The 72,089-nt window shown below is 35.2% G+C and overlaps 5 protein-coding genes, 2 long non-coding RNA genes and 1 pseudogene across 9 annotated transcripts in view; 5 read left to right on the forward strand and 3 right to left on the reverse strand.

Annotated features, from left to right (window-relative positions):
* LOC144562583 (disease resistance protein RGA2-like) overlaps positions 1-4,078 on the forward strand; it is a 5,402-nt gene extending 1,324 nt beyond the window's left edge. Inside the window, exons 1-3 of one of the 2 annotated variants that reach the window (XR_013514165.1) lie at positions 1-2,566; positions 2,927-2,975; positions 3,544-4,077. The exon at positions 1-2,566 is cut by the window's left edge and continues 1,324 nt beyond it. Coding sequence is in view for 1 of the 2 variants with exons in the window: in XM_078311771.1 (XP_078167897.1) it covers positions 1-2,547 (2,547 nt within the window). In the remaining variant the exon portion in view is untranslated. Of the gene's footprint in view, positions 2,567-2,926 lie in introns of both variants that reach the window. The other variant, XM_078311771.1, reaches the window with a different exon arrangement.
* A 3,966-nt stretch (positions 4,079-8,044) lies between these two features.
* LOC144563377 (F-box protein SKIP23-like) lies at positions 8,045-12,527 on the reverse strand. The gene is made up of 4 exons (XM_078312845.1): positions 12,362-12,527; positions 12,109-12,233; positions 8,527-9,658; positions 8,045-8,432 (listed from the first exon to the last, which is right to left on the reverse strand). Exon 3 carries the CDS (start codon positions 9,652-9,654, stop codon positions 8,563-8,565), a length of 1,092 nt encoding a protein of 363 aa, XP_078168971.1. The 5' UTR covers positions 9,655-9,658; positions 12,109-12,233; positions 12,362-12,527; the 3' UTR covers positions 8,045-8,432; positions 8,527-8,562.
* Positions 12,528-15,861: 3,334 nt separating this feature from the next.
* Positions 15,862-19,954, forward strand: LOC144562584 (disease resistance protein RGA2-like). Its single transcript, XM_078311772.1, has one exon. It carries the CDS (start codon positions 15,918-15,920, stop codon positions 19,656-19,658), a length of 3,741 nt encoding a protein of 1,246 aa, XP_078167898.1. The 5' UTR covers positions 15,862-15,917; the 3' UTR covers positions 19,659-19,954.
* Positions 19,955-22,417: 2,463 nt separating this feature from the next.
* LOC144562733 (uncharacterized) lies at positions 22,418-28,342 on the reverse strand. Its single transcript, XM_078311982.1, has 3 exons — positions 27,990-28,342; positions 25,241-25,516; positions 22,418-23,724 (listed from the first exon to the last, which is right to left on the reverse strand). The coding sequence occupies exons 1-3, from the start codon at positions 28,101-28,103 to the stop codon at positions 22,618-22,620; spliced, it is 1,497 nt and encodes a 498-aa protein (XP_078168108.1). The 5' UTR covers positions 28,104-28,342; the 3' UTR covers positions 22,418-22,617.
* Positions 25,574-26,442, reverse strand: LOC144562735 (uncharacterized). The gene is made up of 2 exons (XR_013514193.1): positions 26,256-26,442; positions 25,574-26,223 (listed from the first exon to the last, which is right to left on the reverse strand). It is a non-coding gene; the product is annotated as an uncharacterized LOC144562735 (long non-coding RNA).
* Positions 26,117-26,606, forward strand: LOC144562736 (uncharacterized). Its single transcript, XR_013514195.1, has 2 exons — positions 26,117-26,239; positions 26,436-26,606. It is a non-coding gene; the product is annotated as an uncharacterized LOC144562736 (long non-coding RNA).
* A 3,409-nt stretch (positions 28,343-31,751) lies between the features above and the next one.
* LOC144562965 (3-deoxy-manno-octulosonate cytidylyltransferase-like) lies at positions 31,752-36,178 on the forward strand. The gene is made up of 8 exons (XM_078312334.1): positions 31,752-32,116; positions 32,548-32,593; positions 33,028-33,114; positions 33,490-33,614; positions 33,728-33,867; positions 34,171-34,222; positions 34,720-34,830; positions 35,813-36,178. Exons 1-8 carry the CDS (start codon positions 31,886-31,888, stop codon positions 35,903-35,905), a joined length of 885 nt encoding a protein of 294 aa, XP_078168460.1. The 5' UTR covers positions 31,752-31,885; the 3' UTR covers positions 35,906-36,178.
* Positions 36,179-51,718: 15,540 nt separating this feature from the next.
* Positions 51,719-54,066, forward strand: LOC144562966 (3-deoxy-manno-octulosonate cytidylyltransferase-like; annotated as a pseudogene). The gene is made up of 4 exons (XR_013514232.1): positions 51,719-51,887; positions 52,203-52,254; positions 52,765-52,875; positions 53,796-54,066. The product of XR_013514232.1 is annotated as a 3-deoxy-manno-octulosonate cytidylyltransferase-like (transcript).
* The last annotated feature ends 18,023 nt before the right edge of the window (positions 54,067-72,089 follow it).

The raw sequence follows: 72,089 nt of genomic DNA on the forward strand, positions 1-72,089 counted from the left end.
GATGGTGGTGTTTTGTCAGTATTGAGGCTAAGCTATGACCACTTGCCTTCGTACATGAAGCAATGTTTTGCTTTCTGTGCAATATTTCCAAAGGATTATGTGATGGAAAAAGAAAAATTGGTGCAGTATTGGTTGGCCCATGGATTTATTCCATCTGACGGGTCGGGAGGTCTTGAAATGTCGGGTAGTGATATCTTTAATGAGTTGGCTTTGAGGTCCTTCTTCCAAAATGTTGAGAAAGTTTGTTGTGACCCATGCAGTGGATTTTACTTACAAACCACATACATTAGTATGGGACATAGATTTTCCTCCTCTCAAACCACGTGCAAAATGCATGATCTTATGCACGATCTTGCACAATCTGTGATGAGAGATGAATGCCTCTCTATTGTGGGACCATTACAAATGAAGAATACACCCAAATGCAATGTGCGACATATCTTATTGGGAAATCCCATGGAAATTAATGTAGCCATTAAATGCTTTCCTACTACTCGTAGTCTCATTTTATCTACAAGGAGAGAATTTTATGATGTGGAAGATGTTGGATATGTGAAATTTAACTTCTTACGAATACTAGACATGTGTAGAAACCCTATTGAAAATATGACAACCCTGAGAACTATGATGCACCTCAGATATCTCGAGCTTTCGGTGTGGAATTTGACAACAATATCTGAAACAATTAGCACACTCTATCTTTTGCAAACCCTTAGTCTCTATGATTGTACAAGCCTTTCAAAACTACCAGAAGGAATGAGATATATGAAGAGCCTTCGGCATTTCTACATGAATTATTGTTTTGAATTGAAGTGCATGCCACCAAGCCTCGGAGAACTACAATATTTACAGACATTAACATATTACGTAGTTGGAACTGGAGTACAAAATAGAATTGGGGAACTCAAGAACTTAAATCTAGGGGGTGGACTACGTATCTATAATCTAAGGGAAATACAAGATGCTAGAGATGCAAGAGAAGCAAATATGGTTTCTAAACAAAATTTGGAGCACTTGGAGCTATGTTGGGGATTGCCGAGCAATGCAAGACCTGTATTTCGGGGCTCAGAGGCAGTGATTCTTGATCTTGAGGTGTTGGATGCACTTAAACCTTGTAATAAGTTAAAAACTCTACAAATCGATGCATACAGAGGATGCAATTTTCCTGTCTGGATGACAGAGTATCAAATGCTGGAAAACCTAGTAAAATTATGTATCATTGATTGTAAGTCGTGCACCAGTGTACCACCATTGTATATGCTACCTCTTCTTCAAACCTTGTACATAGCTTATATGGATAATTTGAGGCATCTTTGTTGTGGTGTATTTATGAGTGCTAAAGGTGGTGAAGATGCACCCATAACTTTTCCATCACTGAAATCCTTGATTTTAGAAGACATGTCAAATTTGGATTGTTGGTGTGAAGGTGATGTTTCGGAAAAGACATCACTGATTTTTCCTGTGCTAACTGAGCTGCTGATCACTCATTGTCCCAAGCTAACTGCCATACCTATCGCGCCTTTACTGGAAAAAATGACAATTGAAGAAAACCAAACACTATCGTGCTCTGTAAGTAGATTAACAACTATCCGCATGCTCACCCTTGAAAGTAGAGGTGGAAGGGAAAATAATGCAGATAAAACTCTCTCTTTTAAACCTTGGGTGTCTCTCGAGAATTTAACTATCAAAGGATTCAACCACATCATACCACCAACAGATGGAAGAGAAGGTGCAGAGCTGAGTGTTGATGTTAATGCAACAGCTCTTCGAGAAGTATCTATCAGTGATGGCAACTTTTTTTGCTCATCTATTCCATCCAACTCACCTTTATGGTTGTGGAAATGCTTCAGATTTATTGAAAATCTTTATATCTCAAATTGTGATAGCCTTACCTTTTGGCCGGAGGAAGAGCTCAGTAATCTCATATACTTACAAAGAATAAGTATTTTCCGTTGCAGGAACTTTATCGGATCATTATCGGAGCCACTTGTAGAGATGTCGACAAGGCAAGTCCTACTGCCAAAACTTCAACATTTTTCTATAAATTCTTGCCCGAAAGTGGTTGAAGTTCCCAAACTGCCAAGCTCTCTTGAGAGTTTGAACATGTCTCGTTGCGTAAAGCTAGAAAGCTTACCAGAATGGTTATGTAGTTTGGTGGGTCTCAAAGAGCTAATAATTAGTTCATTTCAAAGTTTGAACTCCTTACCGTCAAGCATAGGATGCCTAATTGCTCTTGAATCTCTCTATATTGAGGATTGCTTCAACCTAGAATCTTTGCCAGAAGGGATGCAAGGTCTTGAATCACTCAAGACCCTTATATTAACTGAGTGCCCCAAAATAAGGATCCTTCCAGAAGGACTATTACAGCGATTAAGGAGCGTAAGAATCAGGGGGTGTCCCCTCTTGCAAAAGCACGGCAAGTATTGGCACCTAATCTCTGAGATCCCAGATCTATATATTGAAGAAGGGGGTCGATCCAGCAAAATAGGAGACCTAACTCGGTTGATTCCATCATGCAGTATCCCTTGTTCGTCAGTGCGATCTTAAAGATATCACCATTTGTGAGGTACATTTTCTCCTTGCTATTATAATTTTGAATCATCTCATTCTATCATATTTCTTAGAGTAAGACAGAGGAATCTTCTCACGTAGCAAATTATAAATGTAGGAAAAATTAGTAACTTTGGTGGTGAAATCCAGTACTTGATACGGCATTTGTCATATTGTGATTCATATTTAACTTGTTACATGGAATCAATATAATTTGTGCACCCGAATGCTCTGCTTACGGTTGCTCTGATTATTTGGCCAACTTCAGTCCGGGTCTAACCTGGAATTTGTTATACAATAAAATGTTAAAGTATCTGAATTAGCTAAATTGGACTAAATTGGACTAACTTCTTTTCATTTGTACATTCTTTTGTAGAGACGTGGAGTTGGGGCCGCTGATTTATCAGTTGAAAGTGACCAAAACAGTATGTATTTGATTTAACACTTCTTTAGATATCTACTTTGACATTTTTGAAGTTCAAATCTGAAAATTATATTACCACTGTGTAAATTGCAAAATATGTTCCGCTGTTAGAAATTGAGGTTTAACCAGGCATGAAATTTACTGATATGGCCGTAGATTTTGGTCATATGGACTGTATAAAATCATTTTGTTATATTTTATATTTTTACTTAGAACACAACTTCCGAGTGTAGTTGACTTAATTCTCATTTTTACAGTGGTTCAATTTGTGCTTAGAAAGCAGGGTCAATTTCAGTTGAGTCTAAATTATTAATTAATTTTTTGGATAAACTATCATTAGTCTTATTTAATGGCTGGGTATCATTTACAAATTAGAAAAATATATTTGCATTAGTCTCAATGCTGAAAAGTGCATGCATGTGTTGTTGCCTGGGTGAATAATAATTTTCCTAAATTGATTTTGCTGGTAGTTGACTTGAAAATTAACACATTTTTTTCATGATTGTGATATAATCTCAGGGTTGTCAAAGCTGATATTTTCTGAAAATTGTGTTCTTCAAATTATTCAGGTGGCTATTCATTCTGTTGTCTACACTATGGTGCAGCATTTTTTCTCCTGTTGATAGCAAGCACTGAATAACTTTCTCATGTGGGTCTGTTTGTCACTGGGAAATCTTGCTGATTAGTGTATGAAATGGTAAGAGAGTGTTGGAGTGAGTATTAATGGCTTGTAATTGTAAAGACTCCTTGATATAGTGAATTTGCGCCGTGTGCTTCCGTGGTTTTTTCACGAAAGGGTTTCCACGTAAATCTTGTGTCTCTTTATTTTCTGTGCTTGATTGCTTGCTTGAGTTGGTTTTTGTTTAACTTTCATATTTTTCCATTTGGTTGGGTATTGGTGTATGTCCGCAAGATGTTCGACGAAATTACTCCTTGAAGTGCTTCCGCGTGTGAACCCGAACACTCTTATTATTATTTTATTATTTTTACAATTAAGAAATTAATGGAACATGTTACCACTCTTTTCTTTTTATATATATTTATGCCATCTCTGTCTTTTTATTTGGTTAAGTACTTGAGGGAGAATTTCTCTCTGGTTTTTTTTTTTTTGTATACTTGTGTTTTTCACAGATGCTTCCGTCGAGATTTGTAGCGTGATAAGATAAAGAAAGAATATCATTTTCTTGTTTATTTTAACTTTCTAAACCAAAAAAGTAATTACAAGGGTATATATAAATTTGGAAGCATAAGAGCAGTATATATAGTGGAAGATGATCCAAAGAAAAGTTGAGAGGTTCATCAAAAAACTCGTACATTTGAGAGATTCTAAGATAATTATAGACTATAGATCCACATATACCTCTATTTCAATTCACTTTAGGTCAGGACACATAGTTGTTGCCGCATAAATTCTTAAAAATAATATGTAAAATGAAACAAAAATCATAGTTGTTGCCCCATATTTTTTGCCACATTAAAAATATGATAAGAAAAATGATCGAAAATAAAATGTCTTAGCTCTAATTATGCTTCTCTAACTATCAAAAAATAAATCGCTCCAACAATCCTTGGAAGTACAAAAAGAATAGTTTAGACCATATATATAAATTTTCGTCCTGCATCAAAAATTCAGATCCCCATATATCATGCATGCTCTCATTTAACCTCCTCAATTTATACATAGAAGTAAAATTGACGCGTAACAGTTGATCTATGTGAAATGCACGTGGTGCAATAGCACGAGCCCTTTAATTGAATTCTGAATAAAATCTAAAAGATGGATGGTACCGGGGCCTAAAAGTTGATCTATGTCAAAATAGAGCCCATATTTAAAACATTTGGTGGCTGCAACCTTTACCAGGTAAGCTTTTCCTTTCTCTCATTGAATATAGATTCGCTTTCCAAGCTGGGGACTGGTAATATCTAATGTTGCGACACCAAATTACGCCCTTCCTTGCGTGTAGGTTAGTAATAACTTCTAATTTCTTTTTGTTTTTTTATGCTTCTATACAATTAGTAACCCGATTTGGTGATTTTTTTGGTTTAGATCTCCAAATTTGTGCGACCTTTATCAAATTCAGCTAAACACACACCTAATGTCTATTAAGAACCCACATTATGCGTGAAATTCGAATGGTTCGGGGCAATTTTTTATTAGTGTTAATATTTGCTGATTTCAAAGAGTAGGAAAGGTTCATTGGAATAATTATGAGAAAAGTATATGATTGGATTGACAACTTAGTACTTTTTCCTTCATATCTTTCATGATTAATTGCATGACATTTTTGGTCCCTTAGTTCTGACCTGGCATCACTGGAGGTAACAATTGATGAAGAGATAGTTTTGAGTCATCTGGTGAGATGCTTTTCAGATGAAAATTGTTTTGTCCAGCTTAATGTTTTCTTTTGTGAAGGACAGTCTGAAATGCCTCTTGTCAAATTTTACTAAATAAAAGAAATTCAAGTTACAAGAAGGCATGTGCAGTGACATCCAAATCAAATTAAAATAACTAAAATATAATGCCTTTCATCCATCCTGATGTTGGATGGTTTTGCCTGTTAGAAATGCCAGTTAAGACGACTTCAAGGAAAACCTTGCATACATGGATAATTGTCTTAAGGAGTAATTCGGTGGTACACCTTTCAATTATAAAATTGATTTGTTCGTTTAAAGGAGTTGGTTTTATGTTTTCTAATTCAAATAGAACTGTTTTTCAATTTAAGAAATTGGACTTACCTGCAATACCTTGATAAAAAAAAACTTATCTTTTCTTGTTCGAATTTCCATCTTGTTTCATACCATATCTTTTTTTTTGTGTTATTCGTTTTAACTTGGTTAGTAGATTCTGATTCTGATTCTATAAGCTTAATTTCTTCCAAATTTCTCCAAATATTCATAATTTCTTACTTAGTTATAGGTAAAGAAATGAGAGAGAGGAAGAGTTGTCATTTTGTTGAAAAGAAATTGGGGAAGGAATATAACCCTTGTTAAAATACAATGTGAAGCTCCTATATTTTTTTATTGACACATGCTGTTGTGTTTATGTTATTTCAGTAGAAGGAATTAAGTGAGGCCAAAGATTGAAAATCTAGTGTGTCAGAGATAATATCCACTGCTCTTTTCCTTAAAAAATTATAAAGAGGTAAATGGTTATGTCATTGTGTTGTACTGTGCAGTACCAAGGCATACTGGCAAAGATCATTGCTTGGTATTATATTTCTTTTATAAGGTGTCTATAAAATACTCATTTTTATTTCAGATTCTGTTTTATAAGGCTACATGTGAAACTTAATTTTAAAAATGACAATGGACAGGTAGCAACAAATTCCTATTTCATTTTGACTGTTTCTAAAATCTAATTGAGCTTACCATTTTATAATAAGCCAGTCTATTACTTATAAGTGAAACATTTCAGTTCTTGCTGCTCCTGGATAAATGTTCTACCTATGGCAATTAAAATTTTGTTGGCCAGAAGTTAAAATTTGGGTCTGGACATCTTGTCTTTTTTTGATGAATCTTGGCAATTTAGTTTCATGAGGCATGATCAGGCCCCTCAATTGTGGAGAAAGATGCAGATCTTTCTTGACTTAATTGTATATGTACAATTGGAGGAAGCTGAAGCAATTATAAACCAATAAAAGTTGTACCAGTGTAGTTGGAGAATAGTCATGAATCCTATTTGCCATTTCATATACCAAATTTTGTTTACTTTTTCATGAGGACCCATATATACAAATTAAAAAGACCAAATATACCAAAGACATTAACAAGCTGACCTAGGGCCTAGCTCGGACCAAACCAGTTCGTTGACACCCCCACCGCAGTCAGTAATATTGGATCAATACACGAGTCAAATTATCATAATTATACTATATATAGTACCTGTCCCGCAAACTAACAAATTTGCTTTTGAGAAAATAACTAATGCACGATAAGGACCTACCTTTCAACGAGGGGAAATGATTATGGCAGGAAATTAATTAAGTCGGTCAATGGAAAACTTGAACAATAATTAATTATTGGCCAAAACACTTTAATGAAATTTTCAAACTACTTGGCCAAGGATAATTCCCTAAAAGTTCAAACTAACCTACGTACAAAGCACGATGCTGCTTTTGTTTCATTAATTGTTCCTGTCACAACGTATTTAGATTGAAATGAAATTAATATTAATTACAGGAAAACTGAAATGAAATCAAAGTTCCTTTTTTATTAGAATGGAGTTCACCGATACCTGAGTTTACTGGTACTGGTTGGAAGCCATTTTGAAATGCAAAAGAATCAAAGTCATTTTTAAGTAAAGAGTGTGTAGTTAATTTTATTTTAATTTCATTAATTAATGTAGATATTCCATTTGAAATATCTAATCCTTTTTAAAAATCAGTAAAATTTAAATTTCAGATTGGATCGGTTTAGTATTATGTTCGCAGACATTTTATTACCTTTTTTTTTTACTAGATTTGAAGTAATTCTTATAATAATATTTCGATATTTAGATATGATACATACTATCCCCATAGAACAAAGTCCTTTATAAATACCACCACCTACTTTCCAATTAAACCCTAGCAGCGGTAGTAGCCTTGTTGCTCTTATTTCCTAATTCCTTTGTACCTCATGAGCATAGAATACTGAAGCAGACAGCCTCGTTTCATTGTCTAATGTGAATATAAGAACCATTCGACATTTATCGACAAAAATATCAACCGATAAACTAATATAAAGAAATACAAAATCACAAACATACTGATAAATTCTCCTGCCTTAGTTGGAGTCGTCCCGCCAAACTGGTTCCAAATGAACTCCCACCGAATCCCACCAATTTTCACAAGATTTCATTGGAGCCAAATGAAGCGAAACTTCTGTCACTATGTGCATTCAGATCACGGGATTTGCAAATATGTCAATTCCATTTCTAATTTTAAAGAGAATGGACAAGTTTCGATCACCACGATAGCCACCAAATTATATAGAACTTAAATTTTACAACCACAAGTTATTTTATGTTCAAATCCCAAGCAGAGGTAAAACTAACTACAATATTTATATTCACATAACTTTTGTGCTCGGCGAAAAATAATTATATACACAAACAATAACATAACAGTAATTACAGCCACATACTACATATTCATAAATCATAGCCGGTCATACAACATGTAAGGTCATAATTTAGATATATAAAATGGAAATAAATACCTAACATGGTGAATGATTACAAGATAACAGATTTCACCATATTAGAATATTAGCTGGAATAAAAATAAATCCAAACATAATAACTCTTAAGTTAGATAAAATTAACCTATGCGGTATCAGTAACGACCTAAATTTAAGCGATCTCATAGCTTAATTGATATCAGGAACGCATCTCAATCTGGCCTTAACTCTGAGTACTTGAAACCAACAAAAGTAGGTAAATTTGTGATACTGAAATTACTTGAAAATGCACTGATCACTGAAAGAGTTAAGAAGGCAGCCAGATTAGAACAACTGAACTGAACATCTAACTAATTAAACAAAAAGCTAAATTAATACTCAGTTAAACTTACCTGGCTCTTACTGCAAGCATAATTGATATCGGAGAGCTACATCAAACAAGGCACAAACCAAGTCATCACTGAATCATAATCAAAAGGGCAAGGCAGCACCTCAGTTGTACCATCTCCTATGTCATATCTACAAAGATATCGACCGCTTTTCATGAAGTAAATGCAATTCCCTTTGAATCTGGCAAAGTTACTCACAGAGAAAGCTAACCCAGAATTATATTGCAGAAATAACATTTGGTCACCAATATCAGTGATTTTCACCCAACAAGGTTTCCCTTCTCCATCACCGAAATAAAGACAGTATATATCAAAATGACACGGCTCATCATCATCATATTGGAACAACAATAGGATCTTTCCTCCTGACTTGACCGTAACTGTGTCGCCTCCTAGAGGGTTAAAGCCCTCTGGTGGTGCGATTTGATAAGCCAACTTTTTTGTTGCAATATCAATAACATTTGTAATGCCAGTATCCATGTCGTTACTGAAGTATTGGCCCATATAACATGCATTACCACTGTAGCATTTGCCAACCCCTTCTACATAGACCCAATCCCAATCGTCAGCCCTAGGTCGCCAAAAAGCCATTTTATTGGTATATCCTGATAAAACGACAATATCGCCACCTTCATTTGGATCTGGACCAATATAGAGGGGGAAGAACCCACCGCAATTCACAACATCTGGGACATGGATCTCATCATGAATAAGAGGTTTAAGGAGGACATGGATCTTATAATGAATAAGAGGATTAAGGAGACACATCTCAAACTTTTCCTTGTGATAGGCACGTAAATAGCGGCATGTAGGGCCCTGGAGCCAGGCACGCCAGGAACCCGGACATGAGAGAGTGTGAACTTTACCAGACGAGAGGCAGTAGAAGCGTACAATGGCCTTTTCATGGTGTTCTTTTTTATGAATCTCTAGAAGCCAGGGGAGTTGTGGGGGAGGATCAGTGACTGGGGCTGATAACTGCCAGCTCTTGCACACAGCACGAAAGCGTATGAAATCAGAAATATCAGGTAGCTTTTTGGAGAAGAGATGAATAATGTCTCCTGGAAGTTCAGACCAGTTTCTCTCATAGCTTAGGACGCCATCAATACCGCTTCGCTCTCCAGGTATCACCATTAGTCTGTTACAATACATGTTATACTGTAATTTTCCATAATTCAATAAGAGGGCTAAAATTCTCCATTGCTTTCATGCACCAATCGTATCTCATATCGTTATCTCTGATTTCAAAATCCAAACACACGATCCGAACAGCTCAACATGATATCCATTGCTTTCATGCACCAATCGTATCTCATATTTTTCTCTCTGATTTCAAAGTCCAAACACACGATGCGAACCGCTCAACATGATATCCACATTAAAATGTGCTTCGAGACTAAATTTTATATTTTTTGGAAAAAAATTTACTATTTTTTAAGATAGGGACAAAATCATTGTTTTCAGAAAATTTTGGACCATCTAAACACTGATTTCTTACCCATCTTAAAAAATAGTAAAAAACTTCCAAGAAATATATAAAATTTGGTCTCCAAGCACATTTTAGTGTGGATATCATGTTGAGCAATTACGGATTGTCTGTTTGAACTTTGAAATCGAAGATAAAGATGTGGGGTATGATTGGGGCATGAAAGCAAAGGGGGATTTTAGCCCTCCTCATTCAATAATACATGAACAAATTTTCAACCTAAACCTGGCAGAAGACCCTAAACCAAATATTATAACAGTAAACAAAAATGTAGTGAATCCCCAATTTATAACTCTAAACATTCCATGTCATACTGAAAACCCTGAACAGTACATACTAAGGCATGATTGACCTTAACCTAAATTCAACCAAAAAACACTTATTGAAGTTCAACACAAAGAAAATAGTTCATATATGCGAAAATTCAACTAAAAAAGGCATCCAACAGAGCACAATAAAAAAAGATAAAGGCTCTCAGCAACTAAAGAAGGAAGTTCAGGAAAGGAAAAAACTGACCGCATTTAAGAAAGGGACTAATAGTCTAATACTACAATTATAGCGTAATTCTATCCTTCTTCAACCAAATTAAAAACTCAAACAGAAAAGAAGGTTCTCAGCAACTAAAGACCAACACTTAACACAAAAAACACTAAAGAACATCATTTAACACATTTAAAACACCAGGTTTTTCTCCTGTTCTCCCAATTAAAAAGCCCAAACAGTGTAGAGGGGGTCTAAGCATTTGATGCTAACACAAATAATTCAGTATTCAAATAAGGACCCATAAATCCATAATAAATTTATCATTTCTGGGCAGAGATCAAAGCCAGCACATAATAAATTTGATGCCACTCAGCATATTTGCAGTGGTATTGACACGCTATTGCAAAGGTTCATCAAATGAAAAACATGAAAAACAGAGAAAGGTAGAAGAAAAAAAAAACAGAGGAGAGATGGTGATTGTTATTTGCATGAATGAAGACAAGAGGTTTGACAGGCGCAGCCACATGGCTGACTTGTATTGTTTGGTTATTTTCACAACAACAGTAATAGTTACATTGTATAATTGGTTTTGTGTCATAAGAATAATTGCATAAATGGTCTTGTCTAGCATTTTTCTATTTTGCTCCCCACACAATTAGTCCCTCAAAAATTGGAATTTGTATAATGATGCAATCAACCATATATATATATATATATAGAGAGAGAGAGAGAGAGAGAGAGAGTAAGGCTACCATACATTGCAATGCATAGGCATTTTTGTACTTTGGACTATAAATCACCGGATTCAAAGTCCAAATAACCGATCCAAACCGTTCATCTTGTTCTCCATATTAACATGTGATTGGAGACCAAATTTTACATTTTTTACAAAAAATTTACTATTTTTTTAGATTTATTGAAAATCGCTTTTTTTTATGGTCCAGATTTGTTTGAAAAACAACGATTTTCAATAAATCTAAAAAAATAGTAAAAAATTTCCAAAAAATGTAAAATTTGGTCTCCAAACACATATTAATATGGAGAACAAGATGAACGATTTGGATCGGTTATTTGGACTTTGATTATGGTGATTTATAGTCCAATGTACAAAAATGCCTATGCATTGCAATGTACGGTAGCCTTACTCTCTCTCTCTCTATATATATATATATATATATGTATATCAATATGATGAAAAGATAATTTTTTGGTTTCACACCAATTTTTATTGAAAGTATTTAAAAACTTATTAATCAATTGAGTAATTATGAGCATAGTTTAGTAACTTATTCACCAAAAATCATGCTAATTTAACAATAAATGACACAGTACATGACATGCAAAATGTTACAGCCTAGCTACATAAAAATATACTAAAAGAAGATGGACAAAGAAATGCTGAACAGCATTTTTCTGTGATGAACACAAGTTCACTGATAATCATATACAAATCTACAGTGCTATTAACCGGGTAAGAGTCTTCACTAATTAAATCACAAACTAAAATGTTCTGTCACTTTTCCCTATACGTAAATAAACATTTAAATAAAAAGCAAAACCCTAAACCCTAAGAACACTCTTCGTAATTTGAATAAATATTAACAAAAATAAATTCTGACCTCGGTGCTGAAGGAGGATAGTGGAGGTAGTGGAGCAGTGGCGGCGGAGGAGTCGAGAGCAGCAGCAGCCTGGACGAGGCGGCGCTCCAGTCGCCGCGTGGGTGTTGTAGGGTTTTGAGGGAGAGCTGGTGTGAGTAATGGAGATGAAATTAGTGTTTGATTTGTGAAACTTGAGTGATGAAATCAGAAAGAGCAAAGCAATGTTTAGAAAATTGCTAAACGATCCATCTATTTTGGCAAAAAGATAGCTTACCTGAGCAGAGAGCAAGGATTTGTCGGCGGTGTGTGCGCGCGAGAGAGAGGGTCAGAGGTAGAGAGCAAGAGTGATCGAACGAGCGTTGGGGACAGAGAATTCATATCGACCGTCCGATATGATTTTTGAGGTATTGAATACGGACATCTCAAATTAAACAATTGACAGCAAAGCATGAAGAAATACGAATTGGGCCTAGTGGGCTGAACAAAAGTGCAAAATAAAAATATGAAGCCCGTTATAACGTCTTTCTTCTAATCTAAATCCCTCAAATTAAACAAAAATCTTCTTAATTCGTACTCTTTCTTTCTTTCTTTTTTCTTTTCTTTCTTTCAAAATCCGTATTCTTCTTCTCCTCTTAATTAATAGGATTTGTTAAGGAAATTTGATTAACAAAAACACTTATCATACAAAATTTCATACAAGAAATACCTTGATCCTCTGCGGCAAGCGTGGACTACCATATCTTATAGCGAATCTCCAATTTACAGCATCAAACGACATTTGACTTTTGCAAAATGCTCCTATTTATTTTTGGGTCTCAGTGACCTTCCTCATGATATCAAGGTTCAAAGAAAACTAGATGCCAGCCTCGCATTGCTTCGGCACTAGCTATTGCAGTAGAGAGGAGAGTACATAGATTGTATACTCGGATATAACAAAAATTGTAAAGTCATAAATAAGAGAGAAGTCATAAGACTTGAAATAACGTGCTCGGTTTTTGGTAATTCTCTCTACGCCCAATGTGATAGTGTTAGTATCCTAGAGCAACTTGTTTTTTACTCTATGATTTGGGTTCGATTTATCGAAAATTGTTGTTTTTCGGACAAATCTGGACCATAAAAAACAGCAATTTTCAATAAATCTAAAAAAAAGGAAAAAAATTCGAAAAAACGTTGATTTTGAAAAATCCTAAAAAAATAGGAAAAAATTTCCAAAAAATGTCAAATTTGGTCTGCAATCACATTTCAATATGAAGAACATGTTGAGAAGTTCATATTGACTATTTGAACTTTGAAACTAGAGATATGAGCACAAAGTAAAACGTCTACTTTAATTTACAAAGCATGGTAGCCTTACTCTCTCTCTCTCTCTATATATATATAGAGAGAGAGAGATGAGGGATCCAATTACACCTTTTTTTGGTGACACCAAATTACACTCTCCATTTACAAAGTTTTCAAAGTTCAAATAGTTGATCCAAACCGTTCAACATAATGGATATATTAAAATGTGCTTGCATATCAAATTTTACATTTTTTTTGAATTTTGTTTACTATTTATTAAGTATTTAACAAAATCGTTATATTCAGGTTATTGAATTTTTGTACCCATCTTAATAAATAATAAAAAAATGTAAAATTTAATCTGCAAGTACATTTTAATATATCTATCACGTTGAACGGTTTGAATCAACTGTTTGGACCAACCCATTTTAATATAATCTGCAACCCATTTCCTACTATGAAAACCATATGCAATTAATCGAGCTTCAATCTAATTAAGGTATTAGATTTATGTTATATGACATCATTGAAAAATTCATTGAAAATTGTTTTACAGCCACGTCTGTCAAACCTTTTCAAAAACAAAATTCATTGCAAAATAGAAATCAAAATGATGGCCATGTTTTTATATTATTCATGTGGGATCGATGTATGCTAAGTTTGATACAATATAAATGTCATTAAACATTTTTTTAATCATTAATTGGATAATTAAGATGTTCTTCAATTTGACACAAATTAGTCTATCGTGTTTATAATTATAATTATTTGATATTGATAAACGTTCGAAATATTTATGTCATATTTTACTTGGAAGAGAAAATAAATATTTTTTTTAGATGAAAAATCGGATTATATTTTGGAATTATATATGTAACAAAATGTATTTATATGAAGAAGCTTTAAGAATGGACATATGCATGGTAGAAATTAAGATTTCCCTCATTTGTAATAGAGCCCAATTCAATATACATTATAGAAACAAGGTAAATCATTGAAAAAATGGACGCAAGTATTCTAGAGTTGCTGCTATTTATCATTCATTCAATCGTCTGATCTAAATCCAACATTTTAAATAAGACATTTTTATTAGGGAAAATTTTCAGTGTACTCACACAAATTTTTGAAATTACCAATTTACCCATAAAAACAACATAATAACTAATATCCCCACCAAAATTTAACATCATTTATTCTATCTCCATTTAATTAATTAACATTTTAATTAATTATTTGAAAATTTAAATTGACCAACATACCCTTCTTATTGTCTTCTTCATCTCTCCTAACCCTCCCGGCCAATAGAGATCATTGTCGACACAATTATTCAATTGAAATGTACTAATAATCAACATAATTTATATAGCACTGAAGTTATTATCAATAGCTCTAGCTAGTGTAAGCATGCAACTATGTACATATCCTATTTCTTCGAAGTTCAAAAAATAACAAATTATTTTGAAATTCTGAGTGACACTTATCCATACAACCATTAAATATCTTGATTAATAGCTCAATCATAGAATTTTGTATAGGCATCAGGATAGGAGCAGATTACAGATGTCTTGAGATAGAAGTGATTGTTCTGTAAGCCTACGGGCGTGAAAGATGCAAAAAAAAATAAAAATAAAGCAGTGGGTAAGGAGAGATGAACCATCTTTGAATTTTGAGGGAAGTTCTCTCTCTCCCGACAAGAATCTTTATTTTGGCCGGGAGGTTAGAGAAGATGAAGAAGACAATTAGAAGGGTATGTTGGTTAATTTAAATTTTAAAATAATTAATTACAATGTAAATTAATTAAATGGAGATAAAAGAAATGATGTTAATTTTTGATGAAAATATTGGATATTATGGTGTTACTGTAGGTAAATTGGCTATTTCAAAAACTTGTATGGTTACACTAGAAATTTTCCCTTTTTATTATGTCCATCGCCTGTAATTCCCTAATTGGAGATTATCCATCTAAAGAATAAATATTCAATTAATTCTTTCACCACACTCCACTTAGTGGTCCCACGCTCCCAGCTCCCAGTCGGTCGTGAAAATAATTTAATTTCGGCTGGGTTTCTTCTAAGAAAATGCCACAGAAATTACGCAGAAACAAAGAGGTTTCTCTTCTCCATTTAATGAAACTGGAGACTTCAAGAATTGAAGTTAGAATCTAGCAAGGACCGACCTCTCCGGTAGAAAATAACTTGAGAGGATGTAAACCTAAAGGATGGAAGACCCATCCGAAGGTAAAATCCTGTATAGAAATGGTCTACAGGCTTTCTGTAATTAAAAGTTCAATCAAGATTCAAGACTATTACAGCAGTGACTTGGCAAACAATTTGAAACCTAGACCGGGTCCAACCTTATCTTCGTTGGGAGTTGGGAAAATATCAGGTGCCTTGGCGTTGAGTGTTGACTGACTGACTCCCAAATTCGAACTGTTGATCAAGCCTCCCACTTGACTCCTTTCTCTATCCCATTTCTCTTTTCCAAAATCTTTTCTTCTTGCTTAAGCTTTTAGTTTTTACTCTGAGATACTTCCAATTTCCAAATCAGCAATGGCAGACCTGTTGCTATCATCTCTGATACGAATCGTGCTGCAGAAATCAACAGATTCACTGGTGCAGCGGATGGGTGAGATGTGGGGCATTGATGACCAGCGCGAGAAACTCCACGACAAGCTGCTCGCGGTACAGGACGTACTTACCGATGCTGAGGAGCAAGGGGATGCTAAATCCTCTGTGAAATCCTGGCTGGCTAAGCTCAAATCAGCTGCCTATGATGCTGACAACGTTCTCGATGAGTTCTGTTATGAGGAGCTGCGCCGGGAAGATGTGGCACGCGGCCATAAGGCCGGGAATGTAAGTGGTTTTTTCTCTGTTGAAAATCCAGTTCTGTTTCGGTACAAGATGAGTAGAAAGTTGAAGGAGGTTGTGGGGAGGATTGATGAGCTGGTCACTGAGATGGAGAGGTTCAAATTTGTTCAAGGCCGGCAAGGCCGTGTTCTTCAGCATGTCGAAACCCATTCTTACGTAATTGAATCTGAGATTGTAGGGAGGGAAGATGATAAGGAAAAATTAGTGACCTTGTTGACTCAGGTGTGTCTGAGTGAGAATCTCATGGTCTTGCCAGTAGTCGGGATGGGAGGGCTCGGAAAAACCACCCTTGCCCAGCTAGTCTACAACGACCCAAGGGTAGAAGACCACTTCAAATTACTCGTATGGGTTTGTGTGTCAGAGGAGTTTGATGTTGGAGCTCTAACAAAATTGATCATTGATACAATAGTTCAAAAGGACTGCAAAGTTCCCCGTAAGATGGAGTTGCTTCAGAAGCGTTTACGTGAAGAGATACACGGAAAGCGATATCTTCTTGTATTGGATGATGTTTGGAATGAAAATGGAGATAAGTGGGAACAACTGAGAAATCTATTGAACTGCGGCGATTCAGGGAGCGTTGTGCTTGTTACCACGAGGAGCGGCATAGTGGCAGATGTAATGGGTACAATACCGAAATATAATTTGGAATACTTCAATGAGGAGGATTCATGGAAATTATTTCATAGAAGGGCCTTTGGTATGAGAGTAGGGGAATGCGAAGAGCTTGTTGAAATAGGAAAAAAATTGGTCAAGAATTGTCAGGGACTACCGCTAGCCATTAAAACACTTGGTAGCTTAATGAGCTATAAAAATGAGGTAGGTCAGTGGTTAGCAGTGCTCGAACAGAGCATGATATGGGAAAATAAGCAAGCTAATGATGATGGTGGTGTTTTGTCAGTACTGAGGCTAAGCTATGACCATTTGCCTTCATACATGAAGCAATGTTTTGCTTTCTGTGCAGTATTTCCAAAGGATTATGTGATGGATAAAGAAAAATTGGTGCAGTATTGGATGGCCCATGGATTTATTCCATCTGACGGGTCGGGAGGTCTTGAGATGTCGGGTAGTGATATCTTTAATGAGTTGGCTTTGAGGTCCTTCTTCCAAAATGTTGAGACAGTTTGTTACTCTCAAACCACGTGCAAAATGCATGATCTTATGCACGATCTTGCACAATCTGTGATGAGAGATGAATGCCTCTCTATTGTGGGACCATTACAAATGAAGAATACACCCAAATACAATGTGCGACATATCTTATTGGGAAATCCCATGGCAATTAATGTAGCCATTAAATGCTTTCCTACTACCCGAAGTCTCATTTTATCTACAAGGAGTGAATTTTATGATGTGGAAGATGTTGGATATGTGAAATCTAACTTCTTACGAATACTAGACTTGGGTTACAACCCTATTGAAAATATGACAACCCTTCGAATTATGAAGCACCTCAGATATCTTGAGCTTTCGGTGGGGAATTTGACAACAATATCTGAAACAATTACCACACTCTATCTTTTGCAAACTCTTAGGCTCTATGGTTGTAGAAACCTTTCAAAACTACCCGAAGGAATGAGATACATGAAGAGCCTTCGGCATTTCTACATGGATGATTGTTTCGAATTGAAGTGCATGCCACCAAGCCTCGGGGAACTACAATATTTACAGACATTAACATATTACATAGTTGGAACTGGTGTAGAAAATAGAATTGGGGAACTCAAGACCTTAAATCTAGGGGGTCAACTATATATCTGTAATCTAAGGGAAATACAAGATGCTAGAGATGCAAGAGAAGCAAATATGGTTTCTAAACAAAATTTGGAGCACTTGGCACTATGTTGGGGAATGCCGCTAACTTATTTACAATCTTATTCTAATTACGAAGCCAGACCTAATGGCTTAGAGGCAGTGATTCTTGATCTTGAGGTGTTGGATGCACTTAAACCTTGTAATAAGTTAAAAACTCTACGAATTGAACAATATAGAGGTTACAATTTTCCCATCTGGATGACAGAGTATCAAATGCTGGAAAACCTAGTAGCGCTATTTATAATTGAATGTAAGTGGTGCACCAGTGTTCCACCATTGTATATGCTACCTCTTCTCCAAACCTTGTACATAACTTCTATGGATAATTTGAGGCATCTTTGTTGTGGTGTATTTATGAGTGCTAAAGGTGGTGAAGATGCACTCATAACTTTTCCATCACTGAAATCCTTGATTTTAAATGACATGTCAAATTTGGATTGTTGGTGTGAAGGTGATGTTTCGAAAAAGACATCATTGATTTTTCCTGTGCTAACTGAGCTGCGGATCATTCGTTGTCCCAAGCTAACTGCCATACCTATCGCACCTTTACTAGAAAAAATGACAATTACAGAAAACCAAACACTATCGTGCTCTGTAACTAGATTAACAACTATCCGTATGCTCACCCTTGAAAGTAGAGGTGGAAGGGAATATAATGCAGATAAAAATAAAACTCTCTCTTTTAAACCTTGTGTGTCTCTCGAGAAATTAACTATCAAAGGATTCAACCACATCATAACACCAACAGATGGAAGAGAAGGTGCAGAGCTGAGTGTTGATGTTAATGCAACAGCTCTGCGAGATGTATCTATCATTGAAAGCAACCTTTTTTGCTCATCTATTCCATCCAACTCACCTTTATGGTTGTGGAAATGCTTCAGATTTATTGAAAATCTTTTTATCACAAATTGTGATAGCCTTACCTTTTGGCCGGAGGAAGAGCTCAGTGATCTCATATACTTACAAAAAATAAGTATTAACAGTTGCAGGAACTTTCTCGGATCATTATCGGAGCCACTTGTAGAGATATCGACAAGGCAAGTCCTATTGCCAAAACTTAAAGATTTTTCTATCAGTCGTTGCCCGAATGTGGTTGAAGTTCCCAAAATGCCAAGATCTCTTGAGAGTTTGGACATGTCTGGTTGCGTAAAGCTAGAAAGCTTACCAGAATGGTTATGTAGTTTGGTGGGTCTCAAAGAGCTAATAATTAGTTCATTTCAAAGTTTGAACTCCTTACCGTCAAGCATAGGATGCCTAATTGCTCTTGAATCTCTCTGGATTTCTGATTGCTTCAACCTAGAATCTTTGCCAGAAGGGATGCAAGGTCTTGAATCACTCAAGACCCTTAGATTATACAACTGCCCCAAAATAAGAATCCTTCCAGAAGTACAACGATTAAGGAGCCTTGATTCTTTAGAGATCTATGGGTGTCCCCTCTTGCAAACGGATTTGCAAAAGAACGGCAAGTATTGGCACCTAATCTCTGAGATCCCAAATCTATATATTGAAGAAGGGGTATATATTGAAGAAGGGGGTCGATCCAGCAAAATAGGAGGCCTAACTCGGTTGATTTCATCATGCAATATGCCTTGTTCGTCAGTGCGATCTTAAAGATATCATCATTTGTGAGGTACATTTTCTCATTGCCATATAAGTTTGAATCATCTCATTCTATCATATTTCTTAGAGTAAGACAGAGGAATCTTCTCACGTAGCAAATTATAAATGTAGGAAAAATTAGTAACTTTGGTGGTGAAATCCAGTACTTGATATGGCATTTGTCATATTATGATTCATATTTAACTTGTAACATGGAATCAATATAATTTGTCCGCCTGGATGCTCTGCTTACGGTTGCTCTGATTATTTGGCCAACTAAGATTAGTAGTCAATTATGATCCACTTCAGTTCGGGTCTAATCTGGAATTTTTTATACAATAAAATGTTAAAGTATCTGAATTAGCAGTAGTTTTTCTATATCATCCATTCACTAAATTGGACTAACTTCTTATCAGTTGAAAGTGACCAAAACAGTATGTATTTGATTTAACACTTCTTTAGATATCTACTTTGACATTTTTGAAGTTCAAATTTGAAAATTATATTACCACTGTGTAAATTGCAAAATATGCTCTGCTGTTAGAAATTGAGGTTTAATCAGGCATCAAATTTACTGATATGGCCATAGATTTTGGTCATATGTACTGTATATTATTACTTAGAACACAACTTCCGAGTGTAGTTGACTTAATTCTCGTTTTTACAGTAGTTCAATTTGTGCTTAGAAAGTAGGGCCAATTTCAGTTGAGTCAAAATTGTTCATTAATTTTTTGGATAAACTATCATTAATGGTTGGGTATCATTTACAAATTAGCAAAATATATTTGCGTTAGTCTCAATGCTGGAAAGTGCATGCATGTGTTGTTGCCTTGGTAAATAATAATTTTCCTAAACTGAATTTGCTGGGAGTTCACTTGAACCCGCTGAATCAAAAGCCTAGTGATTGTAATAGAAGCTCAGGGTTGTCAAAGCTGATATTTTCTGAAAATTGTGTTCTTCAAATTATACAGGTGCTATTCTGGTGTCTACACTATGGTGCAGCATTTTTTTCTCTTGTTGATGGCAAGCACTGAATAATTTTCTTATGTGGATCTGTTTGTCACTTGGAAATCTTGTTGATTAGTATATGAAATGGTAAGAGAGTATTAGAGTGAGTGTTAATGACTTGATTATCCCCTTGTAATTGTAAAGACTCCTTGATATAGTGAATTTGCACCGTGTGCTACCGTGGTTTTTTCCCGAAAGGGTTTCCACGTAAATTTTGTATCTCTTTTATTTTTTGTGCTTGATTGCTTGCTTGAGTTGGCTTCTTGTTTAACTTTCATATTTCTCTATTTGGTTGGAAATTGGTGTATGTCTGCAAAGTGTTCGACGAAATTACTCCTTGAAATGCTTCCGCGTGTGAACCCAACACTGTTATTATTATTTTATTATTTTTACAATTAAGGAATTAATGGAACATGTTACCACACTTTTCTTTTTATATATATTTATGTCATCTCTGTCTTTTTATTTGGTCAAGTACTTGAGGGAGAATTTCTCTCTTTTTTTTTTTTTTTTTTTTTTGTATACTTGTATTTTTCACAGATGCTTCAGTCGAGATTTGTAGTGTGATATAAGATAAAGAAAGAATATCGTTTTTTTGTTTATTGTAATTTTCTAAACCAAAAAAGTAATTACAAGGGTATATATAAATTCAGAAGCATAAGAGCGGTATATATATAGTGGAAGATGATCCAAATGAAAATTAGGCCACTAAAGAAAAGTTGAGAGGTTCATCAAGAAACTTGTACATTTTGGGTTCTAAGATAATTATAGACTATTGATCCACAGGTACCTCTATTTCAATTCACTTAGGTCAGGCCGCATAGTTGTTGCCGCAATAATTCTTAAAAATAATAGATAAAATCAAAGGAAATCAGAGTTGTTGCCCCATATTTTTCGTCACATTAAAGATCTTATAAGAAAAATGATCGAAAATAAAATGTCTGAGCTCTAATTATGCTTATCTAACTATCAAAACATAAATCGCTCCAACAATCCTTGAAAGTACAAAATAAATAGTTTGGACCAAATATATAAATTTTCATAGGAAAAACCTCCAGTCCTGCATCAAAAATTCAGATCCCCATATATCATGCATGCTCTCATTTAACCTCCTCAATTTATACAAGTAAAATTGATGTAATAGTTGATCTATGTGAAACGCACTTGGTGCAATAACACGAGCCCGTTAATTGAATTCTCAATAAAATCTAAAAGATGAATGTACCGGCGCCTAAAAGTTGATCTATGTCAAAATAGAGCCCATATTTAAAACATACGAGTTAAAAAAGAAAAAAAAAATTATAGGTTCAACAAGAAGCACTTAGTTCAGGCTGTACCAAATTTTGAAGAACTTAAAACCAAACCCTATTGGATAGTTGTCAGTAAAAACCGCCAAGCTCATGTACTATACAGTGATGAATGAAGATAGTTGTGTTTCCTTTCCATGGGTAAATATTTGCCGGAATTTTTATTTATACTCTTTAAAGAAAAAAAAAATGAACACACATCCAAAATAGAGGAATTCTACATTTATCCAAGCCGCTAACCCCAAAATATACTGTAACATTTTGAAGGACCTCTAAACTAATCTGCGACCCCCCGTAAATGGACCACAGATTAGCCTCGAATAAATGTTCAATTCCCCAAATGGGTGGTTTTTTTTATGCTATTAATAAAAATTTCAGATAATATTCGTATTGAAATATTCTCATTCGACCAGTATAAGTGAAGTTACAAGCTCAAAAGAAAGAATATCGAGAATAGAAGGAACAAATATTATCCTGTATTAATAAATGACAAATGTTTGGATACGATTTCATACTTCACATGCACAAGCTCTCACAAAAAATTCAGAGCATACATGCAAGACGAATATATACAACAACCATCCAATAAATCCGCTTATTAAGTAAACATGCACTCACCAAACAAGTCAACAAACTTACTTGAACTTTTCCCAGCATCAACCAGACCATGTGCGTGCCGACGGACTGGAGACTCCATTCAGCCTATCAAGCAAAGCATTAAAATCCATAGGCTGCCCGCTCTCCGCAATTTTCATGGCAACACTCATGACTTGTTCCCTTGGATACCCCATACTAACTGCCTTTTCAATAAACTCCCCATGGGGGTGGTTAAGTGGCATTTGTTGTGTCCTCATGTGAACCCCGGAAACATTGGTTGGGGTATAGTTATAAGGTCCAGAGTTATAGCCCGCTAGATTACTTTGCATATAAGGTGGGGGAACATTTGTGTACCCACCCTTGGCCATTTGGGGTGTGGCCATATATGATCCCTGGTTTGGATGAGGTGGTCTAGTGTTACCTTGGTTCCCATAGCCAGTGGGAACCATATCAGAGCGGTTCATCCCAGGTTGAGGTGCAGTGGAATAAGCAGTTGGAACTTGCATGCTAACAGAATATGTTTCAGGAATAGGGTTAGAAGGTTGGTGAGGCGGGTAAGGAGAATAGCCTGGAGGCGTATGAGGCCTTTGAGGTGCAGCTGGTGGTGGTAGAGATTGTGAGGGGGGTGCAGCTTGTGTCTGCATACCTTGAGAAGTAAACTGTTGTGGGTTAGGATTAGAGTTAGGTTGTTGTTGTTGGGCCCACTGGTGAGGGAACTGAGGAATAGGAGCCGGTTGCTGGGTCATTGGGTTCACGGCCTGAGAAACCTGAGAAGGTGGTGCTTGTTGCTGTGGTGATTGCTGAACAGGAACCTGAGGTTGTTGCGCTGGTGTCAATTGAACGTAATGGTAACCAGGAGGCAATTGTTGGCCTGGAGCCTGATTCACCGGGTAGTACGTGGTTGGTTGGTTCACAGTGTACTGAGGCAAAGCAAGGTGCTGTTGCTGCTGCGGCTGCACAGCTTGTGGATGGGATGGGACGAGGGCTAGTTGATTGTTTGAGAGTTGTGGGGCATCATCGTGCTTTGCTGGCTCAGGAAGTGGACTCGGTGCTCGTTCTTCAGGCTTTGGTGTGGATTCCTTTTGGATAGTTTGAAGTTTCGCAAGTTCCTTCTGGGCCTCGGCAAGTTCTTGCTTGTCACGTAAAATTTGTACTGCCCTATGGACCTAAAAATTCAAATGGTTGTATAAGTGTTTTGTAAAAATCAAAATCAAAAGCATAGTATTAGCTTTCTGTGAAAATACAGAAAAAACTAAATAAAACTGAAAGAAGATAATGTCCCCTCTTCTCATAGAACTTCTCACAAAGATAGAAAAACTAGAAGCAATAAGAGTTTAAAAATAAATAAAATAAAGGGCTTGGTAAAAGATATCCATGGGTTTTGTCAATTGACCGATGCTTGTTAAAAGTCTACTACTGGGTTTACAACAGTGCATGAAAAATTCTTCCCTAGGTCAACTGGTCTTATTATTTATTGATTATTTTTTTTACTGAGGCTACACATAAACTCACAAGCTGTATGCTAAGCAGAGATAGAGGGATGAAGCCAGAGGAAACCAGGATTCCATATGAAATTTTAAGCTAAAATTGAATATGGCACAAAATATATAGCAGCAGCATACATATGTATGAACTATGAGCCCAATATCTAATAGCACTTTATAAATATGTGCCACCAGGGGCGAAGCCACTTATAATAAATGGGGATCAATTGACCCCCATTTATTTTCAAAACTTTTGTGTTTATTGGTATATAATTTAGTAAAAAATGCTATGGAACTGTCAAATTGACCCCCATTCGTAACATAAAAATTTCATATGTTTGACCCCCCATAGTTTCAAGGTCTGGCTCAGCCCCTGTGTGCCACCTATTAACTTAACCCTCACACAAACAAACCTCTTCCTGTCTAGACTGTGGCATTACACGCTCAAATTTACACACTACAACATGTAGGTTTCCTTGACTGCATCTAATACTTTCAAACAGAACACCCAACTGAAGTATTGCATTTGAGCAGACTATAGCACATCTAATAAATTCAATAAGACCCTGAAATTTTGATTTTTCCACTATTCAAGGCAATAATCTTCCATCTTCTCTCTGGAAAATCAATTTTTTCCTAGTCTGAACATCAATGCCCTAATTTTGAACTGAATAAACTTAAATTCCGTATAGTTAGCTACTAAAAATTTTGCCATTTCCAAAAACTTGATCCTTATTTTCTTTTGGTCCAGACAACTCTTCGTTACACAGATGAGAATTAACATGTTAAGAAAATGAGAGAATCATAAAAGCATTACTATCAGATGAGATGAGGATTGACATGTTAAGAAAATGCTCTTAAAAGTATTACTATCCCCACTGGAAACCATTCTTCTGATTTTGCCCCCAAAAAATCCAATACTTCTCAAAGCTCAAGCTTCAAGGGAGAAACATTTCAGATAACTTCAAAGAAGCCAGAACATACTGCATGTAAGGTCGAAAAAGTACAACCAGACCAAATGCACACTCCTTTGGAGACAGATATCACAGATATGTCATGCATTACAGAAGCATACTGGACTGACAGTTATTAGTATTTATCCTAAAAGGAGTATATGCAGCTAATATAAATATAGACGATGCTCATCGTACATTTAAGGTAAACACTTAAGAGTTGATCACAATACAACAGTAGTTACCTCTTGCATGTGCTTCTCAAGGGACTTGAACTTGAGATCTGCTTCATTCTGGCCCAGCACCATGTCACCTCGAAGGTCACCAATTGACCTCTCGAGCTTGTAGCAGTGGATCTCAAGCTGGGACAACCGACCAGTTATTCCATCAAGGGACCGCAATAGGGTATCTGCGTATTTCTTCATGCACCTCTCCACAGTGGACACAAAGTCATCCTTCGGGTGGTCCTCTTGCTCATATATGTTTACCAGTGGCCTTGCCATTCTACTGTCAGGGAAGTCCTGGAAAAAGACCAATGAAGAAAAGGGGAATCAAGATATGAGTTCCTTTTCTTTAAAAAAAAAGGGTAAAAAAAGAGGATCGTTTCTTGGCACTTATTAGTTTTGATTAATTTTGTGTATTTAGTTTTTTTTTTTTTTCCTTAACATATGTAATGGATAGAGTGAAGTTTTAATAACCAACATGGAAAGTGAGACACAGTGAGGTGAAAAAGCATATTATTTTGGTATGTTTACACCTTACACATCACCAAATACTATAACAAACACGAGGGATATTTATTTGTGCTCTTTCTGAATTCCAATAACTTATCAAAGACCGACAAATAAACGGTCCCATAACTCCAGCTTCACTTGAAAGCCCACCCAAACACAAAGGCCGTAAGAATAATGATACTATTTGAAACGATGAGAAGTTCACTAATCAGAAAGTTCTTCAATACATGCAGATAGGGCACATCAACTATAAGAAAAGATGAATACCGGAAAAACCCCATATATACAACTATTATTACTTGATATCTCTACAATCAGAAATAATCCCATTAAAAGCTTCAACTTGGTATCATCAGCATCATATAACAACTTGTGTTTCCTGACTGTCCCACTAGCAAATCCGTTTTGCAATATATAAATACATTAGAAGTTAAAACTTCCTTTTAACACTATACTTTGTGTGCTTCAGCTTTAGTAATGATGGTCCTGTGCTACTTACTAACAAAGCCAGTCCTTAAATTAAAACTAGCATTAACTTGCCAATCATACATCTAAAGCAGCACAATAAGCAACAATTCAATCATATTTTGGGACATCAATATACAAACAACAAAAAGACTCCTCACTGCAGCAATAGAACTAGGAGTATGCTATGACCTTCCGCTGAAGTAATTATTTAAAATTTTATATCCCAAACAAGTACAAGTTTCAAAATAAGGAATTTCTCTACTTTTATTAAACATGTCATATTTCTACTCACAAAACTTTCTTTTATAAATTTATAAAATGATCTTCTGCATTCAACAGAAAAATTGAGTCTTCATACTCCTAAATAGTCCAAAAGGAAAGTAGGTACCATAGACCTGCATCATAACAAAAGGACTACTTCACCTAACATGATTGATGCCATTAACAAATTTCAGACTTTTTGCCTATGCCCTATGGGCCAACAACAAAAAATAAAAAGATGATCGATCCATCCATAATATCGAAAGTGACAAAAATTGGTTGAAATGCAATTATTAATTAAATGCCATTACATGATTGAACCACAGGCCTAGCACGGATGGTGATAGGCCTCACCTCTTTACAAAGAGACGCAGGTTCAAATCCTGCAAGAGGCATCTAAGAAAAAATGGAAGTCAGGGCTAACAGGAGCCCTTATTTAAAAATAATAATAATAATAATAATGGAATAACAAAAGACATTGAAAGAGTTACGAAACACACCATGATTACAATCAATTTGCAATTGTGCCACTAATCTCTTTAAAAATGTAATTCTTTGATGGAATGGAAAGGATTCAAATCACGAGAGATAAGATGTCAATTTCAAAGTTGACAAGGTGCTTCTGTGGCCTTAAAGGTAAGAAAATGATGCCAAAACTCGTAACTGAGACTTTCAATATAAGATCAAGTCATCTTGGAAAATAAATGGTAGGTGCAACTATAAATAATAATATCACATCGGTATCAACATAGCGAGAACCACACAAAGTATCAAATATTTTTGGACCAAAAGTCAATACCTAGTCAATATCTCAGCAGAACAAGTAATTGCTTGGAAGAGTACTAATCAAGAGAGCAACAACATTACTTCAAATCTAATCAGACATAATAACGCTCCCTTTCAGATTCTAATTTTAATTCTAATTATACTAGTCTATGCTGATAAACAGCATACACTATGATGAGGGCCAATAAAGTATCAAAAAGCACATCTGCAAATGAACATACATAAATACACAAAATTATGACGCCTAACAAAATTGGAACTTTTATTCGATACAAATTTAAAAAGAAGATTACTATTGAGACCACTCATTCGGTAGAAGTTCAGTCAAGCTAACGACTGACTAGACAATCTCTACCCTCTTTTTGTAAACACTTGTATAAAAAAGGGGACCCCAACAAACAATTTCATTAATAAATAAAACTCAAACAACTTTGTCATCTTAGCACAGCCTCCCAATAAAAATAAACATAAACAGGCATTTTCAAAAATATGTCTACAAATTAGTTCTATTTGGACCTTGTGACAAAGAAAGTGCATTTTAGATAAATCTAGCAATATTCAATTTGATAATTCATATCTAGAACTACATCAAATCGTCATAGTCCAGAAGTTTTCACATAGATCCCACACCGACACAGGCACAAATAAGAGGAAACGAACAATATTTACAACTTTCTCAAAGCAAACACAATCTGATTGCTACACAAACAGCATAAACGCTAAAACAAGAAGCAACGAACAATACCTTCGACGAGGGATCCGATCGCTTGGTACTGGATGAATCCTGTCCGGTGAAATCGTCATACGAACAGAGCACATCGTCTGTTCGAAAATTGTAGGAGCCAGAGCCCGATGCCATGGATTCACCAATCAAGAGCTAGGGTTTCGCTTTTAGAAGCTTTTATCGCTTTTTCTTAGCTTTGGCTTCTTTTTGAAGGAAGGTGTAACGAAGGAGACGAGCAGTAAATAGAAAAGGTGGAAAAGCGCTGACGCTTCGCTTGAGAGAGAGATAAGAATTATATATTGTCAGATAACAAGACGAATATTTCCGAATGCGCATGGTTCTTTACATATTATGGACTTGCCCGTGTTGAATTCTTCCTCTGCATTAACTCAAAAGGCAATATTTTGAGTTAATGCATCTCGATCATCCGATCTATTTCAAGATTAGTGCAAACTAGATCTGCACTAATTTTAAAGGAACCCTAATGTTATAGACAAGAGCCGGATTGGCTCCATTTAAAATCAGACGGTTGAGATTCATTAACTCCAAAGATTCCCTTTTGAGGTAATGCAGAGGATACGCATTGGCATGTGCTGAGTGCCGGACTTTTTCTTGATCCAGATTCACGCATAACCTCTACTCCTCTCGTGATTCGCGAGCGCGGTATGGTTAGCCGCGGGTTAATTTTCTATGGATAGAGATGAATGGTAGATGTAGGTGTGATTGCATACGGTTTCTGGAATTAGTTACCTGCGTATTGCATATTTCTGACTGTAATCAGAGACGTATCACAATACCCGTTATATTTTTGTAGAATGTTTTACCGACACAAAGGATCTTTAAACTTTGGAATAGCGACTACTGTTTGGATCTTTCTTTGGAGTATAATAAAGTAGCTTTAGCAGTAGGTTTAATTATCTTATTAATTATTTAAGCTGCTGTTGCTTGTGGTTATGGCAAACACCTCAACTGCGCCTCGGTAATGAAGTACACTTTTACGAAGTACATTTTTATTATGTGGCTCAATATAACGAAACTTTTTTAAAATCATAATTAAAACAAATTTACTAAACTAATATGATTTTTTTTTTTTAATTTAAAAACTACAAGTACTGAGCAGTGTAAAAAACGTCCGTTTATACATATTGACCGATTAATCTTTGGTGGTAACCAAATCGTTACGAACTTTTTCGATTAATCGACTGATTATTTTTTATTATGATCAATTATTCTTGATTAATTGTTTGTCAGTACTCTGTCTGTCCGACAACCGCATACCGTTATTTACAACACTAATACTGAGTATCATATGCTATACATAGAAGGTGGTACCCAATAACCTATTTCGTACATCTCAATTTCATCGTTTTATGCGGTCTCCACATAATACCGTGAAAAAATTGTGGCATGAAGAGTATACCGAATAGGTTAATGGGTACTCTTTTCATGCACCGAATAAGCTACTCGGCTCTTATGATTTTTATATAAAAAAAATAATCATGTTGATTCCATAAATTTTATTTTTTTAATTATGGTTATTAAAGTATAATTTGGATAAAAAGAAGTTAATTATTTAAACAGCAACGGAGAGAAAATGAGAAAAAAAAATGCTAAATCTCCCAATAATTTTTTTATTTTACATTCAAATATTTAATTCATGAAACATTAATATTATTTGTTTTTTCATAAAATAAAATTACACAATACTTATTTATTCAGCCAATTAAATCTCAATTTCAGAAAAAAAAAAACATGGACTGCTTTAATAAAATACAATATAAAAAACTTAAAGCATTTATTATAAAATTGATATGATGAAGCATGTTAGAAAAGGTTCCATTACTTTTAACCTTTGACGAAAGAGATTTAAAAACGAGGAAAAGATGTTTGTTTGGATCTGACAGGATGGATTGGTCGGTGAGATAATGTTAGAAAAATGAGAGCTTTTTTTAAATTTTAGGTGAAGCAAGGCTAATATTTTCTTACTTCTTCTAAAGGTGAGAAAGCGCGCCACGTTGAACTGTAACTATCAAATTTACCGGATTGTTCGGTACCGACATTTTTTTATATACCATAATAAAAAATAAAAAAATAAAAACACCTTCGATCATAATTTCATCTTTATCCAGATCACAGATTGGCTCTGCTGCCCCATTTTGGCGGGACCGCACAACTAATCTGTGGCCCCACTTATTTTTTTTTTAGATTATGAAATTATGTAGTTTGAGAGAGTTTTGAATTTTTAAATCATAAATTTATGCTTTCGATGATTTTTGAATCGTAAATGTAACCATAATTTATTGAAAACATTAACAAAAACACAAAATACTTTATAACTACATTTTAGAAGATTTGCATATGTAATTCTTGATATATCTATTTGAATTTTGAATTTTTTTTTCTTTTTTTAGAAGACTGTTTTTTTTTTTAAATCTTCGCAGAAACTGCGAAGTCGTCATAAAAACAATATCACAAACTGAAGAGTGAAGGATGTTAGTTGGTCGGAATTAGATTATTGAATTAGTCAGTTTGGTTTAAATTGATTTAAATTTGTATATTAGAACTTTTATTTAGTTTGTATATATTTTTGGCGAACAAGTTTAACCAAAAACTCAATTTTTAGATGCTCCAATTACCTAATACCAATAGAAGTTGAACATAAAAAAAGGTTAAAAATGAATTTATAACAAACAAATCTATTGATGATAAAGTAATTAATCTGATAATCTTAAAAATAGTAAAAAAAATTATAACATTAAAATCTGTTACTTGAAATACAATCTTTATTTTATATACAAATAAGAAACAAATTAATAGAAATTTCTCATTAAGCAAATGACCTCACAAAATCACGAATATGAATTCTTTAATTAAATTCATGAGTATAAAATATAAAAAGTACCTTTCAAGTATCTTGGAAATGAAAAATCGACTTGGCTTGACATTCAAATTATACGAAAATTAATATACTTGCAATTATTTTTTTTTATATTTTTTCAACGAGCCGTTTTTTTTTTTTTTTTGAAATTTTTCACAAAAACTGTAAAATCGTGAGAAAGAATTAAGCTTTCAATCTATAAATAATCAACAGTCTTAAATTTTTTATTTTCCAACTAATTGTGCTACAGGGTCTAAAATCCTCTAAAGTAACATAATTTTTGAGTTTATACATGAGCCGTCCAATTTGAATCCGGTCAATCCAGCTCAAGGTAGAGCGCACGGAGCCCCTTTAATATAACGGTCCGATTCGAATCTGATAGTCTGAATCTAAACTCAAAAATTAAGTTACTTTAGAACACCCGAACTCCATTTTTCATGTCTTAAGTCTTAACTGAGCCTTCAAATCTAAACCGTAGATCAAGTAATTCGATCAACGGAAGGTGAGAACTGAGAAGCATCACATTCGGAAATAAATCTGCTACGATCCCAAGGGGATCGTAGGGTCCTAAAATTCCAAATCCAACCTTTCATTGGTTTTGAGATTCGTAAAAAAAAAACAACTTTTATAGAGATTCGTACAATCCGAAAAATAAAAGGATGGATTTGAAATTTTAGGATCAGATCGTAGCAGATTTATTTCTCATCACATTCACTGCACCGACAAAGAACCGAATTCGCATCCTCTGAGATATCTCATATTTTGCGTGACTTTTTGGAAAATCTTAACCGTTCAAATACGTTCTGCCCGAATCTCGAAGCTCAAATAATACGCCCCCCTGCGCTATCCCCGAGTAGGCACCGGACACGTGGGTCACGCAACATATGAGATATCTAAGAGGATACGCACTCCACCGAACCACCGACTGGATCCGATCTCCTCCGTGGCCGAACTCTTTCCCGCTCTCCGCGACAAGGGTTACAACGCAACTTCGTCTCTCTACTCTCACTCCACTCAGTTGCTTTCCTGCTCCGTGGCAATGACGATCTGCGCAGAGTCCTCGTCGCTCTCATCCGGATCGGGCGCGAAAGTGTGGCTTGCACACGGCTTGATCCTTGGCGCGGCAGTGGCAGCGGCGACAGGAGCCTACTTCCTCCATCGCTCCAAAGGTTTCCGTAGCCGCGTCATTGGTATCATCCCTGCTCGATACGCCTCTTCTCGCTTTGAGGGGAAACCTCTCGTCAACATTCTCGGCAAACCTATGATCCAAGTAACCTCACAATCTCTCTCTGTTTGTAATGCTTTTCGTTGTTGCTGTCACTGGTATACGGGCCCTGTATCAGACCTGACGTTAATTAACACTATATCACTGTTGTTTTGCTTTCTGTAGATTAACTTGATTACAATACTTCAGTTAAGCTAAGCCTAAACAGCACAAAAGAGAGAAATTCAGTAATAGAGAATAAAATTGAGTCAACTATGTACCTGGTTTGTGCAAATTGAGCAAATGAAGCCCCAATATTGATGTCAAAACATGCAAATAGAGCCCCAATTAACCCTAACTTAATTGGTATAAAGTAACATGTCTCAGATCCAATGCGTATTAACCATTATGTCAATCTCTTGGTTGTGAATTGTGATGTTATGGTCATTTTTCTTCAATTTTTATATTTACATCAGCTGTATTTTTAAATTCAATAGAGAACTTGGGAGAGAGCCAAGTTAGCTTCAAGTCTAGATACTGTTGGTATGAATATTTTTCGCCTTTTTATCTTTTTGGTTTTTCCTTCTATGTATTCATACCGCTTGTAAATTGTTCTACATATCAATTGTTATAATATATAACACATCAGTTTTATACTAAGTATGAACTTCAGTACATGCCAGTACTTACCTGTTTAATTTCTCACTAGTGTATTACCCAATCTCTTGCTGTAGCAGCTCTGCGTCCTCTGTTCAATTAGGTTAAGCTGGACTGCTGATCATAAACAAACTAGGATCTGTTGTGTTCCCTATTTTCTGATACAAGTTGCTTGATACCATTCTGAGACCAGATTTGCCAGGAAGTCAGGAACCAAAAAGGACCAAATCTATCATACATAATTTGCTGTAGCCTTTTTCTAGCCAGCATGCATATTATAATTGTTTTGTTTATCTAAAATTAAGATAATTTTTTGGCAGTTGTGGCAACTGATGATGAAAGAATTGCAGAATGCTGTAGAGGATTTGGAGCTGATGTCATCATGACATCGGAGTCATGCAGAAATGGTCTTATCTTGTCCTTCCCTAAGTGAATAAACAATTTAATGGAAAGCACTTTCATTTGTGTTTCTACTTGTACCAAGGCTATGACTGTAACTGCACAAACACTGGAGTTCTCTTGAAATTGCAAACCTGTATACGAAGGCGTTTATACAAGACTACTGCAGCACAGTGCATTTGTTTAGTTAATTTTATATATCATATGTTGGTCTAAACTTAATAGCAGTTTTTTTTTTTTTTTAAATTTCTTTGTTCTTCTTTGTGTCTAATTCATAATGCGCAATATGAATGGGCCATTCAATACATAATAGTTAGTAGTCAAGATGTGACCATCTCATCAATAAAAAATAAAATATCTTATTAAATGGTTTCACCTTGTAGGAGCTGAGCGTTGCAGTGAGGCACTTCAGAAACTTGCAAAAAGTTATGATATTGTAGTCAATATACAAGGAGATGAGCCACTTATTGAACCTGAGATAATAGATGGCATTGTTCAAGCCTTACAGGTTTGCTTTTTATAAGAAACAAACAACCAAATCATATAATTTCTTTTGGTCCTTTGTAATTCATCTTCCTTTGGGTCTGATATCACATTTCATTGTCTATATATGGCATGAAGCGAGCTCCTGATGCGGTGTTTAGCACAGCTGTCACAGCTCTGAAACCTGAATATGCATTCGACACTAATCGAGTCAAGTGTGTTGTCAACAACAACGGCTACGCTATTTACTTCTCCAGAGGATTAATTCCTTTTAACAAGTAAACAATTATTGTTTTCATTACTGTTCTATATATTTATTTATTTACTAGAAAGTATGGGAACTATCTTATTGGATGATGAATTCATGACCTTGGATAATACATTCCTATGTTCACATTGTCTGGCATGCATTGGTTTACTGATACTGCTAGATGGTCCAATTGTTTTTTTTATTCCTATGTTCACATATGTTAGCATTGCATGGCCTTGATCAATATTGAGCACTCAGCAAAAACCCACTATGAAACTTTTTGGGCATGTTGATTCTTATTGGTGTTTGACTTCTTAAATAAATATTTCAGGTCGGGAGAAGTGAACCAGAAATTCCCATATCTTCTTCATTTGGGCATTCAGGTACTTCAGTAATAACAGCCCCAGTTGCTGAATCTGATGGTACCTCAGAACATCAATGAGCACTCAGTTTATTTATGAATTTAGGCATAGTCAAATCATGATTTTTTTTTTTTACAAACCATGTAATTTTATTTCTGCAAATTATAATTAATAATAAAATTTTCTGTTCTCTTACTAAACCTCAGAATACCAACACTCCTATATCTCTTCTATTTTAGCATCTTAAGGGAGAAAAAAATAACCAAACCATCCATTGTTGTCTTGCTTATGCATATGAAGAATCAGCGAGTGATGTTTGTTTGATAAATCTTGATTGAGTGCATACATAAAATTTTCATACTTCAGAAGTGGTATCTGTCACATTTTCTATGTTTTTTTGGGACATGCATAATATTAATAGCTTTCTTAGGTAGATATAAATTTCTTAAGTTATACTTTATTATTGTTATTTTTGTTGTTGTTATAATGATATTTTTTTTTTATTTGTCATTATGCAGAGCTACGATACAGAATTCCTAAAGATATACCCTAAGCTGGAGCCAACTCCTTTGCAACTGGAGGAAGATCTTGAACAACTCAAAGTTCTAGAGAATGGTTACAAGATGAAGGTCATTTCAATTTCAATTATTCAATTTATTAATTTTTATATAGAATCTACAAATTTGAGGGTACGGTCCTTGCAACTCCTTCGAAATGTCAAACTTGTCTCTACAGGTTATGGGAATATTAGCAAAATCCCATGGTTTAGTATTTTTGAAGCAAAGAAACAAAAAGTGTTTTTATTATACAATTGAGAGAAAATGAGAAATAACTACATAGTTTTCTTGGGAAGAGTGCAAAGATCTGGTTGAGATCAGGTCAATTCTATTTGACTTCTTTGATATGCAAACTGGAGATTGCATTCTTTTCTTTCATCATATATATATATATATATATATATATATTTACATGGATGTTTGGAAATTTAGCCTTGTCTGTTGAGAAAAAAAAGAGACTTCTCGTCAAGTCTGGTCCAATCCTTCAGCAGGCCTGATCTGACTTAGTTAATCAGCCCAGTGGGTCAGTAATTGCTAGTGGCAAATGGTTTTGTATCCTCTGCCATGCTGCACATGCATGTTCTCGCTGCAGCATGGTTTTGTGTTGGGATTTGCGCTAAATCTAGGGAACCTTTAGCCCGATAAATCCAACTGCTGCAAATGTGTTCTTGACTTCTTTCAGTAAGTTACAAGGCTGCAAGGGATGATCACCTGTAGCACAAACAAGTTGGTTGTGGATTGGTTGATAATTCAACAAAATATCGCATCGTATTGGTTTAGTACTTGGGATTTGCATCAGATACATCGTGTACAATAGCAATATCTTTTTGGTATTAAAAATTTATGGTTGACTGGAGGATCATATTGATGATTTAAGGCAAGCTATTGATTTCTTTAATTACTGTTCCAGTTAGTGGTCTTGTTAGCATTGAAGTTTTATTCAAAAATCATAAATTTTTGGCTTTCTTTGAAGTGCTGATGCTTGCAATAATCCATTTTCTATTTCATCGGCTTGTTGTTATTACCTAATATGAGATTATGTTCAAGATGCCAGGTAATTAAGGTTGACCATGATGCTCATGGTGTTGACACTCCTGAAGATGTCGAGAAAATGGAAGCTATTATGCGAGAAAAAAACATTGAGTAGACTTCCTTTTTTCTTTTGAGATTTCCTAGTGTGAAAATTTCCGGTGTAGCTATATCTAGGTAGAGTTCTTTGGTTTGACTAGAAGGCTTGTTCAAATGTTTTCTGTTTCATTGTTGTTTTGTACTTTCATATGTTAAAAAATAATGTTGGTGTATTCATTTTTTATATTTTCAAATTTCAATATTTGACATGTAATAGTTTTCAAATTTATGTATAAATATTACAATAGTGACGTGGACTGGTTTAATTGTGAGCATGCAATTCATGAGTACTTTGTCAAATTTATGGTAGGTCGTGAGACAATTTAGCATTGCATTTTTGAAAACTCTGGCTTAGCTCAATGTTTATAATCATGAAAAGGAACATTTGATGCCAAACTCCATGAAATCTGATACTATTAACCCCGAATTATTTCAATATAGGATGTGATATAGGGGAGAAAATGAGTTTCCATCAAAATTCATCCTGAGATTGTTAATCAATAACAATCACTAGAACAATTATTGTTATAACTGAAAATAATCAAAGTGCACACATAATTAATTCTTTCAAGCTTATTATGGTGATTTCTTTGTCAATGGTGGTGTTGCGGGTCGGGACCTCCTGGCACATCTGATCTCTTATTTTCATCGATTGCTGATCTCGCTTTCAACTTATCTTGCATCCAAAGCTCGCCACTCGGCCGTGTACCGACCACTGTCTTGTCTGGTTGCATTTTGGGACGTTCCATCTGGCTTACATTGAGCATGCGGGCATTGGCCGATCCGATCAAGTTCATTCCTACAACCAACAACAACAAAAAATAATATCTGATAGCCATAATTCCTTTTTGTGATACTGTAGTGAAGTTATGTTCTGGTGGAATGTGGATATACTTAAGTTACTTGTGAAGTCAACAATGCAACCATGCATGTATTTATAGTACCAAGAATATGAAATATAATAGCATAATATTGATATTTGGGGGCCTAGCTAGGATAGCTAGCTTGCTTTTTGTGGCCCTAATTTTTAGTTTATATAACAAACATCACTGATTATATATATAAAACCATGAGCTTGCTGCAACCTGTTTAAGCAAATTAAGGCTGTTTAAAGGAGTTAATTATTCATTTCTTATTATGAGGCACTACATTTGCATTCAAAGCATCTAAGCTGGGCAATTATGCCATTTGCAAATGCAATGCATCTATGTGATATGCATCCAATTTTATCCAAAGAAGCAGTTAGTCAAATATGCTTTCTTTCTTTTGCTAATTTCCAAATTAGTTATAATTTCTCTTAAGAAATAACCACTAAATTATTAAGGAATATCTTTAAAAACCACTCAATTGCTCATGTCCATTTTTTATTTTTTAAAAGAGTATCCAAGTGTGCATTATAAAATAGTCAAGCTTGTATCATGAAATTATTATGTGTACATTTATTGGTAGTTCGAAGAATGAATACAAAAGCTCAAAACAAGAAGTGCATGCTCATTCTGTAAATTGCAAAATGCACATCATATATGCATTTTGTAATACCAAGCTTTCATTTGTGAGGAAACCCACTGTGAGCAATTCTGATTTGTTGAGGTCAAATTTTCGATATCTTTCTCAAAAGAGAACTTAAGATTCGATTATCAAGCCACCTACAGAGGTGGGGACGGATCTACACTTAGCTCAGGGGTGCTAAGTCACTCATGATTTTGAAATTTTTAATCACATATATTGAAATTTAATTTAATTTTTATTTTCTCAAAATTTTTATATAGTTTATTCTCCCTCATAAAATGCAAGATGCATGCTTATAGTCTAGTGGTAAAGACTCTATTATGCAATAACCAAATTATAACTATTACATTACATAATAAGAAATGATCATCAAATTCAAATTATTGATTTATCCTCAGTTCTCATAAAAAATAAAAGAGAACGAGGAAGGAAAAATAATAAACTTCAGACTAGGTACTCTACGCTAAACATATTAGAGCATCTACATTCCTGCAACTCAAATGAGTTTCTAAATAATTGTAACCACTTTTTAGAAATAAAAGCCTCTCAAGTTTTTAACTCTCACATTCCTGAAATTAATTTTAAAGTTTCTATTAAGCCACGTCAGCAATAAATTAAAAAAAAAAATAATTTGAGCCAATTATTTTGTCAATATGGAGTTTATAAATAGTTTTTTAATAAGAAACTTTTATGTATAATTTCTAAATAAGAAACTCTCTCACATTCTTGAAACTGTATTAGAAACTGTCACATCAGATTTAAAACTCTCATAATACCAGAGATGTATGTAGATGCTCTTAGTGTGTGATGAGGTAGTGTGTGATATGAGATGAGAATGGAAATAATTTTTAAACCCTACCTATGGGCTATGGGCTAGATGGTTTCCACATCCCAATAGATAAGTACTATATCACCTTTTTTCAGGTTGCAAGGGCCGACATTGAAAAGGATAATGGACAGAAAATTCGGCACCTAACTTTGAAAATTGAGCACTTAAAATTAAATATATGAGATAAGTCATAACGGCTATCTGGTGCTCTGCTGACATATATAATACGAGTAAAGCTAGGATGTGATGTGCTCAGCAAGAGGGTTTGGTGAGTACAACTCTAAAAGTATATTGGATCGACTTTAAACGTCGAATTCAAACTGTTGAAATCCATGTACATCCAAAATTTTTAAGTTTCGAGTTTATTTGCTACAAGGTCAAGCGGTCAAAGAAATGATAAAAATTGAATATATAAAACAACTCATAAATTAAGTTATAATAAGTTCCTTTCTTTGACCGCTTGACCTTATAACAAATAAACTTGAAACTTTCAAAAATTTGCATGTACATGCATCACTTATGAAGTACATAGATTCCAACGGTTTGAATTTGACATTTGAAGTTAATCAGATATACTTTTGAAGTTGTGCTCACCAAACTCTCTTGATAAGCACATCACACCTTAGCTTTGCTCTATATAATTAATACTATCATGCATTATTCTTATACTAAAACTTACCATAATATGCTCTACAGATTGTGCTACTGATTATGCTAGTATATATGATTGTACTATTATTAGCTAGTGTCCCAATAAATTATATATTTATACATCCATCCAAATTCAAAACATGCATATCTTAAAATCTCCTGTGATGGTGTATGGTTAAGATGAATGAAAAACTTTTAGGTTTCTTTCCTTCTTAAGGTTTTACAAGGTATAACACTATAGCTGTACCTAACTCTCATTGATCATATGCTTAGCATGCCTAGTAATAGCATGGAGGGCTGACCTAGTTGTTACTCAAAGAGAATATATATATATAGAGTTAGGCTGGGGTGCTATGGATAGCATAGTGGCCTCTATGCTACGGCTCAATATTCGAGTTTTCAAAATCCAAACGGTCGATCCGAACCGTTCAACTTATTCTCCATATTAATATCTGCTTGGAGACCAAATTTTACATTTTTCTGAATTTTTTTACTATTTATTAAGTATTTTACAAAATTGTTGATCCAACGGTGGCTGCACAAAACAGTAAAACCATTGGATTAGCGATTTTCAAAGTGGCTTAATAAATAGTAAAAAAATTCAGAAAATTATAAAATTTGGTCTCCAAGCAGATATTAATATGGAGAATAAGATGAACGGTTCGGATCGACCGTTTGGATTTTGAAAACTCGAATATTGAGCCGTAGCATAGAGGTCACTATGCTATCCATAGCACCCCAGCCTAACTCATATATATATATATATATATAGATAGAGGTTGGCTACTCTACTTACATAAGCATACGAGGGTTTATGCTTATAAGTAATTTTTTCATTTTCAAAATTCAAAAAGTCGATCTGAACTGTTAGATGTGATCTCTATATTGAAATGTGCTTGGAGACCAAATTTTACATTTTTCTGAATTTTTTTACTATTTATTGAGCCACTTTGAAAATCGCTGATCCAACGATGACTTTTGATTTTACTATTTTGTTAAGTCACCGTTGGATCAATGATTTTCAAAGTGGCTTAATAAATAGTAAAAAAATTCAGAAAAATGTAAAATTTGGTCTCCAAGCACATTTCAATATAGAGATCACATCTAACAGTTCAGATCGACTTTTTGAATTTTGAAAACGAAAAAATGACTTATAAGCATAAACCCTCGTATGCTTGTGTAAGTAGAGTAGCCAACCTCTATCTATATAGAGTTAGGCTGGGGTGCTATGGATAACATAGTGGCCTCTATGCTACGGCTCAATATTTGAGTTTTCAAAATCCAAACGGTCGATCCGAACCGTTCATCTTATTCTCCATATTAATATCTGCTTGGAGACCAAATTTTATAATTTTCTGAATTTTTTTACTATTTATTAAGCCACTTTGAAAATCGCTAATCCAACGGTTTTACTGTTTTGTACAGCCACCGTTGGATCAACAATTTTGTAAAATACTTAATAAATAGTAAAAAAATTCAGAAAAATGTAAAATTTGGTCTCCAAGCAGATATTAATATGGAGAATAAGATGAATGGTTCGGATCGACCGTTTGGATTTTGAAAACTCGAATATTGAACCGTAGCATAGAGGCCACTATGCTATCCATAACACCCCAGCCTAACTCATCTATATATATATATATATATATATATATATATATATATATGAATATGCTAGCATGCTATGCATAGCATAGAGCCCCTCCGTGCAACGGCTTGGATTTCAAGTTTTCAAAATCCTAACGTTCGATCCGAACCGTTCATCTTGTTCTCCATATTAATATGTGTTTGGAGACCAAATTTTATATTTTTTGGAATTTGTTTACTATTTCTTTAGATTTATTGAAAATAGCTGTTTTTTATGGTCCATATTTGCTGAAAACAGGGATTTTTAATAAATCTAAAGAAATAGTAAAAAAATTTCAAAAAATCTAAAATTTGGTTTCCAAACACATATTAATATGGAGAACAAGATGAACGGTTCGGATCGACAGTTAGGATTTTTAAAACTTGAAATCCGAGCCGTTGCACGGAGGGGCTCTATGCTATGCATAGCATGCTAGCATATTCCTATATATATATATATATATATATATATATATATATATAGGGTTCATTGTGTATATATGCATGTTGATACATGAAAATCATGGGCTGTATACGAGTCGAGCTGAGTTGAGCTACATAAAGTTTGAACTTGTTTTTTTGTTAGAATGAGCCGAGTCGAGCCTGACTTAGTTGAGCTAATCAAGAACCGAGTCGAGCCAGCTCTTTCTTGCTGTGAATTGTGTATAAATCAAAGATTTTTGTCAACTTGGTGCATATATAAGATCATGAGTTCGAAAATAATTTCATTATATTTTTGAAACGAGTTTCGATCCATCCTCTCATGATCAAGGACACAAAAAAATATAGTGAAAGAGTCAAGAAAGAACTTCTTCTTATTCTTCCAACGAGCTAAGAAACGAGCCGAGTCAAACTTGAACTGATCACTCATACCAAAACGAGCTAGAATCAAGCGAACTAATTAAGCTTTTTCGACCCGATCTTAAATGAACTATGAATTATGATTTTTTTTGTCAATCCAGCCTACATGGGATTATATTCTAGCAGAGGTTAGATTGAAGAATTTTCTACACTGGATGGTGAGTGTTTCCTGCTTGGATAAATTTTTTAACATAATAATTTTTATTTCATACAGGATATGAATCATATACAGTGCGGTTTTGATTCTATAGTTTGTGTGCTATATGAAATCAAAACTGCGATGTTAAAATCTTTACCTTCCTACTTAAGAACATCCAAAAAATGTAAATGGAAGATATTAAGGGCCTAAGTGGCAAAAGTATAGTTTCATATTTTATTGTGTCAGTTGGTCTCGTCTCTTGGACGTGTCACTTGATTTCTTTCTTTCTTTTTATATATATATATATAGAGGTTGGCTAAGATCAAAGTGGTAGTTCCTGAGCTTTGGTGCTACCAATTCGTTTTTCAATTTTTAAAGTTCAAAATGTCGATCCGAACCGTTCAAGTTGTTCTCCATATTAAATTGTGCTTGGAGACCAAATTTTATATTTTTCTGAATTTTTTTTACTATTTATTAAGCCACTTTGAAAACAGCTGATCCAACGGTGGCTTCTGATTTTACTGTTTTGTAAAGCCACCGTTGGATTAGCGATTTTCAAAGTGGCTTAATAAATAGTAAAAAAATTCAGAAAAATATAAAATTTGGTCTCCAAGCACAATTTAATATGGAGAACAACTTGAACGGTTCAGATCGACGTTTTGAACTTTGAAAATTGAAAAACGAATTGATAGCACAAAAACTCAGGAACTACCACTTTGATCTTAGCCAAACGTGACTTTGGGTGGAAATGGGGTTCGACTCCTTTCTATATATATATATTCATGGTAACATGGAACCTTTCTATATATAATGGGGTCTCTACTGGTGACTTTGGGTGGAAATGGGGTTCGACTCCTATCCAATTAATGGAAACCTTTTAGATTAATTTATAACCATTGGATGATTGAATTTCAAAGGATTAGATTAAACCTAGCTATAACCATGGGAAAGGTGAACAAGTAACAGCACTATAATGTACGGAGCAATTATCATATTGAGCAATATATAGTTAGTTGGTTTGTTAGTTAGTGGTTGTAATTATTATCATGTTAGAAAGTATCATTACTCATCAATTAATTATAGTCCTCATACCAAATCATATATGGACTGAATAAACAATCTATATATTATGGAATCGTACAAAACATTAATAAATACGTAGATGTAGAGTGGAAGATATGGCACGATGGAGTCGGCTCTGCCACGGAACGACACAGCATGTACATCGGTTACATACTGTGATTTGCATGTCATGTGCTGTATTACCTATCTTTTGAAAATTTGACATGATTACGCGAGTCACGTGTAATTAGGATCGTTATATTTTGATCAAATGGTGAATTTTGAATAAACTAACTTAAATTATGAAAAAATAGGTAAACGTGACAAACGTGATTAGTCACGTTTGGACACGGTGTGACATGATCAGTTGCGTGCTATTACCATCCCTTAATATTTTGATCACGATACGGTACGATATGTGAGAAATTAACTTAATCACGACACGGCACGAGACCAAATTAAGTTACAGCGTGTTAATCACAGCACGACACAATACGTTTTTCATGCTCTACGTAGATATTTTAGATTAGGAGTACTATAGCTAGAAACTTAAGATTTGAGATTGACAAAGTATTAATACGTACAAAAATTATTATATTTAATGGACAATATTATAAATTATTAATTTATAAGGAAGGCTTAATTAGTCCCTCCTTTTCCTTACTAAATACAACATTCCGATTAATTTGACTAAATCACTCTGTGATTACATTTGCAACGGTCACTTGAAGAGAAGAACCCAACAACTGAAAAACAGTTGTGATCATATCTGACCAAACAAATCTTGCTTGGAAAAGTTGAAAGCCGCGCGTGCATTTTCTTAAGTATTACTTTATAAAGAAAACATATATTTTCTTAATTAAGCTTAGATCGGATCCACATCATTTGCAAATTATTTAGGTCTTTTTGTCGGGTCTACGTGGCTCACATGGCCTTAACAAACATGTCGACCCATTATTAGCAGCTATTTCAACCTTTTTTTTATATTATTATGTCAATAGTTTTTAGGTTATGGTGATGGATATTATCATGTTATTCGTCATCTCTCACTCAAAAAATAAAAAATAAAATATATTTTTTCCTAAAATTATTTAGAATAAAATATAGAAATATACTTCAAGATTAAAAAAAATATAAATTATGTCTTAAACTAATTTTTTTTCACTTAAATATGTTTTTATTTTAATGCTTGTCTCGGAGAAAAATTAAAAATATAGACTTAATGTTGAAAATAATTATAAACTTCTCTCTCATATTAAAACTTTATTAATTCTACCTACTAAAAGTCTTAACTCCACCAAATTTAACAGAGAAACATCAAATGAATTGCTCACTAGAGGATGGCCAATTGTCAACAGATGTGTGCTCTGCAAAAAGGCACTGGAATATATCAGTCGAGCATTTACTGCAAGAATGCACTTTCTCACAGGAGCTGTACCAGGCAATCTCACTGACATTGTCGATTATACAGTCGGATAGTATTATACAATCTCAGAGATCAAAGAGACAAATGTCGATTACATTAATCACTCAATTCATATTATGCGGTAAACTGTGTGCAAGAACTTTTACAGCCAGCATGCAGATTATAATTGTTTTGTTTATCTAAAATTAAGATAATTTTTTGGCAGTTGTGGCAACTGATGATGAAAGAATTGCAGAATGCTGTAGACGATTTGGAGCTGATGTCATCATGACATCGGAGTCATGCAGAAATGGTCTTATCTTGTCCTTCCCTAAGTGAATAAACAATTTAATGGAAAGCACTTTCATTTGTGTTTCTACTTGTACCAAGGCTATGACTGTAACTGCAGAAACACTGGAGTTCTCTTGAAATTGCAAACCTGTATACGAAGGCGTTTATACAAGACTACTGCAGCACAGTGCATTTGTTTAGTTAATTTTATATATCATATGTTGGTCAAAACTTAATAGCAGTTTTTTTTTAAAATTCTTTGTTCTTCTTTGTGTCTAATTCATAATGCGCAATATGAATGGGCCATTCAATACTTAATAGTTAGTAGTCAAGATGTGACCATCTCATCAATAAAAAATAAAATATCTTATTAAATGGTTTCACCTTGTAGAACCTGAGATAATAGATGGCATTGTTCTGTTGGGATAAACTCAGCAATACTGCACTGCTTTGTGCCAGTATGCAAAAGATTGAAGAGAGAAGAATATTTTTCTGAATAGAAACAACGCTTTATTTCCTTTCTCTCTTACTCAATTACATAAAGTTATGCAGTATTTAAAGCAATACAATGTTCCTAAAATAAGCACCCACAACTTCCCTAAATTAAGCACCCACTACACAACTGATAAGCCAAAATTGTATCTATTTAAACCTAGGGTTAGATATGTAAATTAAGCCAAGTTTTGGTTAAATTAGTTTAAATTAGGTTTAATTAGGTTAGAAATGTCCAAAAGTTCAAGTTACTGCCCTAGTTATGTTTGTTCTACAGGTAATCAAGTTTATGGAGCTTAACGACTCAAAACAGGTGAGTTAGCACGAAGAAATGAGCTTCTGCCAACATTTATTGCGGCCCGGAATGGAGTTATTGCGGCCCGCAACCAAACAAGTCAGAGCCCCTTTTATTCCAGCAAAGTTATTGCGGCCCGCAATAAAGTTATTGCGGTCCGCAATACACTGTAGCAGTCAGCCAAAAATTGAGTCTGAACTTAAAACGGCCATAACTTTTGACTCGTAACTCCGATTTAGGATTGCGACCACTTTTTGGAAAGCTAACGAGAAGATCTACAACCTGAGAATATAAAAGGAATGTATTGGGGCCCGCAAGGACTTTTATTGCGGCCCGCAAGGACCTGTTCAGAATTTTTCTGCGCAGTCTGTTAACTGCTACAGTACATTGCGGCCCGCAATGGAGGTTATTGCGGCCCGCAATAAACAGTTCCAGAAGCGATTTTTGCTATTTATTGGTTGTTTTTATTTCTGGAAGGATAACCGTTTGGAGGGACGAATTTTAGACATTAGAAAGAGAGAAAAAGCACAGGAGAATAAGGAGAAAAAGGAGAGACAAAAGAAGGGAGAAGAAGATAGCGAATTCTTCGAGCGGTTACATTGATTTCTTTCTCTTAGAACTCTTTTACTTGTTATTTCTCTTGTGTGCTGCAGCCATGATTGGCTAAGGCTATTTCTAGGGTTGATTAGGGTTAGAACTTGAAACTTATGTCATGGATTAGTTGATTTTATATTATATTTACTTGTTCCTTGGTATGATCTTTTCTTTATATTACTTGTTTGTGATGACTTAAGCGAAATTGCATGAAACCCTAGGATTCGGTATTTACAATTGAGAAATTGAATATTTAGTCCTGACCATAAAGAAAAGAGTATTTGATAGGCTAAGTACCGAGAGGAGACGCTCATCTTATACGGGCTTAACCCGATAGGTTAGGAAATTGTACCAAGTACCGAGAGGTGACGAATAACTTTCTATACCAATTGGGACAGTTAAAGACTTAATAACTTTGGGTTAGTGTAACCAAGTACCGAGAGGTGACATTTATACTAATTTAAAGACGGTATTAACATAGAAATATCACTTTATACCGATAACATTAGACTGTGCCTTCATATTTATAAGAACAACCTTAATAAATCAATTAATCGTGACATTAGTGGATAGGAACCCTAAGAGACCCTAATTTCTAATTCTTGTTTAAAACCACATTTAGACCTAGAATTTAGTTAATTCAATTTGATCAGCAACAAACCAAACCATCATAGAAAACAAACAAATTCCTTTATTTCCTTTTACTAAATTAAATTAGTTAGGTTAGGTTTAATATTCCGAATTGTCCCTGTGGAGACGATCCCTAAATACTACTTGACAAGGTTGTACACTTGCAACCGAATTGAGGGTAAATTAGGATTTATTACTTGTGTAGTAGTAAAATTCACATCAAGTTTTTGGCGCCGTTGCCGGGGACAACGGTGAATATTATTTCGGACCTAAGTAATTTAGTTAGTAATTGTTTTTAATTTTCTTTTATTTCCTTTCTCTTTTGATTTAGGTTGAAATCTGGCAGAGGAACCTCCTACTCCGGACGCCACAGATTTGGTAGAGTGGTTTTCGAGGAGAGGATCAACTCATCTCTTTTACCAGAGAAGAAACAAGCACCCGACAAGGGGACCTTTCTTTCCCTTGAATCCACGCCGGTTAGACATGTCGTCCGGCAATGATGATGCTAGGTTTCAAAACCTCCAAAGAGAAAGGGATCGGATGGCAAATGAACTTCAACGGTTGAGGGCAGCTAACCAAGAGAGAGAGAATCTTGAAGCAGCCGATGCCAACCGCCCTTTGAGAGACTTCACCGCGCCTAGGGCTGAGGAAATCCATCTTGGGTACACTGCACCTACTATCAATGCTGAGGAATACCAAATTCCTCCTGCATGGGTTAGCATGGTGCAGCGTAATCTCTTCCATGGCCTGCCTCACGAAGATGCCACACAACACTTAGCCAATTTCGAAGAAATCTGCAGTACAATTAAGGTACAAACTGTTTCTCCTGATGATCTTAAAGTGATGGCTTTCACTTTTTCTCTTGCAGACAAGGCTAAGGGTTGGATAAGGGGACAACGGCCCGAGAACATGAACACTTGGCCTAAGGTGGCGAATGCTTTCCTCAACAAGTTCTTTCCACCATCCAAAACTAACTCCTTGCGCCATCAAATCCACAATTTCCGACAAAGAGGAGATGAAACCATGAGCGAAGCGTGGGAGAGGTTCCAAGAGCTGCAGAGGTGCTGCCCTCACCATGGCATTGAAGGATGGAACCTGCTGCAAATCTTCTACAACAGTCTTCTGCCACAAGACAAGGGTATGCTAGACGCAGCCGCTGGAGGTAGTCTCATGAACAAAGGGGCTGTAGATGGATACAAGTTGGTTGATGACATGGCTCTCAACCAAAGTCAATGGCACAACCCTAGGGAGACCCCGGTTATCCTGCAACGGGGATTGAAGGAGGTGAACTCGAATTCAAGCATGGCCGCAGAAATTGCCGCTTTAAATCGCAAGATTGATCAAATGAGCGTAAAATCGGTAAATTATCCTTCTTCTCTTCCTTGTTCAATTTGTGGTGGGACCGATCATTTAGCACTAAATTGTGGTATAGGTAATGAGGTTAGTCATGAGGAAGTGAATGCCATAAACCAAGGCAATTTCAAACCAAATAACAATCCTTACTCCAATACTTACAACCCCGGTTGGAGGAATCACCCAAACTTTTCGTGGAGACAAAATGACCAAAATACCCAAGGTAACTCAAACTTTAATAGACCAAATCAAGGTTATGGTAACCAAGGGTATGGTTCTAATGCACCACCAAAGTCCAATCTCGAATTAATGATGGAAGCATTCATGACAAGTCAAAACCAAAAGTTTGATGAATTGACCAAAAAGGTAGACATGTTGGCAACCCAAAACAAAATGCTTGAAAACCAAGTTGCACAACAAGCTACACAATTCTCCCGCCAACTAGGCACCCTTCCACCAAAACCTGATAACAATCCCAAGGATGTCAAGGCAGTTAGGCACGTGCTTCGCAGCGGTATGCAATATGAGGATCCACCCATGCCAACGGATGACTATGTGCAGCCGCAAGGTGAAGAGACACGAAGCAATGATGAGCACATCTCCACACATGAGGATTCCGCCTCAAAGGAAGCTACACCAATTGTACCAAGCGACCCTGCCAAGCAAGCAAAACCATCTCAAGATGAGCCGCCAAAGGTAAGTGCACAGGTACCTCTCTACATTCCTCCTCACAAATTTGCACCTTTTCCTGGTAGGCTTAAGAATGAGAAAACCGACAAGGCACGGGAATCCAACAAGATGAACCCATCTTGGTACTCGAAGAAAAAATACATTAATTTGATAAGAAATTACAAGAAAAGGAGAAAGAAGAAGAAGGTCAAGCCCCGACCTAAAACCAAGCGCTTCTTGGGAGGCAACCCAAGTCCTTCTCGTTCCTTCCCTCTACTTGAACCGCCATCTCTCCGCCTCTATGACGGTTCTTCACACAACTTAATCTTTCATATTTCTTTCTATTTACTTTTTAGTTTTAGATTAAAGCATTGGGGACAATACTTAATTTAAGCTTGGGGGTATGAGAAGAAACTGTATCTTGCATGCATGTTTATTTTTTCAGTTTTTTTCGAAAAATTTTAGGATTTATAACCTTGTTTTTACTTGACCATGAGTAGGATTTGTGATTTTGAACTTGAATGATTGAAATTGCAAATTTGTCAAGAAGTTTTACGGGGTTATGAAAAATAGAGTCTTGCATAATTGGACTTAATTGTTTGAAAATGCATAAAGTATAAAATCATGTTTAATTTTTTGTTTTCAAAAATTGGCAAAAATAAAACCCTTGAAATTTTAACGAGTTTTTAGTAATACCCTTGGAATAATTTGAAATAACCACATACTTTGGCGAAAAACTTTGTGGAAATAAGGTTTAAGAAATTGGAAATTTAGGGATTTAAATTTATTTTTTTTGAAAATGCAACTTGTTTGTGAAAAACGAATTTAGAAAGATCGGGATATCCATATGCATGAATTAATGCCTAAGGATGTGTGTATTCATGATATTTTGTAAAAATGTTGAAAAATAGTCAAGTTGAAAATTTTTAGAAAAGAAAGACTTCATTTGCTTATGTTACGGCGACATGACGTACTTATAGCAATGAGTCATCGACACTTTGCTCCGCTAGTTTGCCCGATAAAGTGACCGGGTTTGCACTAACCATGTAGGTTCGTGTCATGGAAGGGTTGAACCAAGAGCATGCGAATGCACTTTTGAATTAAAACGGTTGGGTATGGATTAGCTACCTATAACTAGCCGGTTTTGTTCTAAGGATAAAGATTTATAGTGTCAACAAAAGAAAAATAAAATTTTGCATATATCAACACACGAAGTCCGCGATTTTCTAACCTAAGTTTAATTTAAGCTTGAGGGATTTTTAAAAAAAGAATTTTCGCAAATAGGAATGCATTTTTTGTAACAAATTTAGATACCCGAAGTTTACAAATTCTAAATCTTTAGGGAAATAAAAGTTAGAGTAATTGAATTGTGGGGTGAAGCATGATTAGCCAAGGGTCGCACTTTAAATTTGTACAAAATTTACGTTGAGATTTTTAAATTTTGGCAAGATCATACAAATTTTTCGATTGAAAAACATACTTGATATAGGGTTAAATTAGAGATCAAATTACAGTTCCAACTTTAGATGTTGCTTGAGGGCAAGCAATGTTCAAGCTTGGGGGAATTTGATAAGCCAAAATTGTATCTATTTAAACCTAGGGTTAGATATGTAAATTAAGCCAAGTTTTGGTTAAATTAGTTTAAATTAGGTTTAATTAGGTTAGAAATGTCCAAAAGTTCAAGTTACTGCCCTAGTTATGTTTGTTCTACAGGTAATCAAGTTTATGGAGCTTAACGACTCAAAACAGGTGAGTTAGCACGAAGAAATGAGCTTCTGCCAACATTTATTGCGGCCCGGAATGGAGTTATTGCGGCCCGCAACCAAACAAGTCAGAGCCCCTTTTATTCCAGCAAAGTTATTGCGGCCCGCAATAAAGTTATTGCGGTCCGCAATACACTGTAGCAGTCAGCCAAAAATTGAGTCTGAACTTAAAACGGCCATAACTTTTGACTCGTAACTCCGATTTAGGATTGCGACCACTTTTTGGAAAGCTAACGAGAAGATCTACAACCTGAGAATATAAAAGGAATGTATTGGGGCCCGCAAGGACTTTTATTGCGGCCCGCAAGGACCTGTTCAGAATTTTTCTGCGCAGTCTGTTAACTGCTACAGTACATTGCGGCCCGCAATGGAGGTTATTGCGGCCCGCAATAAACAGTTCCAGAAGCGATTTTTGCTATTTATTGGTTGTTTTTATTTCTGGAAGGATAACCGTTTGGAGGGACGAATTTTAGACATTAGAAAGAGAGAAAAAGCACAGGAGAATAAGGAGAAAAAGGAGAGACAAAAGAAGGGAGAAGAAGATAGCGAATTCTTCGAGCGGTTACATTGATTTCTTTCTCTTAGAACTCTTTTACTTGTTATTTCTCTTGTGTGCTGCAGCCATGATTGGCTAAGGCTATTTCTAGGGTTGATTAGGGTTAGAACTTGAAACTTATGTCATGGATTAGTTGATTTTATATTATATTTACTTGTTCCTTGGTATGATCTTTTCTTTATATTACTTGTTTGTGATGACTTAAGCGAAATTGCATGAAACCCTAGGATTCGGTATTTACAATTGAGAAATTGAATATTTAGTCCTGACCATAAAGAAAAGAGTATTTGATAGGCTAAGTACCGAGAGGAGACGCTCATCTTATACGGGCTTAACCCGATAGGTTAGGAAATTGTACCAAGTACCGAGAGGTGACGAATAACTTTCTATACCAATTGGGACAGTTAAAGACTTAATAACTTTGGGTTAGTGTAACCAAGTACCGAGAGGTGACATTTATACTAATTTAAAGACGGTATTAACATAGAAATATCACTTTATACCGATAACATTAGACTGTGCCTTCATATTTATAAGAACAACCTTAATAAATCAATTAATCGTGACATTAGTGGATAGGAACCCTAAGAGACCCTAATTTCTAATTCTTGTTTAAAACCACATTTAGACCTAGAATTTAGTTAATTCAATTTGATCAGCAACAAACCAAACCATCATAGAAAACAAACAAATTCCTTTATTTCCTTTTACTAAATTAAATTAGTTAGGTTAGGTTTAATATTCCGAATTGTCCCTGTGGAGACGATCCCTAAATACTACTTGACAAGGTTGTACACTTGCAACCGAATTGAGGGTAAATTAGGATTTATTACTTGTGTAGTAGTAAAATTCACATCAACAACATGCTAAAAATAACCAACCACTACTCTAACAAGTCCTAAAATAACTATGCTAAAAATAACCAATGCCCAAAATAACCAATGCAGTTTTTTATGCTGTTAAAAACTGATTTACATGCTTTAATCAATTTGAATTAATTTTCAACATGTTCCAGCCTTACAGGTTTGCTTTTTATAAGAAACAAACAACCAAATCATATAATTTCTTTTGGTCCTTTGTAATTCATCTTCCTTTGGGTCTGATATTACATTTCATTGTCTATATCTGACATGAAGCGAGCTCCTGATGCGGTGTTTAGCACTGCTGTCACAGCTCTGAAACCTGAATATGCATTCGATACTAATCGAGTCAAGTGTGTTGTCAACAACAACGGCTAAGCTATTTACTTCTCCAGAGGATTAATTCCTTTTAACAAGTAAACAATTATTGTTTTCATTACTGTTCTATTTATTTACCAGAAAGTATGGGAACTATCTTATTGGATGATGAATTCATGACCTTGGATAATACATTCCTATGATCACATTGTCTGGCATGCATTGGTTTACTGATACTGCTAGATGGTCCAATTGTTTTTTTTTTTATTACCTTCAAAAATTTATAGGAATGGCTAGATATGTTAGCATTGCATGGCCTTGATCAATGTTGAGCACTCAGCAAGAACCCACTATGAAACTTTTTGGGCATGTTGATTCTTATTGGTGTTTGACTTCTTAAATAAATATTTCAGGTCGGGAGAAGTGAACCAGAAATTCCCATATCTTCTTCATTTGGGCATTCAGGTACTTCAGTAAGAACAGCCCCAGTTGCTGAATCTGATGGTACCTCAGAACATCAATGAGTACTCAGTTTATTTATGAATTTAGGCATAGTCAAATCATGATTTCTTTTTTACAAACCATGTAATTTTATTTCTCCAAATTATAATTAATAATAAAATTTTCTGTTCTCTTACTAAACCTCAGAATACCAACACTCCTATATCTCTTCTATTTTAGCATCTTAAGGGAGAAAAAAAATAACCAAACCATCCATCGTTGTCTTGCTTATGCATATGAAGAATCAGCGAGTGATGTTAGTTTGATAAATCTTGATTGAGTGCATACATAAAATTTTCATACTTCAGAAATGGTATCTGTCACATTTTCTATTTTTTTTTTGGGACATGCATAATATTAATAGCTTTCTTAGGTAGATATAAACTTTCTTAAGTTTTAGGCATATACTTTATTATTGTTATTTTTGTTGTTGTTATAATGATATTTTTTTTTTTTTTTTTTGTCATTATGTAGAGCTACGATACAGAATTCCTAAAGATATACCCTAAGCTGGAGCCAACTCCTTTGCAACTGGAGGAAGATCTTGAACAACTCAAAGTTCTAGAGAATGGTTACAAGATGAAGGTCATTTCAATTTCAATTATTCAATTTATTAATTTTTGTATAGAATCTACAAATTTGAGGGTATGGTCCTTGGACTCCTTCAAAATGTCAAACTTGTCTCTAAAGGTTATGGGATTATTAGCAAGAATCCCATGGTTTAGTATTTTTGAAGCAAAGAAAGAAAAAGTGTTTTCATTATTACAATTGAAAGAAAATGAGATATAACCACAGTTTTCTTGAGAAGAATGCAAAGATCTGGTTGAGATCAGGTCAGATATATTTGACTTCTTTGATATGCAAACTAGAGATAGTATTCTTTTCTTTCTTCGTATATATATTTTCTTGGATGTTTGGAAGTATAGCCTTGTCTGTTGAGAAAAAAAGAGACTAAACTCATTACGTCTGGTCCAATCCTTCACGGGCCTGATCTGACTTAGTTAATCAGCCCATTGGGTAAGTAATTGCTAGTGGCAAATGGTTTTGTATCCTCTGCCATGCTGCACATGCATGTTCTCGCAGCATGGTTTTGTGTTGAGATTACGCTAAATCTATGAAACCTTCAACCGGATTAATCCAACTGCTGCAAATGTGTACTTTCAGTAAGTTGCAAGGCTCCAAGGGATGATCACCTTTAGCACAAAATGTTTACATCATGTTGATTTAGTACTTAGGATTTGTATCTGACATATCGTGTACAAGATCATTTTTTATATTAAAAAATTATGGTTTACTGAAGGATCATACTGACGATTTAATGCAAACTCTTGATTTTTTTTAATTTTTGTTCCCGTTTATTAGTAGTGGTCATGTTAGCATTGAATGCTATATTCAAACATCACAAATTTGTGGCTTTCTTTGAAATGCTGATACTTGCAAGAATCCATTTCTATTTCATCGGCTTGCTAGTATTACATAATATGAGATTACGTTCAAAATGCCAGGTAATTAAGGTTGACCATGATGCTCATGGTGTTGACACTCCTGAAGATGTTGAGAAAATGGAAGCTATTATGCGAGAAAAAAACATTGAGTAGACTTCCTTTTTTCTTTCGAGATTTCCTAGTGTGAAAATGTCCAGAGTGTAGCTATATCTAGGTAGAGTTCTTTGGTTTGACTAGAAGGCTTGTTCAAATGTTTTCTTTTTCCTTCTTGTTTTGTACTTTCATATGTTAAAAAAATAATGTTGGTGCATTCATTGTTTATATTTTCAAATTTCAATATTTGACATGTAATAGTACTCAAATTTATGTATAAATATTACAGTAGTGACGTGGACTGGTTTAATTGTGAGCGCATGCAATTCATGTTGAAAGTTGATCCCGAAAATAGAATTCTGTTTTTAGAAGTATATGCTATTAGTGGTGGTATGTTATTTCTAGTTTAGTTGCTATTTTGGGGCATCTGTTTGTAGTGACTAGTGGGTTTAGTAGGTACTAATTTTAGATAGTCTAAATTTAGATGTTGTAATGCTTTAAATTCTGAAATCTTGTAATCACGTTATGCAGAAAAGAAGTAATGAAGTTGTGAATTTCAGCAGAAATTCTTTGTCTCTGTTTTTGTTCTTCCAGAAAATTCCAACAAATTGGTATCAGAGCCAAAGGTTAGAGATCAGGGCAGATCCGACCATGGCAGAGAACATGAGCGTTTCAAATCCATCGATTCCACTGTTCAAGGGAGACAACTACGAGTTCTGGAGCATCAAGATACGAACTTTGCTCAAGTCGCAAGGTCTATGGGAATTGGTGGAGACGGGAGCACTGACTGCAGATCCCACACCAACAGAAACAGCGAAGCGAGATGCGAAGGCGTTGTTCTTTATTCAACAAGCCGTTGTTGACACGGTGTTCACAAAAATAGCAGCAGCAGCATCGGCAAAGGAGGCATGGACAACCCTGAAAACCGCATTCCAGGGAAATTCGAAAGTTCGCGAGATAAGGCTACAAGGCTTGAGAAGAGAGTTTGAGACGTTGAACATGAATCAAGGCGAATCTGTTCAAGCATTTCTAACAAGAGTCACATCCATCGTCAACAAAATCAAGAGTTGTGGCGAAGATCTCACAGAAAAGATCGTGGTTATGAAGGTACTCCGCAGCCTTACAGCAAAATTCGACCATGTCGTGGCAGCAATCGAAGAGTCCAAGGACCTGTCCACATACTCTTTCGACGAGTTGGTGGGTTCGTTGCAAGCCCATGATGTACGACTTCTCAGATCTGAAGAGAAGGATGATTCTAAGGCATTCCTCACCAGAGGCAACTCAAGTAGAGGAAGAAATAATTCGAGCAGAGGCAGCCACAATCCCAGCAGAGGACGGGCTAATTCCAGCAGAGGAGGCAGAGGCCGAGGTAGAAGCAATCAAGCAAATACATACGACGATTCCAAGAGGGACGTTCAATGCTATTATTGCAACAAGTATGGGCACTACCAAGCAGAATGCTACAAGAAACAAAGAGAAGAGAGTCAAGCAAATTATACAAAAGAGGAGGATGCGCAACCAACTCTTTTCATGGCCAGCAGCACGGTTGACAAAGTTGATGCAAGCAGCAGCTGGTTTCTCGATAGCGGGTGTTCAAATCACATGTCCGGATTCAAACAGTTGTTTGAAGACTTGGATGAAACATACAAGTTGAAAATTAAACTCGGTGATGACAAGCTAATTCAAGTAGAAGGCAAGGGCACAGTTGCAGTGCACACCAAAGAAAATGGTATGAAATTCTTGCATAATGTGTATTACATTCCGGACTTGACTCAAAATCTGCTGAGTGTCGGGCAATTGATGGATTGTGGTTATTCAATTGTGTTTGAAGGAAAAACTTGTGTAATAAAATCTGAAAACCAGGTATTGGTAGAGGTGAACATGGCAACCAATAAATTGTTTCCCTTGGAGGTGTCAAATGTAAAGGAACGAGCAATGGTTGCAAAAGATTTGAACCAATCCGAGTTATGGCATCTTAGATATGGTCATTTTTCAATGGTCTAAAATTGTTGAACCAAAAACAAATGGTTTATGGCCTACCGGAAATCAACCAAATAGGTGTTTGTGAAGGGTGTATATTCGAAAAACAAGCCAAGTTTCCATTCCCAAAAGGCCAAGCTAAGAGAGCAACTCAAGTGCTTGAGTTGGTTCATGCGGATTTGTGTGGTCCAATGCAAACTGAATCTCTTGGAGGTAGCAAATATTTTCTATTTTTAACAGATGATTATAGTAGGATGAGTTGGGTGTATTTCCTACAAAGCAAAGGAGAGGCATTCAAAAGTTTCAAGGTGTTTAAAGCTTTTGTAGAGAAGCAATCTGAAAAGAAGTTGAAGGTGTTAAGAACGGACCGAGGTGGTGAGTTCCTCTCAAAAGAATTCATTAATTTCTGTGAAAATGAAGGGATACACCGTGAGCTAACCACATCCTATACACCTGAGCAAAATGGGGTTGCTGAGAGAAAAAATAGAACTGTGGTAGAATTAGCAAGAAGCATGTTGAAAGCAAAAGGATTACCAAACAAATTCTGGGCTGAGGCAGTTGCAACTGCGGTGTATGTGCTGAACATTTCACCAACAAAAGCCGTGATGAATAAAACTCCATTTGAGGCATGGTTTGAGAGGAAACCAGGGGTAAGTCATCTAAGAGTATTTGGATGTATAGCCTATGCATTTGTCAATCCACAAAAGAGAACCAAACTTGATGAAAAATCTGAAAAATGTATTTTCATCGGGTATTGTACACAGTCAAAGGGATATCGGCTATATAGTCCAGAAAGTGGTAAAGTCATGGTGAGCAGAAATGTGTTGTTTAATGAAAATTCAAATTGGAAATGGAATGAAGAAAAACAAGGAGTAGAGGTTATTGCTACAGAGCTAGATTATGTGGAAAATGAAGTACTTCAACAGCCAAGCAACTCAATCAGTTCAGCTCAGAACAGCAGCAATTCTGATGCTGATTTACCTCCAGACAGTCCTGACAGAAGCCAAAACCCTGACCCAAAAACACCAACAATAAGAGTGTACAGCAGGCGTCATATTGTTCCTGAAACACCTGTAAGAAAGATGAAATCTGTGCAGGAATTGTATGAAACAACACAAGTATTATTTGCTGTAGATGCAGCAACGAATGAACAAGCAGCAAAAAATGAAGAATGGCATCAAGCAAAGCGAGAAGAATTGATTGCAGAAAGAACAGTGAAGCTCAAGCGGAAAAATTCTGAAGAGCAGAACGCATGCATATTTACAAAGGCAATGGCACGAGGCAAGTTTGACAAATTCAGATCGACAATTGGAGTAACCATTTTTGGATCAAGGGGGAGTGTTGAAAGTTGATCCCAAAAATAGAATTCTGTTTTTAGAAGTATATGCTATTAGTGGTGGTAAGTTATTTCTAGTTTAGTTGCTATTTTGGGGCATCTGTTTGTAGTGACTAGTGGGTTTAGTAGGTACTAATTTTAGATAGTCTAAATTTAGATGTTGTAATGCTTTAAATTCTGAAATCTTGTAATCACGTTATGCAGAAAAGAAGTAATGAAGTAGTGAATTTCAGCAGAAATTCTTTGTCTCTGTTTTTGTTCTTCCAGAAAATTCCAACAATTCATGAGTACTTTGTCAAATTTATGGTAGGTCGTGAGACAATTTAGCATTGCATTTTTCAAAACTCTGGCTTAGCTTAATGTTTATAATCATGAAAAGGAACATTTGATGCCTAACTCCATGAAATCTGATACTATTACAGAGAAAATGAGTTTCCATCAAAATTCATCCTGAGATTGTCAATCAATACAATCATTATTGTTATAACTGAAAATAATCTAAGTGCACACATAATTAATTCTTTCAAGCTTATTATGGTGATTTCTTTGTCAATGGTGGTGATGCGGGTCGGGACCTCCTGGCACATCTGATCTCTTATTTTCATCGATTGCTGATCTCGCTTTCAACTTATCTTGCATCCAAAGCTCGCCACTCGGTCGGGTACCGACCACTGTCTTGTCTGGTTGCATTTCGGGACGTTCCATCTGGCTTACATTGAGCAGGCGTGCATTGGCCGATCCGATCAAGTTCATTCCTACAACCAGCAACAACAAAAAATAATATCTGATAGCCATAATTCCTTTTTGTGATCCTGTAGTGAAGTTATGTTCTGGTGGAATGTGGATATACTTAAGTTACTTGTGAAGTCAATAATGCAACCATGCATGTATTTATAGTACCAAGAATATGAAATATAATAGCATAATATTGATATTTGGGGGCCTAGCTAGGATAGCTAGCTTGCTTTTTGTGGCACTAATTTTTAGTTTTATAACAAACATCACTGATTATATGTATAAAACCATGAGCTTGCTGCAACTTGTTTAAGCAAATTAAGGCTGTTTGAAGGAGTTAATTATTCATTTCTTATTATGAGGCACCACTTTGCATTCAAAGCATCTAAGCTGAGCAATTAGGCCATTTGCAAATGCAATGCATCTATGTTATATGCATCCAATTTTATCCAAAGCAGCAGTTAGTCAAATATGCTCGCATTTGTATTCTACTTTTCTTTTTCTTTCTTTTGCCAATTTCCAAATTAGTTCTAATTTCTATTAAGAAATAACCACTAAATTATGAAGGAATACTTTATACGCCACTCAATTGCTCATGTCCATTTTTTATTTTTATTTTTTAAAAGACTATCTAAGTGCCCAGATTGCACCGCTACGATACTCTTTTAGCTGTTAGTCCTCACCATTCAATGGCATATATATCATATGGGACTCTTCAACATGCCTTGAATATATATATATATTAGTTCTTAAATAAAAGATAACGGCTCCAACATTAATTGTTTTATTGTTCAGAACCGCAACTGAGTGACAAATCTGCCACATACTGATATGTCTTTAGTATTTTGGCCATCGATTCTTTGTACGAGCTCCGATTTAGGTGATTCAAAATTATGTGAAAATTTGACAACAAGATCTACAATGTTTATGTAATACATTTCTTCAGATTCCAAATATATCATGGTCAAACAGGTATGCCAAGAGAAATGATCTGTTTTGAGACAGCTTGTTATTAATTAGTTATGAGTTTTAAGTGGAATTTTAATATGGTCAAAAATGTGTTTGTATCCAGCTTTATTTTGTGGTTTTTAGAAGAGTCTTTTTAGAGTCTCTAGAAAGTTAATTAGGAGTATTTTGGGAGAATAAAAAGTAGTTGAAGTGGTATTAATTGTTAGATAACTTTTAGAGGGAGAAATAGGGCTATATAAGAGCCCAAAGTTATTTTTGTAATGGGCTTATGAAATATTAATAATTTTAAATTTTGAGTTGAGTTTATCTCATCTTTTGTCTCTTTGAGTGAATATATGTTATGATAGCTAGTGTCCTCGTGAATCCCCTTGGTCGGCCGGTGTCAAAGTGTGCATTATAAAATTGTCAAGCTTGTATCATGCAATCATTATGGAATTCAGATCCTCCTTGGTACCGTAATAGGGAATCTTTTACAATTAGTGGATCTGGACCGTTCTTTTTAACTTGACATGAATCTTGAAGCCCAATAATACTGCCTCCTATGCTAGTCCGAATCTCAAAGCAGTTGGGAGTTAATCTGAAATCGTAAAGTGAGGAGAATCTTTTACGGTACCTGAGAGGATACTTTTCCATCATTATGTGTACATTTATTGGTAGCTCAAAGAATGAATACAAAAGTTCAGAACAACAAGTGCATGCACAATCTGTAAATTGCAAAACGCACATCATATAATATGCATTTTGTAATACCAAGCTTTCATTTGTGAGGTCTTGAAAATGAGTCTGGAAGTTCATGGTCATAATACATAACAAATATCTATAAATTACCACCTTTGCTAATCTCATTCTGATAGTCACACTTACACATGCTTTTTTTCGAGATCCCATAAAATGAATTTAATTGAATTTTTATTTTCTTAAGGTTTTTATATAGTTTATCCTCCCTCATAAAATGCAAGATGCATGCTTGTAGTCTAGTAGTTAAGACTCTATTATACAATAGCCAAATTATAAGTATTACATTACATAATAAGAAATGATCATCAAATTCAAATTATTGATTTATCCTCAGTTCTCATAAAAAATAAAAGAGAGAAAGGAAGGAAGAATAATAAACTTCGGACTAGGTACTCTACGCTAAACGTATTAGAGTATCTACATTCCCGCAACTCAAATGAGTTTCTAAATAATTGTTAACTACTTTTTAGAAATTAAGGTCTCTCAAGTTTTTAACTCTCACATTCCTGAAATTAATTTTAAAATTTCTATTAAGTCACATCAGCAATAAATTAAAAAGGAGAAATAATTCGAGCCAATCATTTGGTCATGTATGGAGTTTATAAACAATTTCTTAATAAGAAACTTTTCTGCATAGTTTCTAAATAAGAAACACTCCCACATTCTTGAAACTGTATTAAAAACTGTCACATCAGATTAGAAACTCTCATAATATCAGCGATGTAGATGCTCTTAGTGTGTGATATGAGATGAGTAGGGGTGTCAATGACACCCGTTTACCCGTTTACCCTACCCGTATCGTATTCGATAAGACGGGTATGGGTAAGGTTTTTTTTTCGTTAGTTTATTGGGTATGGGTAAAGATTTTTTTTCTTTAGATAAACAGGTATGGGTACGGGTAAAGGTTATTTCGTACCCGTTGGGTAATGGGTAATTATATGAAATATATTATATATAAATATATCAATATTATATCCAATTTATTTATTTTTCTTCTTTTCATATTGTTGTATGCTTGTATCAACGCTAGAGACATATATATCAACGAATTCATTTCCTTGTTTTCTTCCTTATTCATCGTTATTGCCTTTTTTCTCAATTCTACAAATGTAAATATTCCATGTTTCAAAGAAAATATATCCTCACCTTATTTTCTGGCAATAATGTATTGTTTGGTTTAAATAAGTAATCCATTAATGTCAGCTCATGTGTTAGCGTCTAAATTTTGCATTACATGTCAGCTTTTTCAAAGTTATACTATGAATATATATATTTAATAATTGAATGAGATGAAATGAAATGTTAGAAGAAAGAATGTAACAAATGACAAAATTGACCATATGCTGTCCGAACCATTATATTGGTATTTTCGTTATTCGCCCACTACCGTTTCATTACCCGTTAATCATAACAGGTATGGGTAGGGTAGGGTAAGACAAATTCTTAACGGGTACGGGTAGGGTATGGGTAAGGTCAATTCTTAGTGGGTATGGGTATGAAAATGGTTCCACCCTCCCCGTATCATACCCATTGACACCCGTAGAGATGAGAATGGAAATAATTTTTAAACCCTACCTATGGGCTATGGGATATATAGTTTCCACATCCCAATAGATAAGTACTATATTAACTTTTTCAGGTTGCAAGGGCCGACATTTAAAAGGATAATGGACAGAAAATTCGGCGCCTAACTTTAAAAATTGAGCACTTAAAATTAAATATATGAGATAATATAAGTTATAACGGCTATCTGGTGCTCTGCTGACATAATAGTATATATCATGCATGCATTATTCTTATATATACTAAAACTTACCATAATATACTCTAGAGATATTGTGCTCCTGATACGTACATACTCCCAATATGATGGTACTATTATTATCTAGTGTCCCAATAAATTATATATTTATACATCCATCCAAATGAAATAGAGAATCGCCTACTAATGAGTTAATTATAGACAAGACATGCAGGAAACAATATATGTCCTAACAATTTCAAAACATGCATATCTTAAAATCTCCTGTGATGGTATATATATGCATGGTTGAGACGAATGGAGAACTTTTAGGTTTCTTTCCTTCTAAAGGTTTTACAAGGTATAGCTGTACCTATTCTATCTCATTTGATCATATGCTTAACATGCCTAGCATGGAGGGTTAACCTAGGTGTTACTCAAAGAGAGTATATAGGCGAGTGATATATTGTTCATTATGTATGTAAATACATGAGAATCATGGGCTGTATATATACGGGTCGAGCTAGATAAAGTTTGAACTTGATTTTTGTTAGAACGAGCAAAGGCGAGCTTTACTTAGTGCTAATAATCACAAACCGAATTGAGCCAGCTCGTTCTTGCTGTGAATCGTGCATAAATCAAAGATTTTTGTTAACTTGGTGTTGTGAGTCGTGCATGAGATCATGAGTCGGAAAATAATTTGATCATTAACATATATATTCTTTCACTCTCTCATGATTGAACACACAAAGAGTGAGAGAGACGGGAAAGAACTTCTTATTCTTCCAACGAGCTAAGAAACGAGCCGATTCAAACTTGGAACTCACTCACACCAAAACGAGCTAGAATCAAGAGCGAACTAATTACAAGCTTTTTTGACCCAATCTCGAACGAACTATGAATGATGATTGTTTTTTTTTTGTCAATCCTACATGGGATTATATTCTAGCAGAGGTTAGATTGAAGAATTTTCTACACTGGATGGTGAGTGTTTCCTGCTCGGATAAGTTTTTGAATGTAATAATTTTGATTTCATAGAGGACATGAATCATACTATAAGAATGGGACAGTATTCGCGAGAGATATTGTCGGTATACCATCGTGGATAATATCATCGCTAATAGAAAAAACACCTTTATACAGTGCGGTTTTGATTCTATAGTTTGAGTGCTGCATGAAATCTGCTCTGCTAAAATCTTTACACTTAAGCACATCCAAAAATAAATGGGAGATGCAAACTGTAAACAATTATATGAAAATATTAAGGGCCTAAGCGGCAAAGTATAGTTTCATATTTTTGTTGTGTCAGTTGGTCTCGTCTCTTGGACCATGTCACTTGATTTCTTTCTTTATATATACAAGGTAACAAGGAACCTTTCTATAATGGCATCTCTACTGGTGACTTTGGGTGGAAATGGGGTTCGACTCCTATCCAATTAATGGAAACCTTTTAGTTAATTTATGACCATTGGATGATTGATTTTCAAAGGATTAGATTATAACCATTGGAAAGGTGAACAAGTAACAACACTATAATGTACGGAGCAATTATCATATTGAGCAATATATAGTTAGTTGGTTGGTCGGTTAGTTAGTGGTTGTAATTATTAATTATCATGTTAGAAAGTGTCATTACTCAATTAGTTATTATAGCCCTCGTATCAAATCATATATGGACTGAATAAACAATCTATATATTATAGAATCGTACAAAACATTAATAAATACGTAGATGTAGAGTGGGAAATATGGCACGATGGAGTCGGCTCCGCCACGGAATGACACGGCATGCACATCGGTTACGTACTGTGATTTGCATGTCCTGTGCTGTAATCATTCACGTGTTGTGATTACTATCTTTTGAAAATTTGACATGATTACGCGAGTCACGTGTAATTAGAATAGTTATATTTTGATCAAATGGTGAATTTTGAATAAACTAACTTAAATGATGAAAAAATAGGTAAACGTGACAAATGTGATTAGTCACGTTTGGACACGACGTGACATGATCAGTCGCGTGCTATAATCATCCCTTGATATTTTGATCACGATGCGGTATGATATGTGAGAAATTAATTTAATCACGACACGGCACGAGATCAAATTAAGTTACAGCGTGTTAATAACAGGACGGCACAATACATTTTTCATGCTCTACGTAGATATTTTAGATTGGGAGTACTATAGCTAGAAACTTAAGATTTGAGATTGACAAAGTATTATACGTACAAAAATTATTATATGTTATGTATGCCTCTCATCTCATCATATATTTTCATCAGGCTTGATTTAGCAGGATGTTAGGAATAGTAGGCCATGTTTGGCAGGCTATATTAAGGAGGAAGAATTAGTATTTTAGTATATTTTAGGATATGTCATTTATAGTATCTTTTTTTAGAGATTTATGTTGCTATAAATTATGTCATTTGTACTCTATGTAAGTATGAAGTTTAAGGAATACAATTAAGCTTCCTCATAATATTGTTTCTCTTATTTCTTGCCTCTCCTTCGTCGAAACCCTAACATTATATTTAATGGACAATATTATAAATTATTAATTTATAAGGAAGGCTTAATTAGTCCCTCCTTTTCCATACTAAATACAACATTCCGATTAATTTGACTAAATCACTCTGTGATTACATTTGCAACGGTCACTTGAAGAGAAGAACCCAACAACTGAAAAACAGTTGTGATCATATCTGACCGAACAAATCTTGCTTGGAAAAGTTGAAAGCCGCGCGTGCATTTTCTTAAGTATTACTTTATAAAGAAAACATATATTTTCTTAATTAAGCTTAGATCGGATCCACATCATTTGCAAATTATTTAGGTCTTTTTGTCGGGTCTACGTGGCTCACATGGCCTTAACACATGTCGACCCATTATTAGCAGCTATTTCAACCTTTTTTTTATATTATTATGTCAATAGTTTTTAGGTTATGGTGATGGATATTATCATGTTATTCGTCATCTCTCACTCAAAAAATAAAAACAAATATTTTTTTTTCTAAAATTATTTAGAATAAAATATAGAAATATACTTCAAGATTAAAAAAATATAAATTATGTCTTAAACTAATTTTTTTCACTTAAATATGTTTTTATTTTAATGCTTGTCTCGGAGAAAAATTATAAATATAAAATTAATGTTGAAAATAATTATAAACTTCTCTCTCATATTGAAACTTTATTAATTTTACCTACTAAAAGTCTTAACTCCACCAAATTTAACAGAGAAACATCAAATGAATTGCTCACTAGAGGATGGCCAATTGTCAACAGATGTGTGCTCTGCAAAAAGGCACTGGAATATATCAGTCGAGCATTTACTGCAAGAATGCACTTTCTCACAGGAGCTGTACCAGGCAATCTCACTGACATTGTCGATTATACAGTCGGATAGTATTATACAATCTCAGAGATCAAAGAGACAAATGTCGATTACATTAATCACTCAATTCATATTATGAGGTAAACGGTGTGCAAGAACTTTTACAGCCAGCATGCAGATTATAATTGTTTTGTTTATCTAAAATTAAGATAATTTTTTGGCAGTTGTGGCAACTACTGATGATGAAAGAATTGCAGAATGCTGTAGACGATTTGGAGCTATGACATCGGAGTCATGCAGAAATGGTCTTATCTTGTCCTTCCCTAAGTGAATAAACAATTTAGTGGAAAGCACTTTCATTTGTGTTTCTACTTGTACCAAGGCTATTACTGTAACTGCACAAACACTGGAGTTCTCTTGAAATTGCAAACCTGTATACGAAGGCGTTTATACAAGACTACTGCAGCACAGTGCATTTGTTTAGTTAATTTTATATATCATATGTTGGTCAAAACTTAATAGCAGTTTTTTTTTTTTTTTTTTTTTTTTTTTTTTAAATTCTTTGTTCTTCTTTGTGTCTAATTCATAATGCGCAATATGAATGGGCCATTCAATACTTAATAGTTAGTAGTCAAGATGTGACCATCTCATCAATAAAAAATAAAATATCTTATTAAATGGTTTCACCTTGTAGGAGCTGAGCGTTGCAGTGAGGCACTTCAGAAACTTGCAAAAAGTTATGATATTGTAGTCAATATACAAGGAGATGAGCCACTTATAGAACCTGAGATAATAGATGGCATTGTTCATGTTGAAAGTTGATCCAAAATTAGCTTTCCACATTTAGAATTCTGTTGAAAGTTGGTCTAAATTCATATCTTTATATTTGGAGTGCTATAATTAGTCATGGAGCGTGTAGGAGTTAGTGGGTTCTATAATTAGACAAGTAGGTTCAGCTTGTAATAGAAGGATAGGTAGTGGGGTACTAAATTTAGATGTTCCAGATTTAGTATTTTTGTTGAGCTATAAATTCAGCATGTTGTAATCGAATTTAATCAAGCAATAGAAGTTAATTTCAGCAGCAAAATTCTTCTCTTTGTTTCATTGTATCCTTCCGAAATTTCCAACAAACTGGTATCAGAGCCAAAGGTTAGAGATCAGGGCAGATCCGACCATGGCAGAGAACATGAGCGTTTCAAATCCGTCGATTCCGCTGTTCAAGGGAGACAACTACGAGTTCTGGAGCATCAAGATACGAACTTTGCTCAAGTCGCAAGGTCTATGGGAATTGGTGGAGACGGGAGCACCGACCGCAGATCCCACACCAACAGAAACAGCGAAGCGAGATGCGAAGGCGCTATTCTTCATCCAACAAGCAGTGCATGACACCATCTTCTCGAAAATTGCCGCAGCCACCAACGCAAAGGAGGCGTGGACAACCCTGAAAACAGCATTTCAAGGGAGTACTCGAGTCATGGCAATCAAACTTCAAGGCCTACGCAGGGACTTTGAAACATTGCAGATGAACAAGGAGGAATCCGTGCAGATTTTCCTCTCAAGAGTACAAGGGGTGGTCAACCAAATTCGAGTATTTGGAGACACCATGGAGGAGAAGACTGTGGTGGCGAAGGTGTTAAGGAGCCTAACACCCAAGTTTGATCATGTAGTTGCAGCAATTGAAGAGTCCAAAGATCTAGCAACCTACACCTTTGATGAACTCATGGGATCACTGCAGACTCATGAAGCAAGGATGTCAAAGGCTGAAGATAAAGGCGATGACAAGGCATTTTACATGCAGAGGGAGACGTCAAGAAGTAGAGGCAGAGGCAATTTTGTCAAGGGAAGAGGAAGAGGAAGAGACAGAAGCAACACTGCCGAAAATAGTCAATCATATGATGAATCCAAGAAGGACATCCAGTGCTATTATTGCAACAAGTTTGGGCACTATCAATCCGAGTGCTATAAGAAGCAAAAGGAGGAGAATCAAGCAAGCTATGCTGTAAAAGAAAATGAGCAACCGGCACTCTTCATGGCATACACCAAGAGCAAGATTGATGAAAGCAACAAGGGCACAGTAGCAGTGCACACAAGAGATAATGGTGGCAGCAATCCAGAAAGTAGCAAAATCATGGTGAGTAGAAATATTTTTTTTGATGAAAAAGCCCTCAAGGTGGAGAATGTAGGGCTCATTCATCAGAGGCCATTGAAGTTGGTGTACAACCAAGATATACGGCTGGCTCAGATGCCAGAAAAATGTAGTTTCAAGGTGTTGAGAGATATTGTGACGAAGATGTTTCCTTCATTAAAATCTGTGCTAATCAAGTACAAGGATTCTGATATGGATCTGGTTACCATTACTGATACACAAGTGCTGAGGATGGCAGAATCATGTTTCGACCAGCCTATACAGATGGAGGCAGAGAAAGAAGAAAAGAGACTTTCCTTGATGAGACTACATATTGTAGAAGTCAATCCTGAGCAAGAGCCTACAATCACAAAGGAGGAAGATCATGTAGTCGAAGAAAAAGAAGAGTTTGCAAAAGGAAGGAATATTGATAAGAAGAGAGAAGTAAGAATTCCAGCACCGGATGGCAGTGGATTGACTCCAGACTTGTTAACCCAAGCAGAGGTAATCATGGAAAGAGGAGGTGATATACCAAGTCAAGTGTCTAGTTCCTTTGGAAATGGAAGATGTTTTCTAGAGATGAAAAGTATTACGGGAGATATTTTGAAAAAGGTGATCACAGAAGATACTGTTATCAAGAAAGAGAAGGTAACTGTTGAGGTTGGTGAAAGAAACCAAGAGCAAGTTGTTATTGACAAGAGTGAAGGATGCCATCCCTCACAACAGGAGAAAGTGACAATCCTGCCTGTTAGCACAGTCACCTATGTAGGGCCAAAAATGATGCCCAGTTCATCTGATTCAAATCTGCAAACCAATAAGGATGCAAATATCAAGACTGCTGAGGAAGAAGATGATGTAGAAGCTTGGAGTAAACCAATTTTGAATCAAGGGGGAGTGTTGAAAGTTGATCCAAAATTAGCTTTCCACATTTAGAATTCTGTTGAAAGTTGGTCTAAATTCATATCTTTATATTTGGAGTGCTATAATTAGTCATGGAGCGTGTAGGAGTTAGTGGGTTCTATAATTAGACAAGTAGGTTCAGCTTGTAATAGAAGGATAGGTAGTGGGGTACTAAATTTAGATGTTCCAGATTTAGTATTTTTGTTGAGCTATAAATTCAGTATGTTGTAATCGAATTTAATCAAGCAATAGAAGTTAATTTCAGCAGCAAAATTCTTCTCTTTGTTTCATTGTATCCTTCCGAAATTTCCAACAGTTCAAGCCTTACAGGTTTGCTTTTTATAAGAAACAAACAACCAAATCATATAATTTCTTTTGGTCCTTTGTAATTCATCTTCCTTTGGGTCTGATATTACATTTTATTGTCTATATCTGACATGAAGCGAGCTCCTGATGCGGTGTCTAGTACAGCTGTCACAGCTCTGAAACCTGAATATGCATTCGATACTAATCGAGTCAAGTGTGTTGTCAACAACAACGGCTATGCTATTTACTTCTCCAGAGGATTAATTCCTTTTAACAAGTAAACAATTATTGTTTTCATTACTGTTCTATTTATTTACCAGAAAGTATGGGAACTATCTTATTGGATGATGAATTCATGACCTTGGATAATACATTCCTATGTTCACATTGTCTGGCATGCATTGGTTTACTGATACTGCTAGATGGTCCAATTGTTTTTTTTTTTATTACCTTCAAAAATTTATAGGAATGGCTACATATGTTAGCATTGCATGGCCTTGATCAATGTTGAGCACTCAGCAAGAACCCACTATGAAACTTTTTGGGCATGTTGATTCTTATTGGTGTTTGACTTCTTAAATAAATATTTCAGGTCGGGAGAAGTGAACCAGAAATTCCCATATCTTCTTCATTTGGGCATTCAGGTACTTCAGTAAGAACAGCCCCAGTTGCTGAATCTGATGGTACCTCAGAACATCAATGAGTACTCAGTTTATTTATGAATTTAGGCATAGTCAAATCATGATTTTTTTTTACAAACCATGTTATTTTATTTCTGCAAATTAGAATTAATAATAAAATTTTCTGTTCTCTTACTAAACCTCAGAATACCAACACTCCTATATCTCTTCTATTTTAGCATCTTAAGGGAGAAAAAAATAACCAAACCATCCATCGTTGTCTTGCTTATGCATATGAAGAATCAGCGAGTGATGTTAGTTTGATAAATCTTGATTGAGTGCATACATAAAATTTTCATACTTCAGAAGTGGTATCTGTCACATTTTCTATGTTTTTTTGGGACATGCATAATATTAATAGCTTTCTTAGGTAGATACTTTCTCAAGTTTTAGGCATATACTTAATTATTGTTATTTTTGTTGTTATGATATTTTTTTTTATTTGTCATTATGTAGAGCTACGATACAGAATTCCTAAAGATATACCCTAAGCTGGAGCCAACTCCTTTGCAACTGGAGGAAGATCTTGAACAACTCAAAGTTCTAGAGAATGGTTACAAGATGAAGGTCATTTCAATTTCAATTATTCAATTTATTAATTTTTGTATAGAATCTACAAATTTGAGGGTATGGTCCTTGGACTCCTTCAAAATGTCAAACTTGTCTCTAAAGGTTATGGGATTATTAGCAAGAATCCCATGGTTTAGTATTTTTGAAGCAAAGAAACAAAAAGTGTTTTCATTATTACAATTGAAAGAAAATGAGATATAACCACAGTTTTCTTGAGAAGAATGCAAAGATCTGGTTGAGATCAGGTCAGTTCTATTTGACTTCTTTGATATGCAAACTGGAGATAGTATTCTTTTCTTTCTTCGTATATATATTTTCTTGGATGTTTGGAAGTATAGCCTTGTCTGTTGAGAAAAAAAGAGACAAAACTCATTACGTCTGGTCCAATCCTTCACGGGCCTGATCTGACTTAGTTAATCAGCCCATTGGGTAAGTAATTGCTAGTGGCAAATGGTTTTGTATCCTCTGCCATGCTGCACATGCATGTTCTCGCAGCATGGTTTTGTGTTGAGATTACGCTAAATCTATGAAACCTTCAACCGGATTAATCCAACTGCTGCAAATGTGTACTTTCAGTAAGTTGCAAGGCTCCAAGGGATGATCACCTTTAGCACAAAATGTTTACATCATGTTGATTTAGTACTTAGGATTTGTATCTGACATATCGTGTACAAGATCATTTTTTATATTAAAAAATTATGGTTTACTGAAGGATCATACTGACGATTTAATGCAAACTCTTGATTTTTTTTAATTTTTGTTCCCGTTTATTAGTAGTGGTCATGTTAGCATTGAATGCTATATTCAAACATCACAAATTTGTGGCTTTCTTTGAAATGCTGATACTTGCAAGAATCCATTTCTATTTCATCGGCTTGCTAGTATTACCTAATATGAGATTACGTTCAAAATGCCAGGTAATTAAGGTTGACCATGATGCTCATGGTGTTAACACTCCTGAAGATGTTGAGAAAATGGAAGCTATTATGCGAGAAAAAAACATTGAGTAGACTTCCTTTTTTCTTTCGAGATTTTCTAGTGTGAAAATGTCCAGAGTGTAGCTATATCTAGGTAGAGTTCTTTGGTTTGACTAGAAGGATTGTTCAAATGTTTTCTTTTTCCTTCTTGTTTTGTACTTTCATATGTTAAAAAAATAATGTTGGTGCATTCATTGTTTATATTTTCAAATTTCAATATTTGACATGTAATAGTTCTCAAATTTATGTATAAATATTACAGTAGTGACGTGGACTGGTTTAATTGTGAGCGCATGCAATTCATGAGTACTTTGTCAAATTTATGGTAGGTCGTGAGACAATTTAGCATTGCATTTTTCAAAACTCTGGCTTAGCTTAATGTTTATAATCATGAAAAGGAACATTTGATGCCAAACTCCATGAAATCTGATACTATTACAGAGAAAATGAGTTTCCATCAAAACTCATCCTGAGATTGTCAATCAATACAATCATTATTGTTATAACTGAAAATAATCTAAGTACACACATAAATAATTCTTTCAAGCTTATTATGGTGATTTCTTTGTCAATGGTGGTGTTGCGGGTCGGGACCTCCTGGCACATCTCTCTTATTTTCATCGATTGCAGATCTCGCTTTCAACTTACCTTGCATCCAAATCTTGCCACTCGGTCGTGTACCGACCACTGTCTTGTCCGGTTGCATTTCGGGACGTTCCATCTGGCTTACATTGAGCAGGCGTGCATTGGCCGATCCGATCAAGTTCATTCCTACAACCAACAACAACAAAAAATAATATCTGATAGCCATAATCCCTTTTAGTGATCCTGTAGTGAAGTTATGTTCTGGTGGAATGTGGATATACTTAAGTTGTGAAGTCAATAATGCAACCATGCATGTATTTATAGTACCAAGAATATGAAATATAATAGCATAATATTGATATTTGGGGGCCTAGCTAGGATAGCTAGCTTGCTTTTTGTGGCCCTAATTTTTAGTTTATATAACAAACATCACTGATTATATATATAAAACCATGAGCTTGCTGCAACCTGTTTAAGCAAATTAAGGCTGTTTAAAGGAGTTAATTATTCATTTCTTATTATGAGGCACTACATTTGCATTCAAAGCATCTAAGCTGGGCAATTATGCCATTTGCAATTGCAATGAATCTATGTGATATGCATCCAATTTTATCCAAAGCAGCAGTTAGTCAAATATGCTTTCTTTCTTTTGCTAATTTCCAAATTAGTTCTAATTTATCTTAAGAAATAACCACTAAATTATTAAGGAATACTTTAAAGAGTAAAGATGTTGTCCCCCTTGAATCTGTCCCCTATCTGTCCCTCTAATAACCTTCTCTTTTTGTCCCCTCACGTGGTCAAAACCCATCCTGTTTAATCTTCTTTTAGAAAGAAAAAAAAAATCAACATAACTCAAAACTCACCCTGCTCTTCTCCTCTATTGCTCGCCACCATCTACCCACGCCGACAGTTGTGATGGCAGTCAAGATCCGGCGAGGCAAGCGTGGTGCACCGTTGAGATCCGGCGAGGAGAGGGTGGTGCACCGTCGAGATCCGGCGAGGAGAGCGTGGTGCACCGTCGAGATCCGACGAGGAGAGCGTGGTGCACCGTCGAGATCCGACGAGGAGAGCATGGTGCACCGTTAAGATTCGGCGGGAAAAGCGTGGTGCACCATTGGAGGGGGTCCATGCTAGCCCAGCGAAGGTTGTCACAGTGCAACAGATGAATACTTTATTAGTTAGATATGAATACTTCAGTCGTTAGATATGCATACTTCATGTTACATATGAATATTTCTTGGAAGAGGTGGGATGAGAGAGATGAATCTGACTTTGAATTTTG

Source organism: Carex rostrata, chromosome 12 (assembly GCF_964058835.1).
Source record: "Carex rostrata chromosome 12, lpCarRost1.2, whole genome shotgun sequence".
In the NCBI taxonomy this organism is placed as follows: domain Eukaryota; kingdom Viridiplantae; phylum Streptophyta; class Magnoliopsida; order Poales; family Cyperaceae; genus Carex; species Carex rostrata.

Excerpts from the sequence above, each read along its gene's own strand:
- LOC144563377 (XM_078312845.1), bottom strand. The coding sequence starts at position 9,654 with ATGGTGATACCTGGAGAGCGAAGCGGTATTGATGGCGTCCTAAGCTAT.
- LOC144562584 (XM_078311772.1), top strand. The coding sequence starts at position 15,918 with ATGGCAGACCTGTTGCTATCATCTCTGATACGAATCGTGCTGCAGAAA.
- LOC144562733 (XM_078311982.1), bottom strand. The coding sequence starts at position 28,103 with ATGGCATCGGGCTCTGGCTCCTACAATTTTCGAACAGACGATGTGCTC. Across the intron at positions 25,517-27,989 it reads GATCGGATCCCTCGTCGAAG|GACTTCCCTGACAGTAGAAT; the intron begins GTATTGTTCGTT and ends GTCTTTTTCCAG. Across the intron at positions 23,725-25,240 it reads TTGAGAAGCACATGCAAGAG|GTCCATAGGGCAGTACAAAT; the intron begins GTAACTACTGTT and ends TTGAATTTTTAG.
- LOC144562965 (XM_078312334.1), top strand. The coding sequence starts at position 31,886 with ATGACGATCTGCGCAGAGTCCTCGTCGCTCTCATCCGGATCGGGCGCG. Across the intron at positions 32,117-32,547 it reads TCGGCAAACCTATGATCCAA|AGAACTTGGGAGAGAGCCAA; the intron begins GTAACCTCACAA and ends TAAATTCAATAG. Across the intron at positions 34,831-35,812 it reads AGAATGGTTACAAGATGAAG|GTAATTAAGGTTGACCATGA; the intron begins GTCATTTCAATT and ends TCAAGATGCCAG.